At 36.8% G+C, this 72089-nt stretch overlaps 1 protein-coding gene across 1 annotated transcript; it reads left to right on the forward strand.

The window, feature by feature from the left end:
• Positions 1-38628: 38628 nt before the first annotated feature.
• On the forward strand, positions 38629-40579 carry LOC132901842 (biorientation of chromosomes in cell division protein 1-like 1). Its single transcript, XM_060944699.1, has 2 exons — positions 38629-39032; positions 39205-40579. Exons 1-2 carry the CDS (start codon positions 38629-38631, stop codon positions 40577-40579), a joined length of 1779 nt encoding a protein of 592 aa, XP_060800682.1.
• Positions 40580-72089: the final 31510 nt, after the last annotated feature.

The raw sequence follows: 72089 nt of genomic DNA on the forward strand, positions 1-72089 counted from the left end.
ATGTATGTATAATTGAAATTCAGATATAAAATTACCAAATGATGATAAATATCTGACAGACAACGCATAACTGAAACTCCTTGGAAGTTTCTGAAGCCTAATAATATTTGCTCAACCAAGAATCAAATGTAGACCTATACGAACTTATTCTTTAATCTGATTATGAATAACAGTAATTCGGAATACATACATATTTGAAAAGACTGATAGGCCACATTCAGCTGTTTAGCTTTATGATGGAATTGAGATTCAAATAGTGACAGGTTGCTAGCCTATCCCTTCGCCTTTAACGACATCCATGGGAAGGAGATGGAGTGGTCCTATTCTTTTTTTTTATTGGTGCCAGGAACCACACGGTAATTCGGAATTAAACAAATCAACGTAAATAAACTTCAAACAACAAATCCATTGCCATATTCATAGCGAATTTCCGCACGAAAAATAAACAATGAAAAATGTTCATAATAGCACACGTTCTAATTTTAAAATTCACATTTTCAGTTGCACGTATTTCACTATTCTCGCGGCGCACGTAAATTGTGTGTTTTTGCAATAAAGTGCTGTTTTTATTTTGGCCGAATTGCATGTTCCATGTCTCGCTCGAGTCTGGTTAGCGGTAAATTTATTTTTCACCCGTACGTAGTGTATACCGAAATGAGTTTTCGGCTAATTGTTGGAAAATTTTTGTAAAGTACACCTGGAAAATCTAAAATTACGTATTCGTTTGTATTTTCCATACACAAAAATTAATAACGCGTTAAGACGTTTTTGTTAAACTACCAACTACCTATTATATAACAACTACATATCAACTATTGTCTGTGATCCGTAAAACTGTGTAAAAGAACAGGCAAAGATTTATATGTAGGCTGCTGTAGCTATAATATATAAAAATTGTTTTTGTGAATATCGACGTATATGTCTTTTTCCGTTACAGGGAACACTGACAAGTCTCGAAATCCGAGTCTAACCGGATGATTTATTGATGGAATTAAGATTCAAAGATAGCTAGTGAAAGTAATGACCATTATTCTCATTTTTCAAATAAAATTAAATACATGTAACAGATAATTTTAAGGTTCCTGGCACCAATAGAAAAATAAAAAGAATAGGACCACTCCTTCTCTTCTCCATGGATGTCGTTAAAGGCGACTAAGGGATAGGCTAATACTATTGGGGTTCGTCTATAAGGCGATGGGCTAGATACCTACGTGTCAATATTTGAATCTCAATTCTATCATTAAGCCAAACAGCTGAACGAGGCCTTTCATTATTTTCAAGAGTGTTGGCTCTGTTTACCCCGCAAACTGCAGATAATTTTAAGCTGACGAAAACAATGTGAAAGAACTACCACTTCACCATAATGTATATAGTTAATACTGTGTATAACGTATTTTGTATGCATCGTAACATGCCTCTTGCAGAATTTTCGTACATTTCTTTGCGAAACCAGGTTATTTAATGTGCATAATTTCACATGGAAATAGGGATTCCGAAACACTGAATTCTTTATTTTTTAATCGTGTATATGAAATAATAGTTTTGTTCACTTCTTCCTTTTCCGTTTGTTTTATTTAAACGTCTTGTATTTTTCTACTAGCTGTGCCCGCGACTTCGTCCGCGTGGAGTAATTATTTTGGGCATCATTGAAGCCCTCAAGGATAAATAATTTTCCCCGTTTTTTTTACATTTTCCATTATTATTTCTTTGCTCCTTATAGTTGCAGCGTGATGTTATATAGCCTAAAGCCTTCCTTGATAAATGGTCTATTTAACGCGAAAAGAATTTTTCAATTCGAACCAGTAGTTCCTGAGATATTTATTGTAATTTCACACTTACTAGTGTATCTTCTTTTTGATGCAGGGTAATTCTTGAATTGCCAATTCGCCTCCAACGGTGGCTATAACATCCAGTTTTCTAAATGTTATCACTTCTCTATCATCCCTTGGGAATAGCAGTGGATCAGTGAAAGAGGATTTCCCAAAATTCCCACGGGAAAGGGAACAAAACGAAATTTTACACCTAACTCTCGTGTCAGCTTATGCGTGCTCCGATTGTTAATTTCACCATAAAAACATGACTTCCTATTATCCCAACTAGCCCACGTACCAATGACTATTTTTAAAGTTATGTACATTAGTTTGAATACTAACCGATGCTCTTACGGCAAAGAAGGAGGAAACCTGCACATTCAGGCAACTGGATGTGTAACTTTGGATCCAATACGGGTTAGGTTTTCCTGCAATGATAAAACCTGACTCACCTAATCTAGGGTCCAAGGTCAAAGGCACACCCCAGGCTCCTCTCCAGAGTGGTGGAGAGACTAAAGCCAGGAGGACTAAGGACATAACCTCCTTTTATGACAGTCGCGTAATAAGCTCAGCGTTCGTGATTTTCTCTCGGCCAGAGTTTTTTTATCATTTTGTTTCTGTGCCATTGTCTTGAACGGAAAAACTGTTTTTCAAGATTTTTCATTCGTTTTTCTCCGTCTTGTTATTCTGTCGAGTACTCGAATTTATTATTTAAAGTTGCACTGTCTATTGCTTTTATCTGTAAGCACCTAAAAATAAATAGGTATACGATTCTTGTTTTATAAGCCTATCCCTTAGTCGCCTTTTACGACATCCATGGGAAAGAGATGGAGTGGGAACCACACGGCACCATTACATATATATATACATTAGGCTTATAAACTTGGGATTCCTCTTTTAGGCGATGGACTAGCAACCTGTCACTATTTGAATCTCAATTCTATCTTTAAACCAAAAAGCTGAACGTGGCCTATCAGTCTTCAAGACTTTTGGCCCTGTCTATCCCGCAAGGGATATAGACGTGATTATATGTATGTAATTCTTTTAACTATATTTCTACTGCTGTTCTAAAAATACTTGTATATTTAAGCAATAACAATGATTGTTAAAATGTAATAACATCTCTTTGTAAACAAACGAAGCGCCTCGCTCAAAGTTACAGTTTTTTTATTCTAATTGAGTTTTGACAACGAAAGCAAACTGTATATATTTATAGAAAACCATTTATTATTAGTATTTTGATAAATAATGCTTGCTACTACTTAATTATTAGTAAAGAAATCTATAAAATTAGTTGTACTTTGAAGATATATTAATACGAAATTATTAATTAATATTTCTAGCTAGAACATAATAAATCGATACGAAGTTTCTCGGTAATTTTAATGATGTATTTAAACTGTGCCGTGTGGTGATGGCATTTTGGAATAGGACCGTCATTCGTAGATGGACTGGTCCTATTCTTTTTTCTTTTGGTGCAACCAAACCACGGAACCACCCTGCATCAATATCTGGTCAATTTTTAAACCAAACAATTTAATTATAATTTTCTCCGCTATCCAACCAACAACACTAATTTGAGTAATATATGTTGTATTACTATAAAAGTAATAATATCATGTTGTATGGTTCCCGGCACCAATAGAAAAAAAGAATAGGACCACTCCATCTGGTTCCCGTGGATGTCGTAAAAGGCGACTAAGCTTATAAACTTGGGATTCTTCTTTTAGATGACAGGCTAGCAACCTGTCACTTTATATGAAACCCAATTCCATCAGTAAGCCAAGCAGCTAAACGTGGCCTATCAGTCTACAAAACTGTTGGCTCTGTCTACCTCGCAAGGGATATAGACGTGATTATATGCACGTTTGTATGTTATATTACGCGACATTAGGTAGAAAAATCGTAGTTGGCGATAAAACGGTGGCCTACATCCCAAATTGCTGTCATTATGTAAATGCACTTACTCCAGAAAGTAGCAAAGTATAGAGGGCGCCGTGCTGACGTGCGCCACTGAATAATAGGTTGATACGCGGTTATATTTTTACGTACACATACATACATACATGAACGTGAACGTGGTCGTCAACTCTTGCGACTACGACTATTTCTTCTATCTATCATGTAAGTGTAAAAAACTTAAACGTATCTGTGTTAGAATCTCAAAAGTCAAAACAATTTATCGAACAGTTAGCCTACGTCCGTACATAAATTTACGGCGAATTAACTGGTTGACTGGAAGATATCTCTACTAGGGTTATTCTTAGTATGACAAAAAAATAAGTGCCTTTTTGGTGCTATGTTCAATAAAGTATTTACAACAACAAACAAGCAAATTATTTCGCAGAGGGGTAGGCAAAGAGTATATCGTTCCTCTTGCCACGACCCCTGCATACTTCGTTCGCTTCATCCACATTCTTAATTATCGTCATATAAACTAGTCTGGTAAAGACTTTTTTAAGTTCTGTGTGTGATCTGGGAGAACATTATAAATGTGGGATTCTTTGTTAGGCGATGGGCCGTTACTATTTCTCAATCTTTTAATTCATTCTTTACGCTATCCAGCTGTCTAAGTGCTTACAAAAAATAACTATATTTTGCAATTTTTATTAATTTTTTATTTAATCTACAGATCTTTCGTTTTCCAAAAGACCAAAAAGTCTAGTAAATTCATAACTCTGCGCCCTCAAAATATCGTCGAATTGAAATGTTCGTCGAATCCCGTGAAAATCGCCCGTTTCCGTCACGTGTCGCCGCGTGCTGCATGCATCGATATTGTGACTATATCGAGGTCACGTACTCGCAAGTAGTCACGAATGACGAAATTGTAACCGTTTGTGCGACGAACTTGGCAAAAGTAACATCCTATATCCCAAGCGGAGTAGACAGAGTTTGGCTTAATGATTGAATTAAGATTTAAATAGTGACAGGTTACTAGCCCATCGCCTAAAAGTAACTTATAAAACACTAATATGAGGTTAGTTACAATAAATACATATAATCACGTTGTATTCCCTTACGGGGTAGACACAGACATCAGACTCACAAAGACTGTAAGGCCACGTTCTGCTGTATGGCTTAAAGATAAAATTGAGATTCAAATAGTTATAGGCTGCTAGCCTACAGGAATTATCCCAAGTTTATTAGCCTATCCTTTAGTCGCCTTTAACGACATCCATAGAAAATATATATAGTGGCAGTATTCAAAATTGCCGTAAACCACTCGGCAAACAAATTTATACTTCAAATAAATTTTACGTTCAGAAAATGTTTAGCTACAATTAGTATTACATTAAGGACCAGAAATTATGTTGTTTGTATTTCGTTCTCGTGCTAAAATACTTTCTAAATTTCAGGAAACTGTCATAAAATACCATCAGTTCCACCTGCGGTACCAACAATTAAACCACTTCTCTCTAACACACGGGTTTTGCGTTTTGGCATCCGAATTGTCTCATTACGTAATCGCTCGGAATCCTGCTAATATTATAAATACGAAAGTTTGTGAGTATGTCAGGATGTCAGTATCCATACCTACATAAAATCACGTCTCTCACGGATAGGCAGAGACTACGTCATTTCCACTTGCCACTCTGCTTTCTTCATGCAAGTTCGGCGGTTTCGGGTTCAAAATACACTTTTTAGTGTATTTTGAACTTACAAAATACACATTTTAGTGTATTTTGAACTACTGTACTTTTTAGTGTTTACTACTATTACTGTATGTACTTTTTAGTGTTACAATTTGAACACAGAGCAAAACCTTTTCTGTACATAAAGATAATTTATGATTGCAATATACCTAGCGGCCACGGCGCGATTCGGTTTGATTACCAGATCCTTGCCGCGATATTGAAATCGCCCAAATGGTACTTTAATACACAACATTAAATGTGATTTGTATGAGTTCGCGGGCTTTGGCGTTTCCATTACGATTGTAATGAGTTTCTTTATGATTTAATAGGTTAGAAATGTACCGCGCGGTTTGGTACTTTGAATAATATGCTTAATTTTCTGAGGATCTTGTAAGAGGAGAAATATTTTTTTTTTGATCTAGTGTACATATAAACATATAATCACGTCTATATCCCTTGCGGGGTAGACAGAACCAACTTGAGATTGATAGAATTGAGATTTAAATAGTGACAGGTTGCTAGCCCATTGCCTAAAACAATAATCTCAAGTTTAAAAGCCTATCCCTTAGTCGCCTTTAACGATGTCCAAGGAAGATAGAGAGATGGAGTGATTCTATTCTGTTTTTATTGGTGTCGTGAACCACACGGCACCTAGTGACCTAGTGTATATATTTAATAATCATGATCAAAGCTGTATTGACCAGACAAATTAGATTTCGATCTAGTCCCAAAGTTAGTTCGAGACTTAATTTCCATAACTTAAGTCTTGAACTTACTTTGGGTAACTTAACAATACGTTTGTTGTTAATAACATGACGTAAGCATCCACTCCTGAGTCGAAACTACGATCTTCTCAACAGGCAGAATGCTATCAGTCAAAGATCTGGTCGATAATAAATTCTATGTCTCTTTTACTCTTTTATTTTAATTAGTAACTGTATCCTATTCTTTTTTGTATTGGTGCCGTGTGGTTCCCGGCACCAATACAAAAAAAGAATCTCTTTTCCATGGATGTCGTAAAAAGCGACTAAGGGATAGGCTTACAAACTTGGGATTCTTTTTTAGGCGATGGGCTTGCTATGACTATTTAAATGTCAATTCTATCTTAAAGCCAAATAGCTGAATGTGGCCTATCATCTTAACAAGATTGTTGGCTCTGTCTACCCCGCAAGGGGTATAGACGTGATTGTATGTATGTATTTTAATTAATCCTGCCGCTACATAGGGGCATTTCTGGGATAATTAGAGTTGCGGGTCTACCAAGCATAACGAATCTATAATATCGTTAACTTCGAATAATAATTTCCACTAGTATGTACAGCTGGTCAAGCGTTTTAATTTATTCTCAGTAGTCTCGTAAATCTAGCAGCAAAGCGCTATAAATTAGAATGCAAGCCGTTTTAGCTGCACGCCAAACAATAAAACTAATGGATTAGAAGCAATAGAAGTCGTGCGAGTGTTCTTGTTATATTTTTTTGTGTGGAAATTTTAGTACGTACATACATACATATAGTCACGTGTATGTCCCAGACAGAGCCAACAGTCTTATAAAGACTGATAGGCCACGTCCAGCTGTTTGGCTTAATGTTAGAATTGAGATTCAAATTTGACGGCCTCTGTGGCTCAGCGGTAGTATGCTTGTCTGTGACACTGGAGGTCCCGGGTTCGAATCCCGGCCAGGGCATGATGAGAAAAGAACTTTTTCTGATTGTCCTGGGTCTTGGATGTTTATCTATATAAGTATTATATTATAAAATATGGTATCGTTGAGTTAGTATCTCGTAACACAAGTTTCGAACTTATTTCGAGGCTAACTCAATCTGTGTAATTTGTCCCGTATATATAAAAAAAAAAAAAAAAAAAAGTGACAGGTTGCTAGCCCATCGCCTTTAAGAAGAATCCTAAATTTATAAGCCTATCCTTTTGTCGCATTTTAAGACACCCATGGGAAAGAGATTTTGTCTTATTCTTTTTCCTAATGGTGCCTAGAACCACACGGCATGTTGTATTTAATTGTAAAATATAAAGCTGCGAGCACAATGGCTAATGCTGGTTAATCACGTCTGTAGCCGGCTCACCGCGGGGACACTTAATTAATATTTCGTCATTCGCAGCACAAAGCCTAGGGATTAAAATGGAAACTGGCAAATAGATAATTCGCGTTTGAATTTACAGTGTTCAGTTAAATAACACTTAATTACATTTAATGAATAGTTGAATAAAATATTTTGTGAAAACCATAGAATTCGGAATGGCAGCATCAAATAGCTGAGAACATGACTTTTTTATTTGTCATATCTCAATTCTGAGAATTCATTGATAGTTTTACTTCTGAATCGAAAACTGAGTTTAACTAATCAGTAGTTACAAACCAAAATGCATTTAATATCTTAATGCTTATATTTTGTTTTTTATTTAGTTTCTTATTTCACAACTGTATCTTAACCTAGTTATTTATAAAGTGCATATACATATATAATCGCGTCTGTATTACCCCAAATCTAAATTTATCAGGGAAGTCAAAGCTTACAGTATTGAAAAGACAAAAAGGTCACGTTCAGCTAGAATAGAATAGAAAAGATTTATTTTGAAAATTCGATACAAGGTATCACTTATTGACGTCACATCACTAATCTAATTACGAGTATAACTACTACGGCTTAAGTAAATAATATGACTCAATGATGGAATTGAGATTCAAATATTGACAGGTTGTAGCCCATTGCCTGCAAGCCCGCAAGGGATATAGACGTGATTATATGTATGTATGTATGTGTATTATGTAAGTTCTTTACTTGCAAACTCAAATGACGTCATACATTAGTTTACACCGAGTCGTACTGTAACTTGTCCGTAATAAAAAGGGCAATAATCCCTTACGAGCCTGAAACACAAGCCCATACATTACCCGACAACGACCGCTGACAAATCACCTAACTTAGCTCTCAGTGAACTTGGCGACTGGTTAACAACTAAGTTGACTACTCATACACACATACATATTATATATAATCACGTCTATATCCCTTGCGGGGTAGACAGAGCCAACAGTCTTGAAAAGACTGATAGGCCATGTTCAGCTGTTTGGCTTTATGAAGGAATTGAGATTCAAATAGTGACAGGTTGCTAGCCCATCGCCTAAAAGAATAATCCCAAGTTTATAAGCCTATCCCTTAGTCGCCTTTTACGACATCCATGGGAACGAGATTTTGTGGTCCAATTCTTTTTATAATATTTTAACTCAATATAAATGTTAGTAGGTAGGTATGTGATAGATTTATGTAATAGTAATTAGAAGTGTAGCACTGTTTCCACGCTAAAGTATTTCTTAAATATTAATGGGTTGGAATTGAGATTAATAGTTACGTAATTAAGAAAATAACATAATTCAGTTTAATAGCAAAATTATTTAATGGAAAGTTTAGTAGAATATCTATATTATTATAAATAAGCTTAAAAAAAAAACAGATAAGCTTAGACAGTATCAAATAATAATAATTAAATTTTAGTCTATTCAAAAAAATACTTTCAATCGTAATAGATTTTTATGCAATACATGCATACATATTCTCAATATCCCTTGCGGAGTGGACAGAGCCGACAGTCTTCAAAAGACTGATAGGCCACGTTGAGCTGTTTGGCTTACTGATAGTATTGAGATACATATAGTGATACGAGTAGGTTGCTACCCCGTCGCCTAAAAGAAGAATCCCAAATTTATAAACCTATCCCATAGTCGCCTTTTACGACATCCATGGGAAAGAGATGGAGTGGCCCTTTTTTATTGGTGCCGGGAACCACACGGACTAAACATATGTAATACCTATACCAAATTACCTACATTTTCTTAAAATTGGAAATCAGTGTATAGTTATAAAAAGTTTCGCAACTGTGAAATATGTCGGCGAAGTTCGTGCTAAATTGTTTTGGCTTTGCGAGCAAAACCGTGAGTTTGTTAGTTGCGAACTAATATCAGCAACTTGGAGACACAGCAACGCTGTGATGAGACATTTTCATTACATCGAAACAATTTTGATAGCTTTTTATAATGGTGTGTGCCGAATTTCGCTTTTTATGCATACATACATAAAATCACGCCTCTTTCCCGGAGGGGTAGGCAGAGACTACATCTTTCCACTTGCCACGATCTCTGCATACTTCCTTCGCTTCATCCGCATTCATAACTCTCTTCATGCAAGCTCGGCGGTTTTGGGTACTGTTGACCTGTCCTTAATTTGATCAAGATACGTTCGTCCAGGCCTTCCTACTCCGACCTTTCCCTCCAAACTCTCCTTGTATATCTGCTTAGTCAACCTGCTTTCATTCATCGCTTTTTTATTTAGTCGTTTTTATATTTAATAGATTTGAATGCGTTTGACCTCAATCCGCCGTGCCGTGCCGTGTGGTTCCCGGCACCAATACAAAAAAGAATAGGACCACTCCATCTCTTTCCCATGGATGTCGTAAAAGGCGACTAAGGGATAGGCTTACAAACTTGGGATTCTTTTTTAGGCGATGGGCTAGCAACCTGTCACTATTTGAATCTCAATTCTATCATTAAGCCAAATAGCTGAACGTGACCATTCAGTCCTTTCAAGACTGTTGGCTCTGTCTACCCCGCAAGGGATATAGACGTGAACATATGTATGTATGTATGTTGACCTCAATCTACCTGGTGGTAAGCCTGATGAGGCCTTAGCTTGTGCACTCAAGCTCAAATAGTGCCTATTCACTCTTGTCTTGAAAATCCCCAAGTTATATGCATCGGGAAAGAGAGATGAGGGGAGGGAATTCCAAATCACAGCGGTTTATTTATTAAAAACTTTATTGCACAAAAAAGAAAGTACAAAAGGCGGACTTAATGCCGTTTGGCATTCTATACCAGTCAACCAGCTGACAAAACAGAAAAACTTATACTTGGTGGTGCGATAAAATGCACATGCATACTTCAAATACATATATTACAAAAAAAATAAAGATAAACAAGCTAGTTTTTAATATCGAAACGCAGACCCGAGTATTAGTATGCCACTCATATTGTCGGAAATAATATCTATAATATAATACATCTACATTCCACTTTAATTTGTACTCGTAATCATCTATACATCTAATAAAACAGTAAAAATATTTTGTCTGTACATTTTGTATTTTTGACCGAAATGGATAGAGGGACAATTAGAATGAATAATAGAAAGCAAAATATTTTTTTTGAATTTTTGTCTGTCTGTCTATCTGTCTGTCTGTATGTAGGTATGATCACGCTTATCTCCTAAAGTACTAAACCGATTTACTTAAAAGATTCACCAATTGCTTTGTTTTAACTCAGAAAAACATTTAAAGTTTGCTTCCTCAAAATGGGTTCATTAAAAAAAGTTATCGTCATTTGAATGAACTCAAGGCATGAGTTTGTCTGCAAATAAGTTTACGCGGAAAAGATCGAAATTTACGCGGACCAAGTCGCGGGCAATAGCTAGTACAAAATAAGTTTGTAAGATACGTACTTCAAATTTAAACTTTACTGACACGCCGCACAGCCCAGCAGCTCTGCAATTTAATAACGTTATGTCGAAGAGACATTTGCAAACAAACTTATTACAAGAGTGCATCTGCTTTAGACTGATTGTGAAATGTATCAAGGATGTACAGCATCTCCACTTTTAGTTTTATTATTCGTATCAATTTTCTTCTTTCCTTTTAAGAAATGATTGATCCAAGAAAAATTTTGTAACATCATTATATTCTAGATTATACACACAAATATAAAAGAAAAGAACAAAAGGTTTTGAGATTCATATAAAGGGAAAAGGAAAATAGATGATTTTATTGAATAGATGATATTAAATTAATAGACTATTCAAGTAAATTTGTAACTTTAAACTTTAGATATTACGCGGGAGTCGGTCTTTATGCCTAGAGTGCTTATCACAATATTTTAGCAATTCAAGACATTACTGAACTGCAATATTTGCTTAAAGAATCGCCGTTTAGAGCAGTTAATAACACAATAATTTACAATTCAGAAGTTCTTCCGCATTCAGCAAGTTCTCAAGGCATTCAGTACTGCTCCATTTATTTGAATTTCATTTATTTAAATTAATTTATGCAATTTTAACCGGTCTTGTTTCAGTTGCTAAGCCCGCTATTGGGGCGACTGTAGTTCTGATTTATATGTTAACTTTGAGGGAGTTAATTAAAATAATGGAGGTCTATTTGAATCTTTTAAGTAAATATTTACCCACGGGAATTACTTAAGTAGTATTTATTTAACTCAATAAAAAGGTGAAACATAGAATGGAAATTGTTGAAATCCTACTAATATTATAAATGCGAAAATTTGTGAGTATGTCAGGATGTCAGTATAGATGTTTGTTACTCTTTCACGCAAAAACTACTGATCCGATTACAATGAAATTTGGTATGTAGGTAGCTGAAGACCCAGAATAACATATAGGTTACTTTTTATCCCGAAGTTCCCGCGTAATTGATTCCACGCGGACGAAGTCGCGGGCGGCCTCTAGTCTAAAATAAATGTCGTTATAATTACACGTAGGAATTCGTTTAAGCATTTTTTAATTCCTAAAATTATATAAAAAAAAGATCATTATAAGTTAATGTTAATTGTAACCTTTTCAATAGTTAAAATACAAAAAAAAAATATGGGTATATTATTATTTTTAGACTTAAGTACAACTTTTAGGGTAAGCAGCTTTAAATTAAAACGTAGGTGTTAACATTAGAATGCAATAAAGATTTACATTTCCTGAAAGAATTTAACAGAAAATTCCTCATTACAAGGAAGTTGGTGAAGGATCATAAATATTCTTTTATTCTCCGTCAGAAATTTGGGGTCTCATAAATTTCAATTAGTCGGCGCCAATTACGCGGGGCAGCCGACGTAATCAATTTATGTGGGCCGATGGAAATTTATTCCGCCTAACTAGCCAGGTGTGATGCGAAGAACACTTTGTTACAAATCTGAGCGTAGACCTCCAGAAACAGACCAGGCTTAGACGTGCTGTATCTAAAATTTGCCTTTAAGATTAAACTAGCTGTGCCCGCAACTTCGTATTTTGAGCTTTATATTTTGATCATCATTGAAGCCCGCAAGGATGAATAATTTTCCCTGTTTTTTTACATTTTCCATTATTTCTTCGCTCCTAATAGTTGCAGCGTGATGTTATATGATGATATTAGCCTAAAGCTTTCCTCGATAAATGGTCTAACTATTTAACACAAAAATAATTTTGTATATGTATAATACAATAAAATGTGCCGTGTGGTTCCCCGCACCAATACAAAAAAGAATAGGACCACTCCATCTCTTTCCCATGGATGTCGTAAAAGGCGACTAAGGGATAGGCTTACAAACTTGAGATTCTTTTTTTAGGCGATAGGCTAGCAACTTGTCACTATTCGAATCTCAATTCTATCTTAAAGCCAAATAGCTGAACGTGGCCTATCAGTCCGCTCAGGACTGTTGGCTCTGTCTACCCCGCAAGGGATATAGACGTGATTATATGTATGTATGTATGTATAATTTTTCAATTCGAAGCAGTAGTTCCTGAGATTAGCGCGTTCAAACAAACAAACTCTTCAGCTTTATAATATTAGTATAGATAAATTATCAAAAAAAGAAAGGAAAGGCCTTTTCTCAGCCGTGGAATAATACAAACCATCAAAGCAGGCAGCAGGAATAACAATTGACAACTCTTTTAAAAACATGTCTACAAAGCTTCAACTATCTCTATGATGAAAACTGCATAAAATGCCATCATGACACCACTGAGCGTGGTCTGACCACGGGTAATTTATGCAAACAATCCATTGTTTTCATAGGAAATAAATGAAGATTTGAAATTAGAAGAAGAAGATTGAATAAATATATTTATACTTATAATTTTAAAATCTTACGTTATGAGGGTTCACAAATTGTCCAGTACAAATTAAAAGTTATCAGTGGTTGAATTCGGTCGAGATGAAGTCTCGAACAAAAAATTAGTCTTAAATGTAGCTTATCATTTCTTAATTTTTGATGCTGTCTAGAAAAATATTTAGAAGTCTGAGACCCAGTTAATTTATTCAGCCAACAGAGGTGAGTCACAATTTCGTTTCAATCAAACTTGGGGATCCAATTGCCTCTTTGTTATAAGCTTTGATTTATTGTAATATCAAAAAATAATTTAATATTTCAATATAGAAAAGGTATTGAATTCGTACTTATTTCATTTCTCAAACCCAGGTATTCTTTGTCTTATTTTTTCTAATAATGGGTGATTTTTCTTAGTAAAAAATAGCTTTCAGCTTTTGTTTAACTTGATCTAGGTGTATTAACATGCTGGGTCTAAAGTGAATGAATAGGCCATCATTGATAGTAATAAATTTCAAGTCTTTAAAATTTATTATTCACATTCCTTACATTCTTTTTTTTCCCAATACCACGCGACGCGACTGTAAAACTCTTTTGATAGAGGACAGCCGTAAAACGCGCGTTTAAAATCGCGCTGGATAACGGCGCGACTCACCGGCATCAGTCTAAAGTAAGCTTTTTTTTCTCTTGGATAAATAAATACCAAATGGAGCAAATGTAAAAATTACCATAACTCAGTACTCAGTATATCTAAAGAGTGTATTTCTGTCTCATTTAACGTTCGCTGTCACAAAGGCCCGCGGGAGGACTTTAGCTCCTATTTATTTTTAAGGTTCCGTTTGTTATATTGCCAAACCACTTTTTACAATGCTTTTGAATTCAAGTGCCGTGTGGTTCCCGGCACCAATACAAAAAAGAATAGGACTACTCCGTCTCTTCCGCATGGATGTCGTAAAAGGCGACTAAGGGACAGGCTAACAAACTTGGGATTATTTTTTAGGCGATGGGTTAGCAAACTGTCACTATTTTAATCTCAATTCTATCATGAAGCCTAATAGCTGAACGTGGCCATTCAGTCTTTTCAAGACTGTTGGCTTTATCTACCCCGCAAGGGGTATAGACGTGACCGTATGTATGTAAAAAAAGCTAAAGGCTAAAGACTGAAAGGCCACGGTCACCTGTATGGCATAAAATGAAATTGAGATTGAAATAGTTACAGATTGCTAGCCCACCGCCTAAAATAAGAATTACAAGTTCATAAGCCTATCCCTTAATCGCCTTTAACGATATCCATGGGAACGAGATGGGGTGGTCCTATATATTTCTCTCTCAGCTTCATTATTAACATGGTAGGCAGAGTCTCGGATTAAAGAACACAATGATACAGTCATTTATACACATCCACTTCACCTTAATAGCGGAGTTTCAAGTTTTTTTTACGAGAAACTTTCCAATTCACAGCGAGACACTTTTCCCGAGCTTTTTCATTCACATCTCGTGAATACAGAGCGCTTTTTAAACTTTCAGCTTTAGAACTAATGAAATATTTATTTTTGTGCACTATCTCGTACAAATTGAATTGTGTTCACCTAATTACTATTGATAAGTCCATTATTAAAACGCAATTCTAATTTCAAATTTTTTGCAATACAATTAATCTATGATATGATATATTTTATATATTACTTCCTACTATAATTATCTATATAAGTATTAATAAAATATAGTATCGTTGAATTAATATCTCGTAACACTTGTGTTAGGCTAACTCAATCTGTATAATTTGTCCCGTATTTATATATCTTATTTATGATTATATATACATACATATATCTATTTATAATTAGATATATCTATTAATAAATACGAAAGATGGTGGACGTGGGATGGGAAACATTGCAGTAACATACTTGGACAATTCGAATAACAGAATAATTTAAAATTTTTAGTGCCGTGTGGTGTCCCGCATTTTAGAATTGGACCACGCCATATGTTACTAGCCGATGTCGTAAAAGGCGACTAAGGGAAAGTTAGAAACTTATAAACTTGAGATTCTTGTTGTAGGATGTGCTACCTACCTATCACTATATGAATCTCAATTTTATCATTTAACCATACAACTGAACGTGACTTCTCAGTTATTTCAAGACTGTTAGCTCTGTCTACCTCGCAAGTGATTTATGTGTAACTAAATCGCTTGCGAGGTATATGTTTATTTACTCGTATGTAATTATGTTCACAAAACCAAAACTGAAAATTAACATGAAGTTGTATCAAAACTTGTGTTCGGATAGTTGAGCAGAGTCGAAAGTCATGGAGCGTGCAAGTCTGCAAACAACTGCAGTTGAACTAATTAGTTTAGTCGCCTCTGACTAAACTAAATTTGTTTCGGCCGCGGCTAGTCGGTGCTTTCATGACTGCATAGTTATAAGTATATAAACAAACATACTGTTTATACGATTCTAAGGCGTAATGCATCCTCATAGCGTTAGTCCCAGTTTAGACTTCATGCCGTGTGGTTCCCGGCACGAATAAAAAAAAGAATAGGACCATTCCATCTCGTTCCCATGGATGTCGTAAAAGGCGACTAAGGGATAGGCTTATAAACTTGGGATTCTTCTTTTAGGCGATGAGCTAGCAACCCGTCACTATTTGAATCTCAATTCTATCATTAAGCCAAACAGCTGAACGTCGCCTATCAGTCATTTCAAGACTGTTGGCTCTGTCTATCCCGGAAGGGATAATAAATACAGGATCATATGTATGTATGTATACTGTTTATACGATTGTAAGGTGTAATGCATCCTCATAGCGTTAGATCCAGTTAAGACTTCACCTCTCTGAATAAGTGCCCGAGATACATACGTCATTGCTTCTGCCTGCGAAGCTGTTTTTATCGCGCGATAAACTTTCCCTCTCACGTTCGAATAAACAGCAATAATTCATGAATGTCTATTCATGAATTCTAGAATCGAATAGATTTATTTTCAAAATTGGATACAAGGTATCACACTTATTGACGTCACATCACTTATATCTAATTATAACTACTACCGCTTCCAAAGCGCATGTGTGCGGCGTACGGCGGAACTTACTACACTGCAGCATTTTCACCGGACGTCAATTTACAAATATAGATCTCTTAAATCTTAATCGTGGACGAATGCACATTGTCTACATTAAAAAAAACATGAATGAATGTATAACTAAATATTTCAATACGATTATTATATCGTCAAATAAATAAACATGAAATAATATACATATGTAAACACTGTACAAATTATGTCAATATCATGTCAAAAATTCACAAGTATTTAAGAGGACATTAGGTCAAGCTGGTGCGCTAAAACAGCGTCTCGGATACCACGCTAGCCCCGAGTGGGTAAGTCGACTAAGTAGCTCCCGAATCACCTTTGGGTCTTCCACCGATGATCAGGATCCTAAGGCCCTTAGTAGGTTTCTACATATAAACCACTTTGGTCTTATCTCTGCAATCTTTTAGATCATGGTTACACATCTAGCTGCCTAAATGTGCTGGTTATCACCACGATGTCCTTAAATTTAAGACCTAACTCTTGTCAGTGGAGTTAAGTGGAGATTCCTCCTTAATTTTTTTAATTTATTGGTAAGTATGTACAACGTTAATTTTTTGTTTTATTTGATCAAAATATTTTATTCTTGGTCGTACACGATATCCGACGCTTTTACATTTGTGTGACGCTTTGGTATAATTATAAATTGTGCCTCTGTCGATTTACGCCCTACAACATAAAAATTCCCAGTGCTATGATAGAAATAAAATTGTAAACGCGAGCAAGGAAAGAATAGGACCACTCCATCTCTTTCCCATGGATGTCGTAAAAGGCGACTAAGGGATAGGCTTACAAACTTGGGATTCTTTTTTTTAGGCGACAGGCTAGCATACTGTCACTATTTGAATCTCAATTCTATCATTAAGCCAAATAGCTGAATGAGGCCATCCAGTCTTTTCAAGACTGTTGGCTCTGTCTAACCCGGAAGGGATGGGATATAGACGTGACTATATGTATGTATGTATGTATATTTTTTTACGAACATATCCTCAGTTCAATATAATATATATATAAAAATATCGGTTGATACTTCAACGAAATGAACAACCAATAAATGAACACAAAAACTTTGTCCCCTATTATTGGCAACACCGGAATCGAGTTACTGTCACCCCGGCCGCGGGTAAATTGACATTTGATGTAATAAAAAGTTGCAAACTTTCGTATTATATACGACTTTTTGAAAATTTGAAATTCTTTCTTGTGATTTTTCATAAAAATTCGAAAGATTCTACCATTGTTCCAATGCATTACTTTATTGTGAAATTGGCTTCTATTTTATACGACTTGATATAGTAAATTACTTAATAGTTGCCTTTATAGTTTTTGTTCTAAATGCTGCTACTGTTGCAACTAGCAACACTAAATTTATCACTTCTATAAGAAATGTTTTGTGTACAATGGCAACATTGCCTTTTTTCTTGCTTGCTTTATTGGGAGCCCAGCAGAATTTACTGCAGTCGGCAGAATTCTAATTCAACTCTTTTCGGGCATAACAGGGGAAAGGTATATTAAATGTTTAATACATGTTTCTCTTTTTTCTTCGTTTTCTAATAAGGGCTTATAAACTTGACTTTTTCTGTCAGTGCATAACCTTCAAGATGCGACCATGATCGCCTTTTTGACCTTTTTGAAGTAGATTTTCTTATAATCTACACAATTATACAACTTATCCAAGTATATGTCTATTTGTTTTATATGAAATATAAAAAAAAAATAAGTTAATAAATTGTTAAATAAAAAAATTGGTTACTTAAGACTGTTGGCTATGTCTACCCCGCAAGGGTTATAGACGTGACTATATGTATGTATATAGCTATTTAATTATTATGCGACTATAAGATTCGTCTACCCCGTAAAGGATAAAGACGTGACATGAGTGTACTAGCACAGATCTAGTGTCAAACAACCCCTAAACAGACTCAGAAAAAGTCATCAAGAGAATCAAGACTCGTGAAAATGTATGTAGCTCATTCAGATTCCAGCGACGTAGGCTTTATTATGAAGCGCGCTGAGCTTTATGACGCCAATTCTTACAAGACACATGTAGACTTCTCATAAACTCCCACCAACATATCAGCAATCCAATCCATTCAAATAACAATCTTACTACCTCGCCTTATGAGTGAGATATGTGATAAACATAAAGTGGTTTTAAAAGAGGCATATAATTTGCGTAGGTACATCTGTGGTTGCGTCCAATTACTGCATGAAGATATGGTTAGCTCTAAATGACGTTGATTTGAAAACGCCAGAACGCCTTTCTTATTTTATTTTAATTTTATTTATTTGGTCTACCATTGTAGAATTTTAATTTTATTTTATTTTAATTTTTATTAATGCCTACTAACATAGTTATAAGTATATTAACATAATGAGTCTGGTTACTTGAATAAATAATTTTTCATTCATTCATTCATTGTTCGCTACATTGAAACATGATATACAATCTAATACATATGTTAAATTTAATTGCTAAACGTGCAAACCATTGAAGGTAAACATCACATACCTACTCAAATTCTTAGTTGGAAACATTAATATAATGAGTGAAGTTCAAAAATTTTGATTATATATTTTTTTAATTAGCAATAAGAATATAAAATTTTTAAAAATATTGTTAAACAGTTGATCGATTGTGCTGTTTATAAAGGTTAGTTATTTTAGCGTACTCAGGTATTGTCTCAGCTCTGTCTACCCCGCAAGAGAAGATTTATATCTGCAGCTGTGCGTTATCATCAGCCGTAGAATGTTGGATGGTCCCGTGTTTTTATAACTGGCTTTCCTCAATCTAATTTAAGCCCATTTTTTCAATTCCGGTTTCCGCAGCATCCGATCCGTAATTTATGAAGCCCGGAACAAAAGCTCAGCTTTAATGACCTGCCCTTTATGAATCATGGTTAATGACCTATTGCGGTGAAACCTTAATCTAATTAATATCAATAAACGTCAATGTTTTGTTTAAATAATACACACATACATAAATATGGTCCCGTCTATATTCCTTGTGGGGTAGACAGAGCCAACAGTCTTGAAATGATTGATCGGCCACGTTCAGCTATTTGGCTTAATGATAGAATTGAGATTCGATGTGACAGATTGCTAGCCCATCGCCTAAAAATAGAATCCTAAGTTTGTAAGCCTATCCCTTAGTCGCCTTTTAAGACATCCATGGGAAAGTGATGGAGTGCTCCTATTCTTTTTTGTACTGGTGCCGGGAACCACACGGCAAATTTATTACATTTATTTACATATTGAACCTTCAGGCACGGAATAAATGTGTCGGTGGGCGAAATGTAATTTGTCTGACTTAAAATACAGTACCACAGGTTGAAATTCCTTGGCAAAAATTGATTCTTTTTTGAGATATTAAAATAGATGGAGTTCATGTTTTTTCAGTGGAGAGTTTTGAAAAACTAATTTTCATTGACAAAGATTCATTTACTTAGCCAAATAGGTATACCGATTTTCTAATGTTTAATTATTCTTTATAATAATTACACGCTATAATGAGAAAAGAATGAAAAATACGAAACAAATTCATTTCAAAAGGGTCTTGTAAAAATGATTTTTCTAATCCATTTCTGCAAATTGAAGTTTAATTCAGATTGAAAGCGTTCAATCGGAATAAATAATCATAAATTCATTCCTTTTTTTTCAAACCCGACCAGAAACAAAAGTTATAAAATTAAAACATCAGCTGTGCTGTAGTAATTAATTAAAATTTGTAGAAATTAGTAGTGTTTAGAAAAAAATATACACAGTATGAGGTTATATATGAAGGGCATCGTAGCAAGTGGAAAGTATCTCTTAATCCGTAATTTTATGTATCTAAGGGCCATGTAGAACCATAACAAGAGTATTGCATCTGAGTCCGGCCAATATCGGGCAGGCTAATGACGCGATCGCCGGAAGCGGCCCGTTTTATCGCCGGAACGGCATCGCTTCACGGCCTTTTTGTTTCAGCAATCCGGGCCGTATCAGGCCGTGTAAATATGCGATTGCCGGACGAAAGGAAAAATGTAGAAGGGAATCGAAAGGTAGTGTCGAGGTATTGAAAGGTAATCAAATTCTTGATTGATGGTGTGTATGTATGGGAACCAAAAGGGAGAATTTCATTGACTTTTCTATGGGTAGGTAAATGTTAGAAAATGTTCACTCACAAAGCAGTTCTAATTTATATTTAATAGAAATGAAAAAGGATTTTGTTTTTGTATTTCTTCAAGTAGTAAGCGATAAGTACTCACAACTAAGATATTTATTTTTATTAATATTAAATAACATAATGTTTTTTTTATTTTATTGGCGATTTAGGCAATCGTATGTAAAACCTTTGCCTTACTGTGACCACTGTGTGATAACTGACTTATTAATGTACAAACATACATATAATCACGTCAATATCCCTTGCAAGTTAGACATATCCAACAGTCTTGAAAAGACTGATAGGCCACGTTCAGCTGTGGCTCAATGATAGAATTGAGATTCAAACAGTGACAGGTTGCTGGCCCATCGAGTAAAAGAAGAATCCCAGATTTATAAGCCTATCCCTTAGTCTCCTTTTACGACATCCATGGGAACGATGTGGTCTTATTCCTTTTTTTTATTGGCGCCTAGAACCACACGGCACTTGTAAATATAACACGCTATAATAAAAAATGAGCAAGCTATAACAACCCAGTGACGATGAATATCATTAATTGAATTGTATATTGACCAATTTGGCCACGCTGATTTCACACTTCACAAATCATTTGCGATGATTTAAATGTGCAGCTGCACTTTAATTGCACATTAAGGCAGTTAATAACGTCCTGAAAATCTGGAATTACTGACAGAATAATTCGCATTTGTATATTTATTGAGGAATATTTAACGAAATCATCTTTTGTTATTTGGTCAAAATTTGTAAGGATGTGTGTGTGTCTGTTTATCTTTCACGCAAAAAAATGGTATATATTCACGGGTGGATTATTAATTGGAATAACATGATAAGTACTTTTTTATCTCGAAATTCCGACAGGAGTGAAGGCCCGGGGCGCGGCTCAAAAATAAGATTAAGGCAGAGTAAAATATTGACCTCGCAAATATTCACCGTCTTGTCCAAACCAAATTCAATCAGTTCCCATAAGTGACCCGGCTGGTTCCCGCGGGCCACGTTTGACTATATCCAATCACATTTGAATAATCGATGGCATTTCAATTCGATACAGTTCCCGCCAATTTTGTGTGCCTATAGAGTAATAGAGATTTCGAATTTTTTTGTCAGCCTAAGTGATTTGGATCTGAACTCTGCAGCCTTTGGAGAGGAACCTATTAGATTATGGTTAAACATCCAGTTGCCTGTGTCCTCATTGTAGTGTAAGAACATTAGTCAGAACATAACATAACGTGCTTACCACATAAGAAGAGCGGGTTCTCCAAACACAAGTATTTATACTTAAATGGAGTTCCCATTCTAAACAAGATACTGTAAAGGAGTTAAAATAAATAAACTTTCAAACGTAACATCACGTAACATAACGTAACGTAACGTAACATAACGTAACATGACGTAACAACGTAACTTATGTTATGTTTCATTATCGAAACATAACGTAACATAACATAACATGCAATCACGACTATATCCCCTGCGTGGTAGACAGAGCCAACATACATCAAAAGACTGAAAGGCCATGTTCAGCTGTTTGACCTAATGATAGAATTTAGATTAAAATAGTGACAGGTTGAAGAAATATGGGCTATATTTCTTAAATAAGTAATACAACAAATCTGTCAGCGACTGTACATTCAGTACAGTTGCATACACTGCCTTCATTACGCGTTCAACCTCGGCTCGACACCTGACTTCGCTTATACTTCTCATTAGGATTGCTTTTAGGCGATGGAGCTGTCGAAAGCAGCTCGCAAATTAGCTTTCCAACTGATTGTGACGTCACATCCATTTGGGAACATTTGAATAGTAGTTATTAACCTCACGATTAAAACAGGTGGGTGCTATAAATTGGGATTTGTGATTTTAAATTCATTTGGAGAAATTTGGGTAATATATTAAAAAAATATTAAGCTTATAAACTTGGGATTCTTCTTTATGGCGACAGGCTAGCAACCTATTACCTGCCTGAACGTGGCCTATTAGCTTTTTTTAGACTTTTGATTCTGTCTACCTCGGAAGGGATATAGATGTGATTATATATATGTATATATGTATTAAAAAAGACGTAAATAATCTCGATAAATGTTATAGATGTGAATAAAAAGTTGAAATATGACGTCTGCCTATCCTTTCGCGAAAGAGGCGTGATTATAGGTATATCTTTGTAATGTTCATTTAAGTCTAGATATAATGTATATATCTAAAGAAAAACGTACTTTGAAAAAAAAAGATAATATACTAAAATCGAAAAGAACTTATTCTTCAAAATGTCATTATAAACTTTGCTTATAACTGTTTTGCCAGACATATACGAGTATCTTAAACCAATTTAGGTTTAAAACAAAGTTGCTTATTTTAACAGTTATTGAATTAAGAATATGAATTTGAAGAGAAAAAGGAAGCTCAGAGACAGTCATAGACAACATAGAAAAAGAATAATTTTCTTACAAAAGTTTGAAGTTTAGAATAGATCATTTAAAACTGAATGAAAATTTAAAAATGATTTGCGCAATACCCTATTACATACACACATACATAAATCACGCCTCTTTTCCTGATGGGTAGACAGAGACCACATCTTTCCACTTGCCACGACCCTTGCATACTTCTTTCGCTTCATCCACATTCATAACTCCCTCCATGCAAGCTCGTCGCTTTCGGGTACTCTTGACCTGACCTAGAACGTATCCAATGCCTTTCTTAAACAATTATTTTACTAGTTCTAATGAATGGCTTCGCGTCCACTAGAGAATCTTTAGGTAAAAATAAATCTTACTTCATAGCTCTCTGTACATTATTTTAGTCCCGGAAGCCCTCAAACTGGTTTGGGGCACGCAACCCTTACGTGTAGGATTCAGTGGCGCGCATAAAATATAGTGTATCGTATATGTTTATAAAGTATATGCATAAAATATATTTGCCGTGTGATTTCCTGCACTTAAGAATAGAACCAATCCATATCTTTCCCACGGATGTCGTAAAAGATGACTAAGGGATAAGCTTATACACTTGTGATTTCTCTTGTGGGCGATGGGCTAGCTAGCTAAGCTAAAGTATACGCGGAATATACAAAAAAGTATATACGATACAAACATACATATGTACATATAATCACGTCTATAACCCTTGTAGGGTAGACAGAGACAACAGTATGGAAAGACTCAAGGCCACGTTCAGCTGTTTGGCCTAATGATAGAATTGGGATTCAAATAGTGGCAGGTTACTAGTCCATCGCATACAATATTAATAGGAATAAAAAGGAAAGCCTATCCCTTAGTCGCCTACAAGAGGAATCCTAAGTTATAATTGCTTCTCTTAGACGCCTTTTACGACATTCATAGGAAGATATGCAGTTGTCCTATTTTAAAGTGTACCACACGGCATATTAGATTACGATTACGATAATTTATATCGACGCAAAAATGTAATATTATTCAAAACTGACAGAATATTATATTTCAAATTCCCCTGGGCATAGGTAGGCCGACTTCTATATTTTACGCCTACGCCGCGAAACAAAAAATATTCCTCCCTTAATGTGACACTTTGTTCAGAAATGACACATTGGTACACCTAATTTTTATCCCCACTGAGAATAGTAAGTAATAAACTGACATTATATTCACATTTTTTAAACAAGATATATTTAAAATATACCGTGTGCCGTGTGGTTCCTGGCACCAATACAAAAAAGAAGAGGACCACTCCATCTTTTTCCCATTGATGTCGTAAAAGGCAACTAAGGGATAGGCTTACAAACTTGGGATTCTTCTTTTAGGCGATGGGCTAGCAACCTGTCACTATTTGAATCTCAATTCTATCATTAAGCCAAATAGCTGAACGTGGCCTATCAGTCTTTACAAGACTGTTGGCTCTATCTACCCCGCAAGGGAAATAGACGTGATTATATGTATGTATGTATTTAACAAGGTATAAAGGTATGCTATACCGATATAACTTGTTAAATAAATGTCCAGTCCAAAGTTGTAGTAACTGTCTACAGAAAAAAACGTAATTTTATGTTTATTTGTTCATATTTTGTTTAATTCATTCATTTTGCCTTCGTTACTAAAAATTAAAGTAACATCGGATGAACACAGAAATATGGGAAATATTTCAACTTAAAATTAACGTAAAAGTGCCGTGTGGTTCCCGGCACTTCTTCATCCCTTTACCATGGCGTATACCATATCGTAAAAGGTGACTAAAGGATATGCTTTCCTTTCTATTCCTATTGTAGGCGATGGGCTAGCAACCTGTCACTAGTTGAAGACTGTTGGCTTGTTTACGCCACAAGAGATATAGATGACTACATAATATAAATTTACTAATTATTTTTACATAGGTACATATGTAAGGTATGTAAAATTATTTAGTTTTGAAAAATACAATGATTATTAGTTTTAAAGTTTTCCGACAAGTACTCACAAATCACACGATCAGAAAAATAAACATTAAAGATTTTGTTTCTGTTACAAATAATATTATTCAACTCTAAAACCTAGCTAAAGTTTAACTCCTACGCTATATTATTACTATAAATTGTTCTATTCCTACGCAATAAAAGGGAGATTTAAAACAAAACAATGTTTACCGTTGGTACATTACGCACGGAAAATTCTGCTCCTAATTTAAGGATCTACTTTTAAGCTCCGCCTGCAACTAATATTATGTGAAGGTAAATTTATTTGTTTGTTTGTTACCTCTTCACGGTTCATCTGCTGAATGAATCTTCTTGAAATATCACGTATGTATATGTATTTTATCTCCTGCCTGGTTCCCTTCCACCCAAAAGTTGACTGGAAGAGATTACATTAGCAATAAGTCCGCCTTTGTACCATCTGGCTTATATAGCTGTTTAGTATATTTACTCTTATGGTGCAATAAAGAGTTTATCTAAATCTTATATATAAAATTCTCACACACAATGTTCGTTCCCGTACTCCTCCGAAACGGTTTGACCGATTCTCATGAAAATTTAGTCAGCATATTGAGAAGATTTGAGAATCGGCCAACATCCATTTTTCATACTCTTTAGTGATAAGGGTTGTCCAAGCTTAACATTTTTTTATTAACTAGAATTTACTTAAACATTATTTATATGGCAAAACAACGTTTGCCGGGACAGCTAACATGTTGCAACAACTCGACCGCCACAAAGGGAAGATCTTCCGCCAGGCTAGGTGGTATGCCTGAGGAACCGCGGCTCCGACGATGTTGTGTCGGAGGTTGTATATATAGCTTCCAATCCGTGAAATCTTTGCTTGCGCGATTTAGGTTTTTCGCTGTTTTTGATTGATAGCGTCGCGTAATTTATTTTTTTATTCTTGTGACTTGTGGCGTATATATTTCGCCACACGCCACACATACATTTTTGTCAGACAGGCGACTTTTAAGCGTAGCATTTCCCTGCGGTATTTTCCCACCTGGAGACCTTTTTTCGATCCAGGGTAACTGATAGTGCTTCTCGTTTGGAAGTCCCCTGGCTTTAATTAAAATTGTTGTTAGAGGCTTTATTTATTTTGTGTTAGTCTTGTGGATAGTGTTAACATTTGAATATTTAAAGGTCACTCGTAGTTTATATAGTTGGTCGGTTGGTAGAAATTACATTCATACATTACGTCTTTATCCCTTGCGGTGTAGACAGAGCCAGCTGTCTTGGAAAGATTGAAATTCCACGTTCAACTGATGGAATTGATATTCAAATAGTGACAGGTTGCTAGCACATCGCCTACAAGAATAATCTCAAGTTTATTAGCCTTTTCCTTAGTCGCCCTTCACGACATCCCTAGGTAAGATGTGAAGTGGTCCTATTCTAAAGTTCCGGGAACCACACGGACGGACCGGGAACAATATTTGAATAACAAGTATGTTTAGTTGAATTTATAAAATTTTTGAATGAACTCAAGACACGAGTTTGCCTGCAAATAAGTAAGTCGTTATATAAGATCTCTATTCGTATTCGTAATTAACGCGTATTCTCAAGTAGTTGAAATCTCAACTCACAAATTTTAGAATCTGTGGTCTGATTAAGCCATCTAGATAAACGTGAGCTAACAGAGTTTGTGACTGTTTAACTGCTCTGTCTACCCCGTAAGGTATTAAAACTTTACAATATTGGGTGTGTGGGTAGAGGTTTTATACCAATTTTTTTAAACCTGTTTTGTGTTCCACTAATTGGCAAATCCCTTCCCTATCTCCTGCCACAAATCTCTGCCTGAATCATAGTTTTGCCATCCAGTGATGATCTCTAATTATTAAATCTGCATTAACATACGTACATACATACATATGATCACGTCTAGGTAGACAGAGTCAACAGTCTTGAAAAGACTGAATGATGTTGACTGATGATGATGATGATGACTGAATGAAGTTGCCACTTTCAGCTATTTGGCTTAGTGATAGAATTAATCTGCATTATATTCTGAATCTGTATTATATTCTGAATAGTACCGTGTGGTTCTCGGCACCATTACAAAAAAGAATAGAACCTTCCATCTCTTTCCCACGGATGTGGTAAAAGGTGACTAAGGGATAGGCTTATAAACTTGCGATTCCTCTTTGTAGGCGATGGGCTAGCAACCTGTCACTATTTGAATCTCAATTCCATCATAAAGCCTTACAGCCTACTGAACCGGGTGATATGGCTTTGCTAATCCCACTGCACAAATTGCATGTCAGAAGCATAGCTATGTGTTTCCGAATATGATTTGCATACCTTACATTATTAGAAACAATATAAACTATGTGGATGAAGCAAAGGAAGTATGCAGGGATCGTGGCAAGTGGAAAGAGGTAGTCTCTGCCTACCCCTCCGGGAAAGAGGGGTGATTTTATGTATGTATGTATGTATAAACTATGAAACGCTTTCATTTTATTTTTTCAATAAGGTACTATTTTGTAATGTACGTATGTTATTCGGTTTCTTCAGAGTCGAAAAGCAAAGTGATAAGGATAGCCCAGGTTTGAACTTTAAATGGCCTTGTACCATAAAATTTGGATTATTTTTTAACCGCTCTTACAATCCTACTAATATTATTAATGCGGAAGTTTGTGAGTTTGTCAGTATGGATGTTTATTACTATTTCACGCAAAAACTACTGAACCGATTACTATGAAATTTGGTATGTAGGTATCTTAAGACCCAGAATAAGATATAGGCTACTTTTTATCCCGGAGTCCCGGCGGGATTGATAGGGTTTTCATGCGGACGAAGTCGCAGGCGGCTTCTTGTAAATATAATAATGGTTGAACGACCGACCACATTCAGGCAACTGGATTGTGTTACCACAAAGTCTTTTCAAGACTGTTTGTTCTGTTTACCCCGCAAAGGATATATACGTGACTATATGTAATATGGAGCACCTTGTAGGAAGTATAGTTATAAAAGTTAGCTATTCCTACAGAAGAAAGAAGGAGAAAACAGGAGAAAAATGTATAAAATGTCTATATTATTCAACGTATGTCTTAAGAACATGTAACAATAAAAATATTTTTGACATATCTCTAACAAACAACATTATGGCAACCGTTGCTATGGCGCATACCAAGAATGTTGCCTACACACCTGATACTAATAGTATTTTTTATTTACTGCACAACCCACAGAGCACTGAAACCTTACTTACAATGTAGGCGCCTTTTGCTCTGTGAGCAAGCTCGATCATCGAAACATCACGCCTAACTTGCAACGAACATCGATAATTGGACTCTTTCCAAGTGCAAGTCTTTGCCCTCAAGTGTACACGAACACTGAACAACGTGGCTGTTTTTCATGAGCTCGTACACTTGTGGGCAAGCGGCCAGCGGGTTGTACGAGTGACTATAAAGTACGGCGCAGGTGTTCTGAGTGTACTAGCTAAAGGGGTATGGAAATTGGATGGTTCTGCAAGTAATAATAGAAATGTATAAAGATTTTTTTGAGTGCCGTGTGGTTCCCGGCACCAGTACAAAAAAAAAATAGGACCACTCCATCCCTTTCCCATGGATGTCGTAAAAGGCGACTAAGGGATAGGCTTACAAACTTGGGATTCTTTTTTTAGGCGATGGGCTAGCAACCTGTCACTATTTAAATCCCAATTCTATCACTAAGCCTAATAGCTGAGCGTGGCCTATCAGTCTTTTCAAGACTGTTGGCTCTATCTACCCCACAAGGGATATAGACGTGACCATATGTATGTATGTATAAAGATTTTTGAGCTGTACGGCTTAATGATGGAATTGAGATTCAAATTGTGACAGGTTGCTAACTCATCGCTTACAAGAGGAATCCCAAGCTTGTAAACCTATCCCTTTTATGATATCCATGTGAAAGACATCTTATTCTGTCTCATTCTGTCGCCTTTTATGATATCCATGTGAAAGACATCTTATTCTAAATTACCGGCAACCACAAAAAAATAGGGTTAGTATTGTAACGTCAGCAAAAAAACATATTTAACCATTACCACATCAAATTGCCACGTATAACCGTAAACTAACTTACGGCAGCTGTATTTTTTGTTGATTTCGCATCGGGCCATCCGTCGCGAAAGAGTTACAGAGGTCATCACTGAACATATGGGAGGTACATCACGATTTATGAAGGTCACTAGCACACGGAAATCTGCTGTGATAAAACTAAATTCTATGCCAAGGTAAATAAGGTTGGTTGTGGAATAGATAAGGTAGAAAGTAAGGTCTGTAAAAAAAGTGTTAGCGTGTTCAAATTGTGTAAGAAAATTACTGTAAATCTGATGATTGGTTTAGATTAGATTTAATGTTTTTACTACGCTTTTATTAGCTTGGGTTGTATGTATGTATGTATGTATGTATGTAACGGAATCTTTGAGCTTAATTTTCACTGATTTCTAAACGTCTGATCAACTTGGAACTTTGCACACGTATCAAGGACCGATGACAATGCAATATTTTGATAAGAGTTTCTCATTATCCTTATTAAAACTGCCAGGATTAATAAATTTTAGATCCTTCGTATGAGAGTAAGAGAGACAGAGATAGCACCAGTGCCAGTAATCTCCATACAAGAAACCAAGAAGTTCTGACGTATAATGAGTCAAAAAGAGATGTAATATATTTCCATATAATGTTACTATTAACCTGAGGCTTCTTTATTTCATCGCATTGCTCCATTTAGAATTACCATTAGAAACCATAGTAGAATTAGTAGAATATTTTAAAACAATAAAAAATATATAAGTAATAAAACAAAAGTAATAAATGAAAATTGAACAACTAAATTTACAAAAATACAAGAATAAAGTTACTACCTACAGAACTTTGCGATATTTAATACGTATTTAACATATTAATGCAATTCTTGAATTAACATAAGGTATCTTTTGCCTATTTATAATAGCAACACTGTAATACTCGTTTGGAAAATGAGTGACAGTTTTTTATGTCAAATAAGTTTTGCAGTAAGTTTTGATTGAATTCGATTCGAACACCTGTAAACTTTCTTTCTGTTGTTTTTTACCGGTGCCTGTGTATTTACCTATTTGCACTTTGTTTTGTGCTGATAACTTGTCGTTATTTGGAGTTTGGAATCTTCCTTTGAGTCGAGCTTTGTTCTTCCGGATATTCGTGTGATTTTATCATCTGAGATTGGACTCTGACTGTGTTTACTGTGTTGTGCAGATATTTTGAGATAGGACTCCTGTAAAAAGTACCTTATTATTTGAGATAGGAGTCCCAAGTTTGTGTTTGTTTTTGTGAAAGACAGATTTTACAACAAAAGTGCCACGATGTCTTCAGATAAACTTTGTTGCGTTCCTGGTTTTAAAGGCAGTGGAGGTATGTTTGAAATATTTTTGTTCCTGTATCAATCTGCCTCTTAATCTTGTGGTTTGATTCCTGGCAAAGCCACAATCGAAAATTATTACGTTTGCTGGATAGTCAAAAATATTATTAACAGTGATTTATCACTATAAAATTCTTTTCAACTGGGTTTAACAATCATCATACATACATATAATCACGTCTATATCCCTTGCGGGGTAGACAGAGCCAACAGTCTTGTAAAGACTGATAGGCCACGTTCAGCTATTTGGCTTTAAGATAGAATTGAGATTCAAATAGTGACAGGTTGCAAGCCCATCGCCTTAAAAAGAATCATGATGATGAGAATATTATGAGATTTAATCCAATCAGGCCACATATAACTTTAAGAAAATTAGTTGTGAAAACCTCCGGCGATGGGCGCATGGTTGCGAAAAACTTTTCTAGTAAGATAGTTATACCAGAAGTGTTAACTTCCAAAAAATAATTGTATAAAAAAACTAGAAAACTACCCGTTTTATTGCAAATCGAACTAAAAAATAGAAAATAAATAATAGTTTAAAAAAAACTAAAAAACTACGCTTTTATTGCTAATCAAACTAAAAAATAGAAAATAAAAATTAATGACAAAGGAATTCAGTAGTAGCAAGTCGAACAATCAGTTATAGTCAGTTGTAGTAGTAATTACCTCGGATTAAAATTATAACAAAATTAAATTTATAAACAAAACAATTTAAATCAGAGTAAAAAGCGTGGGGTGCATTTTACTTCATTTTCATAACTCTCTTGTCATAAATATATGCTAATAGAATGATTTTAATATTTACTACATCAGGCACCCCACGCTTTTTACTCTGTTTTAAATTGTTTTGTTTATAAATTTAATTTTGTTATAATTTTAATCCGAGGTAATTACTACTACAACTGACTATAACTGATTGTTCGACTTGCTACTACTGAATTCCTTTGTCATTAATTTTTATTTTCTATTTTTTAGTTTGATTAGCAATAAAAGCGTAGTTCTTTAGTTTTTTTTAAACTATTATTTATTTTATGCTCATTTTCTTATCTTTTCGTGTTTATATTTTAGAATATGAAAAAGGATCACTCCATTTCTTTCCCACGGATGTCGTAAAGGGTGACTAAGGAATAGGCTTATAAACTTGGGATTCATCTTTTAGGCGATGGGCTAGCAACCTGTCACCACTATTTGAATCTCAATTCTATCATTAAGCCAAGCACCTGAGCGTGGTCGTTTAGTCTTTCGGGACTTTTGGCTCTGTCTATCCCGCAAGAGATATGGTCGTGATTATATGTATGTAATAAGAAAGTTCTTTAATAAAAGAATATTTGTGTGAATATTTGTGGCCACAAAATTAATTAAAAAAAAATCTCGTCGATCAACACGCTGAGCTGTTAAAATAGACACAGTTATTTCTCACTAAAACTTACATGAAAATATAATGCCTCGAAATAAAGCAAGGTTTCGAGAAACTTTACAACTAACGGTGTTCCAGTTTCACGAGATCAGTTTCACAAACTATAAATACAACCTTGCTACCTTGTAAGTTACTTGTTCTTTTTGACTCTCATGCATAATTCCCGCACCTCCGTACCGTACCCGGGGTAAGTGATTGAAGTGAATTTTATCCTGAATGGTGTCACTTTCTACGAATTTGTCGTCTGAATGTGTAGTATCTTAAATTGAAGATAAGGGTCTCTTAATTTTTTTTACTAATAGAAAAAAGAATAAGACTACTCCACACACACACACACCAACCACAGATATCGTAAAAGGCGACTAAGGGATAGGCTTATGAATGTGCGATTCTTCTTTTAGGCGATGGGCTAGCAACCTATTTGAATCTCAATTATATCTTAAAGCCAAAAAGCAAGCTGAACGTGGCCTATCAGTCTTTTGACTGTTAGTTCTGTCTACCCTGCAAGAGATATAGACGTGATTATAAGTATGTATAGATATATAATAAAAAAAAAGATTAAAACCACAAGTCGTACAAAAGAAGCTGTCAAAGTTATTCGTCAAGCAGGTAGCTTTTTGTAAAGGCTGTATAAAAAGCACTCTAATGCAATACTTTATACCTTTAAGACTAGGTTACAATATAAGGGTTATGCATAAATAATTTCTTTGTTCTTGTAACTCAAAATTTCAATGGAAATTATTTAGGTTCATCATAACCTTACCCATATTGGTTCATGGTTATCACTATCCCGCTACCTGAATGTGCAGGTAATGCAGAGTGCCTTTTGTCAGTCAGTCGGTCAAAACTCTGACCAGCAAGGCATAAAGATCGTTTGAACTATAAAGTACAAATGCAGAGTTCAGATGACAAATATTTGAAGAACAAGGCATGCCTTTTGAATAGTGTTCGCGTCACGGTACACTCAGTGAGTCTCACTCAGCCAATCGAATCATTGTTACCTTTGACAAATCAACTTCATATTTTTAAAACCTGATTTTTATTTACAGCTTCAGTTTTCATACCATTATTTGGAATCAATGTTTAAAATTATTTTTCGTCTTGTAAGTTTAGAGACACAATTATTTACTGAAGAGCCAATGGTTTCGTATTTTGATTTCTTATTTGTCCACCAGATTATGTGAGAGGTGATGATTTTTTGTAACTTTTGTAATCATCTCCTTGTGATATTTTACCAGGTAGGTATAGCTTAAATGTTTACATAAATTAAGTATTATATTAATCTCATAAAGCATACAGGTTTACTTTTCAAATAACCGTTAACCGTTTCAACATAGTTTTGAAACGAAAAGATATCGAGCGTTTAAAGCAAAAATATTGGACATTTATTCAAACTTCCAGTTTAGCAAAGTCGATGCCTCGCCCTGGCGCCTGCAGACGCTGATTCCACCTCCGACACCCCGTTAAATCTCCTTTTAAAAATATTCTCTCCAATTCTCAACATTCTCAAATATTTGACAAAACGGTCTTTGTTTGAAAATATTCCAAAGTTGAAATGTTATGACGAATTTTTACACCGTTCCTTTGAAAGATTTTTATGTTTTACGATCAAATATTTAATTTTTGTTTCATTCAAGGGATTTCTTTTCCCTTTTATAGGTTTTGTTGCTGTATTGATAAGGATTTAAATATTCGAGAGTCTGTCTATAAATCATCTGAATCAATCTTTCCGACTATTTAATGTTTTTTTTTTTATTTTTTTTTATAAAGCTAATAAAATCTGCTGTTGACTTCAAATGATAGTAATAAGTAAAAGCAATGTGTTGACTTTGACAAAATTGTATAAAATGTTAGACTGCAGTTTATTACGGCTTCTTCTGCACTGACGCTTTGGAAGCGGCAGTAAACTTAGTTTTAAGTTATTTATTCAACGTCAATCAGTGTTGTTAAGCCAAATATGTATATGACAATTATTAAGTGATATTTGAAATATCCCTTATTAAGGAATAAAAATTTTGAATTTGAATTTGTGTAAAAAGTGCATACAATAAAGATTTTAATGGATTAAAATTGAAGGTAAAGATTTTCATTTACATTATTCTATCAATAATGTTCATGAATATTATTACGACTACCTCCTCAAACCAAATAGTCACTATATTATTGAACTGATTCTAAAGCCGGCATAACCACATGTTGCGGTGAGATTGTGATGCGTGATGAAATTGCCCTAATTATATAAAAGCCGCGAATATTTCCCCTTTAAAGAAGGATACATATATAGCACGTAGAAAGATAATAGTTTCTGTTTGCTCTTCCTGGATAGAGACGTGATTAATCTCTACCAATGAGTTTGATTTATTACGATTTACAAATAGGTCTCGGTTAAATTTTATCATCTACGCGAGCCATACGCATTTTTTTCTGAATTTAAGACCAATTTGCTAACTAACCTGATAACAATGATGAAATGTAATAATTTATGCATTACTAGCTTTCCCCCGCGACTCCGTCCGCGCGGATGTCGGTCTTCGCGTAGATGGTTTATTTCTCCATTTTATTTTCAGTCCGGTCAATTTAGACCAAAAAATAGGAATGAAGCTACATTTATTCCCATCAAGCTGAAAATGAGTATAATTGTTTAGAACACAATCAAAAGCATTATTTCAAAATTCCCCATGATTCCGGTTTAAGGAAAAAAATTACCCAAGGTCAAAGGTAAGAAAATGGGATTTTCACGATTTTCTTCAAAACGTTTTATAGGAAAATTACCTCAGACATAGATTGTAGATCATAAAGATATCTATAAAAAGGAATCAATATTTTTTTTTCAATAAAGCTACCGTTTCTGAGATGAAAATAAAGATGATGATGATTACGATGCAAAAAGTTGCAAGCGTCATAATATGCATAAGCACGTCTCGTATATACTCTATGTAGCAGTAATATAAGTAAAAATATTGTTCTGTCAGTAATTTTAACTTGAATTCAAAATATAAAATATACATAGGTAAGTATAATGAAACCCAGTCCCTTCATTTATACTGTAGTGAAACCTTGAGACAACATCTGTCTCTCTGTTTAATTGTGTACGTGGCTAGGGTCGTATAGCTGCTTTATCTCAGAATGCTCAACACATGAAATACCGTTAGTCTTTAATAATAGTTGTCCTTGCGGGGATACCGTTGTCGGCTATGGACACCACGGCCTCTCATGCCCTAGGAGTGCCGGCCGTTTAGAGCGCCATGTCGCCCTAAATAATATAATCCTCCGTGCTCTTGCCACCATCCATGTTCCAGCCGTTCTAGAACCAAACGGTCTGGCTCAGGATGATGCCATGAGACCGGATGGTATGACTTTGGTACCCTGGTTGCGCCGTCTCATCTTCAGGTTACTAAATCTAAGGCCGTTCTGCTTCAAATGAGGCAAAAAACCTCAAAAGGCGCAAATATGTAGTTATCGGTAATATCTATACTTTTGAACCTTTTGGGGTAGAAACTCTGGGACCGGGGGGCCTATCTGCCCATCAGCTTTTCCGACAATTGTCGAAAAAGCTAATTGAGGTATCTCTTGACCGGAGGGCTGGAAATTATCTGGCTCAGAGAATCAGCATTGCCATTCGAATTGGCAATGATGCCAGCCTTCTGGGCACATTCCCACATGTTGATGCTCTGCAAGGACTGTACAATTTATAAATTAAATTTTAGTTTGTAGTCATCTTTTTTCTTTCTTTTTATAAGTAGTTTTAGTTTTAATTTGATTATTGCATTGAATTTGAAAATTGTAATCTCTATTATTGTCCTAAGATGATTTTCTTCACTTAGGGTTATTCTATTTTTTTTTTTAATAATAAATGCGAAAGTTAGTCTTGAGTGCCACTGCGTAGTGAAAACACGTGTTTATTCTAACCTATTTCAGACTTTTTCAAGTTTAATAATAAAAATGTAAAAAAAAACGCGCTAATTGTACACTACCTCAGAGGTGGCAAGGAAACGGATGCATATTATGACGCTTGCAACTTTTTGCATCGTTATATCACAGAAACGGTAGCTTTGTTGAAAAAAAATATTGATACCTTTTTTATAGATAACTTTATGATCTACAATTTATGTCTGATATAATTTTCCGATTTGAAAAACTTTCCGTTTTAAAGAAAATTGCGATACACCCATTTTTAACCTTTGACCGTGAGTAAATTTTTTTCCTTAAACCGGAATCATGGGGAATTTTGAAATAATGCTTTTGATTGTGTTTTAAATAATTATACTCATTTTCAGCTTGATGGGAATTAATGTAGCTATGTAGTATTTTTTTCATAGTAATTAGTAACGGCCCGCTTGTGCAGCAAACGGTTCAAGCCAAAGCCGACTTTAGGCGCTACAGGTTACGGCGCTAAATCCACTGCGGGTAACACAACGTGTGTTCGCGGTTCTACAGAACAACGTCTATGGATAAACTGAAAAATTAAGATTTTTTTTTCTTCGTATTTTTTCGGGATAAAAAGTATCCTATTTTACGCCCAGGATAATAAGGTATAATTATACCAAGTTTCATCAAAATCGAACCGTTAGTTTTCACGTGATGCCTGAACATACAGACAGACAGACAAAAATTTTTTTAATCACATTTTTGTATTTGGTATCGATCCAGTAACACCCCCTGCTATTTATTTTTTCAATATTTTCAATGTACAGAATTGACCTTTCTACAGATTTATTATATGTATAGAAGATTCTTGAATATTCCGAATTGTTTTTATGGATGGATGTCCTATTCTTTTTTGTATTGGTGTGTGGTTTCCGGCACCAATACAAAAAAGAATAGGACCATTCCATCTCTTTCCCATGGATGGCATAAAAGGCAACTAAGGGATAGGCATACAACTTGGGATTCTTTTTTAAGGCGATGGGCTGGCAACCTGTCACTATTTGAATCTCAATTCTATCATTAAGCCAAATAGCTGAACGTGGCCATTCAGACTTAAAGACCGTTGGCTCTGTCTACCCCGCAAGGTATATAGACGTGACCATAGGTATGTATGTATGTATATGTTTTTATGAATTTAATTCAGTCTAGTCTATTTTCGTACGATTATCAGAAAGAATTTCAAAAATATTTAATTACATTACTTCAAAGAGTAACTTTATTCATAAATTCGACCTTGTGTCTGGATGTCAAAACTTTCTGCATGACCCCGAGGGTCCTCGGTGCAGAAAATATGAGGATGGCTCACATATCATTAGCTTAACGATGACGTATGAGGCCGTGTGTCATTACTGAAGCGTTTTGACGGATTTTGTGAGCTTGGAAAATGCACGTTTATTCTCCAGTTTTTTGTCGGTCATGATTTTCTTAAGAGATTCATTACAGATTGGCTTTTTGTTGAGAGAACTGCGTCTCTCCTAAATCCAGATTCCAAACACAGACGTAATCAATTTATCTATACTAATATTTCGTAAGTTTGTTCGTTTGAACGCGCTAATCTCAGGAATGGTTCGAATTGAAAAATTATTTTTGTGTTGAATATACCATTTATCGATGTAGGCATCACGCTGCAACACGGGGAAAATGATTCACCCTTGAGGGCTTCAATGATGCCATGATGAAAAAACTATTCCACGCGGACGGAGTCGCGGGCACAGCTAGTGGTCTATAAATAAAACTGAACATTGACAAACTAATCGACTGACATATCAACGTTTAGCCTAAATCGCTAGGACTTGAGTTTTGAAACTTACTATGTGCCTTAGTGACAAACGTGGTCTACGTATGCAATAAGAGAGGACTTCCCAAAATTCCAAAAATCTAAATTAGTAGAATTTCGAAACGAGAAATGAAAAAAAAACCATCATATATTTTTATAATTGCAATATTAAATCAGAATTAAGTATTTTTTATCGTGAATTAACCGGATTCGAACCCTGTTATTCAGCAACTACAGCAAGATCACAGCCTTCGTTGTGAAACGATAACACAATGATAACCTGTCGCACAAATCCAATGTACGTCTAAATGTTATTCCCAGGTGTTCCAGCTTCTGTGCGTTGCAATGCGAGAAAATGGAGCGTTCAAGACGTATTGAGTTGTCGGTAACTGTCGGCAGGTGAATGAAGCTATTCAATGCATTTTACACAATTCACTTGCATCTTATGCCGTGTGGTTTCTGGCACTTTAGAATAAAACCACTCCATATCTTTCCGATGGATATTGTAGAAGACGACTAAAGGTTAGGCTTATTAACTTTCGAATCCTCTTATACGCGACGGGCTAGCAACCTGTCACTATTTGAATCTCAATTCCATCATAAAGCCATACAGCTGAACGTAAACTTCTACGACTCTGTCTATCCCGCCAGGGATAAAGATAATACTATGTGTATATATAATAATATACCTATATTGATAAACAGAGTGCTAATCTAAAATTCAAAAAAACATACGTCACACATTAATTACCTCTGTTCAGTGTTCATCAATTATTACAAACACGTACATACAATGTACGTCTAAATGTTATTCCCTGTTATTCCTACGTGTTCCCGCTTCTGTGCGTCACAATACGCCGAGAAAATGGAACGTTCGAGACGCATTGAGTTGTCGGTAACGGCCGGATGGAGCTATTCAATGCGTTTTACACTATTTACAGCTTTAAAACCGAACTAGGAAAAAGGAAAAGGTTGTCAGTAAGATGGTAGGTTTTTGTTTTTATTTTTATGCAATGTGTTGGCCTACTTTTCTTTTTGTTTCAATGGATATGGTTTTATACTCATCAAATGTAGGCTTCATGATATTAGAAGAGCAGTTTTAGGCGGCACTCCAAATCAGAAAGACAGTTAAATGCGGCACTCCGTATCAGAAGGGCAATTCAAGAAGGCACTCCGATTCAAAAGGGCAGTTCAAGAAGGCACTCCGACTCAGAAAGACAGTTCAAGCCGGGACTCCGAATCAGAAAGACAGTTCAAGGCGGCACTCCAAATCAGAAAGACAGTTCAAGGAGGCACTCAGATTCAAAAGTGCAGTTCAAAGCGGCACTCCGAATCAGAAGGCCAATCAAGGCGGCACTCCAAATCAGAAGGGCAGTTCAAGCCGGCACTCAGAATCAGAAAGGCAATTCAAGGCGGCACTCCGAATCAGAAAGACAGTTCAAGGCGGCACTCCAAATCAGAAAGACAGTTCAAGGCGGCACTCAGATTCAAAAGTGCAGTTCAAAGCGGCACTCCGAATCAGAAGGACAATTCAAGGCGGCACTCCTAATCATAAAGACAGTTCAAGGCGGCACTCCTAATCAGGAAGACAGTTCAAGGAGGTACTCCTTATCAGAAAGACAGTTTAGAGCGGCACTCCGAATAAGAAGGGCAGTTCAAGGCGGCACTACTAATCAGAAAGACAGTTCAAGGCGGCACTCCGAATCAGGAAGACAGTTCAAGGCGGCACTCCGAATCAGGAAGACAGTTCAAGGCGGTACTCCGAATCAGGAAGACAGTTCAAGGCGGCACTTCGAATCAGAAAGACAGTTCAAGGCGGCACTCCGAATCAGGAAGACACTTCAAGGCGGCACTCCGAATCAGGAAGACAGTTCAAGGCGGCACTTCGAATCAGAAAGGCAGTTCAAGGTGGCACTCCGATTCAGAATGGCAGTTCAAGGCGGCACTCCGAAATTGAAAGACAGTTCAAGGCGGCACTCCGAATAAGGAAGACAGTTCAAGGCGGCACTCCGAATAAGAAAGACAGTTCAAGGCGGCACTCCGAATCAGGAAGACAGTTCAAGGCGGCACTCCGAATCAGGAAGACAGTTCAAGGCGGCACTCCGAATCAGAAAGACAGTTCAAGGCGGCATTCTAAATCAGAAGGGCAGTTCAAGGCGGCACTCCGAATCAGGAAGACAGTTCAAGGCGGCACTCCGAATCAGGAAGACAGTTCAAGGCGGCACTCCGAATCAGAAAGACAGTTCAAGGCGGCACTCCGAATCAGAAAGACAGTTCAAGGCGGCACTCCGAATCAGGAAGACAGTTCAAGGCGGCACTCCGAATCAGGAAGACAGTTCAAGGCGGCACTCCGAATCAGGAAGACAGTTCAAGGCGGCACTCCGAATCAGAAAGACAGTTCAAGGCGGCACTACGAATCAGAAGGGCAGTTCAAAGCGGCACTCCGAATCAGAAAGACAGTTCAAGCCGGCACACCGAATCAGAAAAACAGTTCAAGCCGGAACTCAGAATCAGAAGGGCAGTTCAAGGCGGCACTCAGAATCAGAAGGGCAGTTCAAGGCGGCACTCACAATCAGAGAGACAGTTCAAGCCGGCACTCCGAATCAGAAAGACAGTTCAAGCCGGCACTCAGAATCAGAAATACAATAAAAGGCGGCACTCCGAATCAGAAAGACAATTCAAGGCGGCATTCCAAATCAGAAAGACAGTTCAAGCCGGAACTCAGAATCAGAAAGACAGTTCAAGCCGGCACTCAGAATCAGAAGGGCAGTTCAAGGCGGCACTCACAATCAGAAAGACAGTTCAAGCCGGCACTCCGAATCAGAAAAACAGTTCAAGCCGGAACTCAGAATCAGAAAGACAGTTCAAGCCGGCACTCCGAATCAGAAAAACAGTTCAAGCCGGAACTCAGAATCAGAAAGACAGTTCAAGCCGGCACTCAGAATCAGAAGGGCAGTTCAAGGCGGCACTCACAATCAGAGAGACAGTTCAAGCCGGCACTCCGAATCAGAAAGACAGTTCAAGCCGGAACTCAGAATCAGAAAGACAGTTCAAGACGGCACTCAGAATCAGAAAGACAATAAAAGGCGGCACTCCGAATCAGAAAGACAATTCAAGGCGGCATTCCAAATCAGAAAGATAGTTCAAGGCGGCACTACGAATCAGAAGGCAGTTCAAGGCGGCACTCAGAATCAGACCGCTAAAATAGGAGTAAACATATACCATGCCAAAAGGTCTTGTCAAGAGTATAGTTTTGATTGGGATAAAGTGGAAGAAGTATGCAGAGATCGTGGCAAGTGGAACGATATGTAGTGTCTGCCTACCCCTCCGGGAAAGAAGCGTGATTTTGTGTATGTATTTCATAGAAATGACATTTTTCTACATTCATAAATTTAATGCAAGTCGTCGGTTTAAGTTGGTCTTAACTTCAACTTCGTCAAGTGAATGGATAAAAAGTATTTTCATACTTTTTTATTTACAAGCACTTAGTTAAAGTAATACTTTAACGGATCCGTCTAAGAACTACTTACAACGTAGACTTGAAGCTCAGTCCGTCAATTGGCTAAGTTAACCTTTTTCTACCTAACACTTTTAATTAATAACTAATTATACTACTACAAATAAATAATTTGTCTGAGCAGATTTCCGTCATAATCTGAGCAGATTTCCGAAACCCAATTTCGCTACAAGTACTGATTTATGCAAGAGTAAGGAAGGATAACCTTAAATAAACAACATTTTAATAGTTTGTAAGTTAAACCTGCTAAGCATTTGGGATTACCCTGATTTTTACAGTGTTGCACACGATTGTTAATAAATATAAATGACAAGTTTGTGGTTGTGTCTACGGGGATAATTTATATTAAAAAAAAACCAATTGTTTAATTAGTCAGTCTACGAGGAACTTTGAAAACTCAAATATTTTTTAATAATATATAAATGTAAAACCTTTATAATTCAATGAAAAAATTAAGTTCAAACAAAAATATACGCAGGTAAGGAAAACTTTACTTAGACAATTGAGTTTTAATTCAGTAAAGTAGTTGGTTTGATGACTCAGCTTTCCCGGGTAAGTTGGTCTGCACTTCAGTATGTTCCGGCGATGTTTTTGATGTAACTGAATGTTGGGTTTGGGGATTAAATTTAATTTTATGACTTTATGTTGCAGCTGAAACTGAAACTTCAATGGAATTCAAATGATTCCAAACATATAGTTTATTAATCAGAAAATATAATGTGGTGCACGTCAATTTAAGAGTTACGATATTTTTTTCCGTGTGGCTCTCGGCACCAATAGAAAAAAGAATAGGACCACTTCATCCCATATCCCATCTTTCCCATGGATGTCGTAAAAGGGGACTAAGGAATAGGCTTATAAACTTGGGATTAGGTATCACTTATTGACGTCAAAATAACTTAAGTCCAATTATATCTACTCCCGCTTCAAAAGCGCACGTGTAAAAGAAGCGGCGGAACAAACTACACTGCAGCATTTTCACCGGACATCAATTGACAAATATACTCGTAGATCTCATAAAACTAAATCATGGACTTTGCATGCACATTGAGTAGAACAAGTAGATAATAAAAAATGTAGCGATGAAGTGAAATGAAACATGTTCAATGATTTTCAGTCATTCGATTGAGCTGATTGTTCTAATGGTTTCCAAACGAGTGCCCGGGGCGGGTGAAATCGGGCAATTAATTTGATCAGGGGCAGTGGTCATCTGTACTAGTAGCGAATTGCATTGCATAAATACATATACATATAGTGCCGTGTGGTTCTTCGGCACCAATAAAAAAAAGAATAGGACCACTCCATCTCGTTCCCATGGATGTCGTAAAAGGCGACTAAGGGATGGGCTTGTAAACTTGGGATTCTTCTTTTAGGCGATAGGCTAGCAACCCGTCATTGTATTATTATATTAATTATTTGAATATATATAATAATACAATGAATCTCAATTCTATTGATATTCATTGTATTATTATTTGAATCTCAATTCTATCATTAAGCCAAACAGCTGAACGTGGCCTATCAGTCTTTTCAAGACTGTTGGCTCTGTCTACCCCGTAAGGGATAAATACGTGATCATATGTATGTATGTAAATACATATATTAACGTCACCCGAGCGGGTAGACAGAGCCAACAGTCTTAAAAAGACTGAAAGGCCACGTTCAGCAGTTCGGCTTAGTGGTAGAATTGAGATTCAAATAGTGACAGGTTACTTACTAGCCCTAAGAAGATTCCCAAGTTTATAAGCCTATGCCTTAATCGATTTTACATCATCAATGGGAAAGGGATGAAGTGATCCTATTCCTTTTTTCAATTGTTTTATATCTATAACTACCATGCGTATATATACTATATTAATCGCATCACCAACTAAAAAATTTTTCTGTTTGGTCAGCTGGTTGACTGGTAGAGAATGCCAAACGGCTTTAAGTCCGCCTTTTCTTTATATTTTTGTGCGATAAAGATTTAAATAAATGAATAAGCCTGCCGCGTTATACGAAAATAGGTAAGTTTCGATCCAACAAGATTTTACGAAATAGGAATCCCCTCTTACTGCACTCCTAGATCAAAATACTTGCCAAGTTTCAAGTTGCTATTATAGTTTCAAAGATTTCTGATATAAATGATAACCCATATATAATTTATCTGAGCATATACATGACTGACTAAGATGGAATTACGATTTAGGGATAGGTGCATAACGCCTAAAATGAAACATAAGTATATAAGTCTGCTTTTTTCATTGACTATACATACAAGGTAAAAGATAAGTTCATATAATATTTTATTTAAAGTACCTGGGTGACCGAGTGGTGTTCGTAAGATATCAGAAAAACCGAAAAATAAAGTACCCAAAAAAAACAGGATAACAAAAAAAAAATACATATTTAAAAAATTAAATCGGTGGATGTCACTTTATTAATATAAAATTAAAGTAAAATTGCCAGAATTCCATTTATCACATTTAACATTGAATCGCATGAGAATTTTTCCGAGTGGGAAGGCAAACGAGTGCCCCGGGCGAACTGAATAACACGCCGTAATATATTAGTATAGCCACTGAGTGAAGTCATGCAGTTCATTCAATTAATGCACTGCATTTTGTTGTACGTGAAATGAATATGGCGGAATTCAATTGTAAAAAGGATGGCAGGTACGTAGAATCTATCAATACATCGTCAATATAAACACTTACATAGAATTTACTGAAATCTGTTGGCAATTTGCAAGGCACAACATTGGTTGACGTCAAATAAATTACTAAAAACTAAGTTTACTGCCGCTTCCAAGGCGCCAGTGCAGAAGAAGCGGTAACAAACTGCACTGCAGCATTTTTCAACTTCAAAAATATCCAAACTTAGAACAGAATGTGGACGAGAGATATATTTTTATTCACAATCAAACCACATGGAGGTAATATTAAATGCATTTGCAAATACAGCCAACTCGAATAGCCTGGCATATAATGGCTCCCCGCAAGCCACAGCGCCCTCCTCAAAGGGTAGATTATCTTATAGGATACGTTCTCGATTGCTAAACCAATATTCTGCCAAACATGTGGCTCGGAGACTACTTAGAGTTCGTGGAACTAAGTAAAGATGCGGGTTAAGATGTACTCAAAATGATCAGTTTCTATGTGGCAGGTTTATTTTTGAGACTGCGCTATATTCCAATTCTGCTCTGAGGAATCGTGTAAAGAGACTACATTTTGAGTGAGTTTACGAAACATTTTTAGAAATGCGCACAAGCTTGTCACAATAACTTTTGATGTGAGAAACTATATTTGTCTTAGATGAGCCTGGGATGCGCCTGTGACCATGATCCGAGTAAGACAAGTATGCAATAAAGATTGCATATACCAACAAACAAACAAGTCAGGTTTTTACACGAGGCATCTCCGTCCTGACCTCCGCAACTTTGTTATGATTGTTACATTTAGTTAAAGTATCCAATTGCTTGAATGTACATGTTTCCTCACGATGTTTATTACCATAAGAGCATTGGATAACACTTATAAAAAGACAGGATTTGCACCAGCTGTTCATCACGGTTTTTTATTCATTTATTTAAACTTTATGCCCGCAAATGTACAACAGGTGGACTTAATGCCACAAGGCATTCTCTGCCAGTCGAACCTTTAGACCAAACTGAGATTTATTCATGCACCTTTACCACCAATGTCTTTCTTTTATTTTTCGTCGTTATGCATACATACAAATATTCACATCTTTATCCTTTGCCAGAGCCAGCAATTAAAAAGACTGATCTGTCATGTTCAGATTTTTGGTTTTTAATGAAAGAAATGAGATTCAAATAGTGACAGTTTGCTAGCCTTTCGCCTAAAAAAAGAATCCCAAGTTAATAACCCTATCACTTAGACGTCTTTCACGACATCCATGGGAAAGAGAAGGATCAAGTGATCCTATTCTTTTTTTACTGATGCCAGGAACCACACGGCACGGTCCTCTATTATAAATCACAAGACATAGAGTTGCCTTATTCCATTGAACGTTATCAAGAAGATATATATGTTGTTCTGTACTGCACTATCGACTAAACACTGTGCTGTTTGCAGAACAGCGGTCACTATTGTGTTGACACGAAGCTTGATATGTTTGCGATTGAGAGCATATAGATAGATATAGGCATAAATAGATAAGGTAATCTTAACACACGGACATATCGCATTGACTTAGAAACAAAGTAACATAATTAAATTCACAAAGTCACGTCCATATCCCTTGTGGGGTAGACAGAGCCAACGGTATTGAAAAGTCTGAAAGACCACGTTCAGCTGTTTGGCTTCATGATAGAATTGAGTTTCAAATAGTGACAGGTTGCTTATAAATTTGGGGTTCCTCTTTGAAGCGAACCAAAGTAAGTTTTGGATAATTAATAGATATACATTCATATGGTCACGTCTATATAGACGTTGCGGGGTAGACAGAGCCAACAGTCTTGAAAAGACTGAATGGCCACGGTCAGCTATTTGGCTTAATGATAGAATTGAGATTCAAAAAGTGACAGGTTGTTAGCCCATCCCCTAAAAGAAGAATCCCAAGCCTGTAAGCCTATCCATAGGAAAGAGATGGAGTGATCCTATTTTTTTCAATGGTGCCGGGAACCACACGGCACATATACATTCAGTTTATATATTATAGTCTACATCTAGAATTTATATCTCAACCACATAAGTAATATAACTACCGATGCTACACAAATACATACATATGTTGAATCAATTATGCGGGTCAATAGGATATCACTAGTTACTCAATAGCAACAGGTCGGTCGGCGCATTCGTGTCCCAATTAATATGAATAGCTCGCGAAATATTGAACAAGACTAATCTCTCAATCCGACAATTTCATTCGTATGTTTGAAGCGAAAATAGTTGTGAAACAAATGGAAAATTTGAAAGAATTAGAATGGACTGATTCTGCATGGAGAATCACTGCATATTATAGAGGAAGTGTCTTATCTCTGTCCGCGTATGTAAATGTGGAAAGTTAAAGACGTTTTTGTTCCTGTTTAAAATGTTGAAAAAAATGGTTTTCTGATGAAAGTCTGTAATTTACCTTTAATATTACCCGTGCGGAGTCTAACGGAATCTAGCGATTAAATATAAAATTAAAATAATACGCTATTTGGAGTGATAAAATTCGGAATACAAGGTAAAAGATAAGTTCATATAATATTTTATTTAAAGTACCTGGGTGACCGAGTGGTGTTTGTAAGATATCAGAAAAACCGAAAAAAACGTACCCAAAAAAAACAGGATAACAAAAAAAATACATATTAAAAATTAAATTGGTCACTATATTAACATAAAATTAAAGTAAAATTGCCAGAATTCCATTTATCACATTTAACATTGAATCGCATGAGAATTTTTCCGAGTGGGAAGGCAAACGAGTGCCCCGGGCGAACTGAATAACACGCCGTAATATATTAGTATAGCCACTGAGTGAAGTCATGCAGTTCATTCAATTAATGCACTGCATTTTGTTGTACGTCCAATGAATATGGCGGAATTCAATTGTAAAAAGGATAGCAGGTACGTAGAATCAATCAATACATCGTCAATATATACACTTACATACAATTTACTTGAAGTTGTTGGCAATTTGCAAGGCACAACATTGGTTGACGTCAAATAAATTACTAAAAACTAAGTTTACAGCCACTCCAAGGCGCCAGTGCAGAAGAAGCGGTAACAAACTACCCTACAGCATTTTTCAACTTCACAAATATCCAAACTTAGAACAGAATGTGGACGAGAGATACACTTTTCTTCACAACCAAACCACATGGAGGTAATATTAAATGCATTTGCAAATACAGCCAACTCGAATAGCCTGGCATATAATGGCTCCCCGCAAGCCACAGCGCCCTCCTCAAAGGGTAGATTATCTTATAGGATACTTTCTCGATTGCTAAACCAATATTCTGCCAAACATGTGGCTCGGAGACTACTTAGAGTTCGTGGAACTAAGTAAAGATGCGGGTTAAGATGTACTCAAAATGATCAGTTTCCATGTGGCAAGTTGCTTTTTGAGACGGCGCAATATTCAAATTCAGCACTGAGGAATCGTGTAGAGACTGTACATTTTGAGTGAGTTTACGAAACATTTTTAGAAATGCGCACAAGCTTGTCACAATAACTTTTAATGTGAAAAACTATATTCGTCTTAGATGCGCCTGTGACCATGATCCGAGTAAGACAAGTATGCAATAAAGATTGCATATACCAACAAACAAACAAGTCAGGTTTTTACACGAGGCAACTCCGTCGTGACCTCCGCAACTTTGTTATGATTTTTACATTTAGTTCACATCTATATACTTTGCGGGTAGACAGAGCCAACAATGTTAAAAAGTTCAGATTTTTGGTTTGATGAAAGAAATGAGATTCAAATAGTGACAGTTTGCTAGCCCTTCGCCTAAAAATAGAATCCCAAGTTAATAACCCTATCACTTAAACGTCTTTCACGACATCCATGGAAAAGAGAAGATTCAAGTGATCCTATTCTCATTTTTACTGATGCCAGGAACCACACGGTCGTCTTTTATAAGTCACAAGAAATAGAGTTGCCTTATTCCATTGAACGTTATCAAGAAGATATATGTGTTGTTCTGTACTACACTATCGACTAAACACTGTGCCGTTTGCAGAACAGCGGTCTCCATTGTGTTGACACGAAGCTTGATATGTTTGCGATTGAGAGCATATAGATATAGGCATAAATAGATAAGGTAATCTAAATACACGGACATATTGAATTGACTTAGAACCAAAGTAACATAATTAAATTCACAAAGTCACGTCCATATACCTTGTGGGGTAGACAGAGCCAACGGTATTGAAAAGTCTGAAAGGCCACGTTCAGCTGTTTGGCTTCATGATAGAATTGAGTTTCAAATAGTGACAGGTTGCTTATAAGTTTGGGGTTCCTCTTTGAAGCGAACCAAAGTAAGTTTTGGATAATTAATAGATATACATTCATATGGTCACGTCTATATAGACGTTGCGGGGTAGACAGAGCCAACAGTCTTGAAAAGACTGAATGGCCACGGTCAGCTATTTGGCTTAATGATAGAATTGAGATTCAAAAAGTGACAGGTTGTTAGCCCATCCCCTAAAAGAAGAATCCCAAGCCTGTAAGCCTATCCATAGGAAAGAGATGGAGTGATCCTATTTTTTTCAATGGTGCCGGGAACCACACGGCACATATACATTCAGTTTATATATTATAGTCTACATCTAGAATTTATATCTCAACCACATAATATAACTACCGATGCTATACAAATACATATGTTGCATCAATTATGCGGGTCAATAGGATATCACTAGTTACTCAATAGCAACAGGTCGGCGGGCGCATTCGTATGGCTTGTCCCAATTAATATGAATAGCTCGCGAAATATTGAACAAGACTAATCTCTCAATCCGACAATTTCATTCGTATGTTTGAAGCGAAAATAGTTGTGAAACAAATGGAAAATTTGAAAGAATTAGAAAAGACATCCATGGGAAAGAAATGGAGTGGTTCTATTATTTTTTGTATTGGTGCCGGGAACCACACGGCGACTAAGGGATAGGCTCACAAACTTGGGATTCTTTTTAGGCGATAGGCTAGCAACCTGTCACTATTCGAATCTCAATTCTATCATTAAGCCAAATAGCTGAACGTGGCCATTCAGTCTTTTCCAGACTGTTGGCTCTGTCTACCCCGCAAGGGATATAGACGTGACCATATGTATGTATGTATATACTGATTCTGCATGGAAAATCACTGCATATTATGGAAGTCTCTTATCTCTGTCCGCGTATGTGTATGTGGAAAGTGAAAGACGTTTTTGTTCCTGTTTAAAATGTTGAAAAAAAAAGGTTTTCTGAGGAAAGTCTGTAATTTACCTTTAATATTATCCGTGCGGAGTCTAACGGAATCTAGCGATTTAGGCAGAGACTACCTCTTTCCACTTGCCACGATCTCTGCATACTTCTTTCGCTTCGTCCACATTCATAACTCTCTTCATACAAGCTCGGCGGTTTCGGGTACTTTTGACCTGACCCTTTACCAGGACGTCCTTAATTTGATCAAGATACGTTCGTCTAGGTCTTCCCACTCCGACCTTTCCCTCCACACTCTCCTTGTATATCTGCTTAGTCAACCTGCTTTCATTCATCCTCTCCACATGACCGAACCATCTTAACATACCCTTTTCTATTCCTGTAACTACATCTTCTTTCACATCACAACATTCCCTTATCACGCTGTTCCTTATCCTGTCACTCAATTTCACACCCATCATACTCCTTAACGCTCTCATTTCCACTGCATTTATTCTGCTTTCATGCTTCTTTTGCCATACCCAACTTTCACTCCCATACATTAATGTCGGGACCAACACGCCCCTGTGCACAGCCAGTCGAGCCTTTTTGGATAGTTTCTGACTGCTCATAAAGGCATGCAAAGCTCCATTCACCATGTTCCCCGCGTTCACTCTCCTTTCAATATCACTATCATACTTGCCATCTGATGTAAACTTTGATCCTAGATATACAAACTCTTTCACTTGCTCCACTTTTTCTCCTCCAATCAAAATATTACATGCTGTCATTTCTTTCTCCATTTCAAAAACCAGTGTTTTAGTTTTACTTACGTTCACTTTCATTCCTTTCTCTTTTAAAGCTTCATGCATACAGTTTACCATCTCCTGTAACTCCTCCGCTGATGACGCCAGTATAACCTGATCGTCGGCATAGAGCAGACATTTGACGAGTAACTCATTCATCCTTAATCCACTTTTAGACTCTTTCAAATCTGTCAAACAGTTATCCATAAATAGGTTGAACAGCCACGGTGACGCAACACATCCTTGCCTAACGCCTTTCTCAATCTTAAACCACTCAGTGTGCGCTCCGTTTATCCTGACACAAGCACTCGAATCCTCATATAAGGATTTCAGTGCTCGTATTAAGAGACTGCTCACCCCATGCATAGAAATTGCTGACCACAATTCATTCCTCTCAACTCTGTCATAGGCCTTTTCCAGATCTACGAATGTGCAATAGACTTTTTGACTCTTGGCCAAAAACTTTTCGGCTATGCACCGCAAGGAAAAGACCTGATCAGTACATCCCATTCCCTTTCGAAATCCCGCTTGAGCATCCCATATTTTGTCATCAGTTTCATTCCTGACTCTATTAATCAATACCTTAGCATACAATTTGCCGACGACGCTAAGCAGGCTTATACCACGATAATTTTTGCAGTCCAGCTGTGACCCTTTTCCTTTGTAAAGTGGCACGATAACAGCCTTACACCAATCTTTTGGTACTCGGCCGCTTCTCCAACACAAATTGAAAAGGCAGTACAACTGACTAGCTACTACGCCTTTTCCTGCTTTAAGCATCTCGACCGACACTCTATCACACCCAGCAGCCTTTCCCGCTTTCATACTCTTAAGTGCTTCCACAATTTCGAACATTTCAATTTCGCCTTCCATCTCATTCTCTTTTTCTTCGCTATAGCAGAAATCTTTCTTATTTCCTTCCTTTTTTTCAAATAAACTTTCAAAATAGTCCTTCCATATCTTTAGTACACATTCTTCTCCTTTCACAACGCTACCATCCTGGCATCTGATCCTAGTCAGCTCTCTGGTTATAGTATTTCCTCGGGCTGACCTTACGGATTTCCAGAATACTTTCAGATTTGACTGAAAGTCTTCTGATAGCCTTTTATCAAAATCCTCTTTATACTCTTCTTTCTTTCTAATCACAGCTTTCTTAACCAAATCTTTCATTTTCTTATATTCCTTACGTGCTTCATTCACATCTTCATCTATAACCTCTTGCATTCTTAAGTTAGCTTTTGCTGCTAACAAATCCAGCCATGCTTTCTTCTTTAATCGCACAAGTTCTTGCACATCTTTACTCATCCACGCATTTTTGTGATTTTTTCCTTTCCTTCTTCTACTTACACCACACACTTCAACAGCTACTTTCACAATTCTTTCTTTAAATTCCTTCCATCCATCTTTAATATCGCTCATTTCATCTAAATCTTCAAATTCATCCTTCAGTCTATTAATATACTTCTTACCTACATCCATATCTTGCAAATTTTCTACTTTTACTCTTTCCAAAGCGCTGGTTTGCTCCCTTACCCTGTGCCGCCAGCGATTGAAGATACCCCTTATCCGGGATATCACCAGTAAATGGTCCGAGTCAATGCCAGCACCGCGATATGCACGGGTATCCAGCACTTTGTTCTTCAATCTTTCATCTACAATCACAAAGTCTATCATACTTTTTAAAATACCTTCCACTCTTGTGTAGGTGTGGATCTCTTTATGTTGAAACATTGAGTTCGACACAAAAAGATCCCACTCTAGACAAATTTCTAATACACTTCTTCCATTATCATTCACCTTTTCGTCACCAAACGCACCAAGCACCTTTTCATATCCATCACGCTTTACACCCACCCATCCATTAAAATCACCTAACATAATAATCTTCTCATTTGGCTTGGTAACTTTCAATACTTCTCTTACACTATTCCAGAACTCCTCGTTTTCGCTTTTTGCTGATGTTGTACCCCTCGAACCCACATCCCAAGGTGCATAAACACCTAGAACGAAGATCCGAGTGATTCCAACTTTCAGCCTAATCCATAGAAGACGAGGGCTGACACACTCATACTCATTCACGCACTCAGCCATTCGTGCAGAAAGAATTAGACCGACCCCTTGACAGCCTCGGCTGGTACTGGAAATTCCAGACCAATACGCCGTGTAAGGGCCGTGCTGCGTCGCGTCGCATCCTTTCCGCTTCGTTTCATTCACGCACAACACATCCAACCGTCTTTCACCCATCATCTGGCATACTTCCTCAATCTTATCCTTCATTCCTCCTCTTACATTCATCGTCGCAAAGCGGCTTTCAGCAGACCGCATACCGCTCCCGCCGGGAACGAGACGTGATGGGGTGCGGACACCATCGCCGCCATTTATATGCTTTTTACGGTTCATAATGCGATTCCCACGAGACGCTAGGGAAAAATTTTGTCCGCCCCAGCAGAGCCCCGCATGCCAGGGTAAGGCTAGCCATTACCTGGGGGTCGCCCAACCCCATGGCGGAAGTGGCACGCTCGAGACTAGGCTCGCCCCTAGCCATGCATCCATCGGCGCGGCAGACCTTAGATTGGCAGGGATTTACATTAAAGAGGAATCCCAAGTCTATCCCTTAGTCGGCTCTTACGACATCCGTGGGAAAGAGATGGAGTGGTCCTAATCTTTTGTAATGGTGCCGGGAACCACACGGCACACGGTTAATGTTAAATGTGTTAATATTCTTTTTTCTAGTAACTAACATACTATTATATAGACTTAAATAAAGTCTCTAGACTACCGTTCTCAAAGCAAATCACTTAGCGCTCAAACTTGAACCTCGTAAAGGCAGCGCAAGTGTAACTACCGATTACGAGGACTTTTCCAGCACTTACAGCCCCACTTTAGCTAAACCATACTGGGGAAGTTGAATACTTCGCCGAATCCACGACTTGCAGACGAAGTTGCCGCGCGAAGTTAGTGTTGTCATATTTTTATTTTTTACCCGATTTACTAACTTTGGTTAGACTATTTATACGAGCCTACTCGAAAAGGAGTGTTAGTAAAATAAATTTTAAAATACTTTTTCAAGTGCTTCGCTAACTATCTTTATCGGTTTTAAAGTACTCGCTATTTCGTGCATAGTACTTTTTTATAGATGATAAGAAAGATGAGGCCTAAGGTGATGCATGCAAGCTCAAATAATGCCTATTCACCCTGGCCTTGAAAGAGTACAGTATACATTTAAAAAGATTAATTGACCAGATTTTGCATAATTTACCAACAAATATTTAGTTTAGTATATGTTTTAATAGTAAGAAACTAATTATTTTGTTCATTCATCAATGACCAAATGTCCTAAAAATTTCAAGTTCTAAAAATACTGATACTATATTAAAATCGTTATCCCACCGCTGCCACCAGTTTTCATACAAAGAAACTCGTATCCATTTGAAATGAAACCCGCAACAGAAAAGAAACGCTGAGCTATTGGCTGGTACGATCGAAGGCTTATAAAATATATTGGCTCGCCAATCCTATAAGCTCAGGTGTAGCCCGGATCAAGGCTGACAGCGACCCGCGTCCTATACCGGGACAGGGTTCTATTTTGGTTTATTTTGATCTAAAATGCACGTGATACACTTTTATAAACACTAGTTAGCATACACATATATATGTACATCTTTTACGTTACTTAAAAGAGCAAATAGCAATAGGACTTACATATATACATAAAATCACGCTTCTTTCCCGGAGGGGTAGACAGAGACTACCTCTTTTCACTTGCCACGATCTCTGCATACTTCCTTCGCTTCATCCACATTCAAAACTCTCTTCATGCAAGCTCGGCGATAGGATTTGAAGGCGAATTTTAACTTGATATCTTAATAAGGAAATTGACATACAAATGTAGCTGGTATGTGGTCTCTCATTTTGCTTTATGATGCACGTGGTGCACTTAAGTTTATTTACTCTGATAATTTATAAATATGGATTTTTCCTACTTATCTAAGCGTAAAGTCATCATCAGTCAGTCATCTAAGTGCCATGTGGTTCCCGGCACCAATACAAAAAAGAATAGGACCACTCCATCTCGTTCCCATGGATGTCGCTAAAGGCGACTAAGGGATAGGCTTATAAACTTGGGATTCTTCTTTTAGGCGATGGGCTAGCAACCCGTCACTATTTGAATCTTAATTCTATCATTCAGGCCAAACAGCTGAACGTGGTCTATCAGTCTTTTCAAGACTGTTGGCTCTGTCTACCCCGTAAGGGATAAAGACGTGATCATATGTATGTATGTATGGATTTTTTCTACTTATCTAAGCATACAGGAGATCGTGGCAAGTGGAAAGAGGTAGTCTCTGCCTACCCCTCCGGGAAAGAGGCGTGATTTTATGTATGTATGTATGTATTTAAGCGTAAAGAGTCCTTGTCCTATCTGCGTGTCTACCTGGTTTCTCGAGTAGAGAAGTGGCATCTAAGGCCGAGGGTCAAAGTTACACCAGCCCAATACATAACGAAGGTGAAGCTACTCCCTCAGATATAATCTCAATGTGATGCTCTTGAAGCTCAACCAATGACTGGGTAGACACTGAAGTGAACCGAACTGAACTGAAACAATACTTCTTTCTTCTTTTGTAATTGGTCCACTCTCTCGCAGTCTTTTTTACCTTGAGGGGCTGAATCCTTTTCACCTAAACCATCCCAGTTCCCTCAGAAAACGAAGCCCCGCCGATGATGAGAAGCAGACCTCGCTTAAGGTACCTGGAACTGAAAATTTCCCAGGAACTTTCTCCTCCTCTTTGCCCTTGCGTCACCAATACTTAGGTACAGAAATACATACATATTTGGCTTAATGATAGAATTGAGATTCAAATAGTAACAGGTTGCTAGCCCATCGCCTAAAAAATAATCCCAAGTTTGTAAGCCTATCCCTTAGTCGCCTTTTACGACATCCTGGTCCTATTCTTTTTTGTATTGGTGCCGGGTAACACACGGCACTTACAGAAATCTCTGCATAAAATGGATTCTTTGCACTACCACGAAAAATTTTACATTACTAATTTAACACTATAAATTAAAAAGTTTTTATTGTCTATTACTAAGTTTATATTCCCACCGAAGCGAAGACCCAGGCACAAGCTAGTGAAAAATAAACGTTAATCATTATTCACGCAGACAGCCGCGAGCAATGTTCCCTCGTATTAATTTTAATTATCGATACAATTTTAAAGCAGGTAGCTTCCGATTTCCTATTGTTTCAAAATTCATAATTGCCAATCTTTGATAAATTGCGAACGATTCGGAAATTGTACTCGAATAATACGAATTCGATGGCAATTCGTTAAAATACAACGCTCTGAGCTATGTAGATGTATTAAATAATGATGATTTAGTATAAGTACCTTATATCGTGCGATTTATGTTTCTGTGGTTTTAATCGAACAGAGTCGCCCAATTATTGTCCTTTATAGTTGTACTATTTTCATTTGACATTTTGCTATTTAATACAACTAAATAGGTAATGTCCCTGTTCGCGTAAAATAAAAAATCTCGTTTACAAATAACAACTTTTTTAATAGTACCATGTGATTCCCGGCACAAATATAAAAAGCATAGGATCACTCCATCTCTTATCCATGGATGTCATAAAATGCAACTAAGGGCTTATAAACTTGGCTAAACGTGATTGGCTAGCAACCTGTCACTATTTGAATCTCAATTCTATCATTAAGCCAAACAGCTGAACGTCTACCCCGCAAGGGATATAGATGTGACGATATATATATATGTATATGTATTTATGTATGTCGTTCACAACTCGTATATAGCAACAATATGTTGCCACATTTTTATCTCCTGGATAAGTTAATTTTCAAGAATTTCCTTAGTAATCACTATTAAAATTCTACTCACTATAACACACTACAGCAATTCCCCGTATTTATTTTTAAAACAAAAATAGATAAATTACACAGATTGAGCTAGCCACGTAGTAAGTTCGAAACTTGTGTGTTCGAAACTGTATTTTATAATAAATACTTACATAAATAAACATCTTAGACCCAGGACGATCTGAGAAAGTTCTTTTCTCATCATGCTCTGGCCGGGATTCGAACCCGGGACCTCCGGTGTCGCAGACAAGCGCACTACCGCTGCGCCACAGAGGCCGTCAAATAAATAAACATAACATTGCTTCTTTGCCACAAAGTCGGCTTTGATTGACTTCGGCTAAATTTAGCGGAAAATGTTTAAATGACTAAAAAGGATCGTTTCATCGTGGTCCGTTTCATTTAGTCTATTATGGGACTTAACTCTTTGGAGGTCGGGGAATCCCCGGAAAGTACGAAAGTTCGCTAATGTCCCTTCGGTTTTATGGTTTAACATTTTGTTTTGCTAAAACTTTAACAACAGCTTTTGAACTTTAAACTTTGTTGAGAACACGGCTGCGGCATCTTTTGGGATTATTTTCGATACAGAATTTAAAAGGATTACAAAAGTAATAGAAGTGTGAAAAGTATTTACATCAGGAAATAAAGTTTACTTTATTACTTTATAATTATTTGCATTGTATTGAATCCTATGTCCTTTCTATATCCGTAGGTACTCCATACTTCATGTTGGAAAATTCCATGGAGATTCGTGTAGTTATTTAAGCGTGAAGGTTTAACAAACAAACAAACTTACTTTCTTGCTGAAATAAATATTTTTGACCCAATTTGACTTGAAGATTAGGAAGTATGAAAGTATGAATAGATATGGATGGATTAATTGATATGTAGTTAATCTCATTTCATATTTCGTCCGTCAAAATTTCTATCAGAAACATCGTAACACTCAATAAAGCTCAACAATGTAACCTGAATGGGACTACCTACCACGTAACTCTGAATAAATAATGGTTTCGTGAAATGGGCCGTGTTAAAAGAAAATTGCGACGGCCTATCTTATCACTCTGACACTCAATTTTGTCGGTACGTCATTACTTCGGTCAAATTGGACGCCGTTTGACGGCTATCCGATTATCCGTTAAATTTTTAATGACGAATCGTGTTTTTGATAATGGACTGGATGGGCAATCACGTGGAATATCTCAGTTAAAATTTAAAAAAAAAATTACGAGAGATTTTTATCATTATCTTTTTGGAAAGTGTCCGGGTTGAGCTCTTCAGAGCAGATACTACGGGCTCTTTATGACAAAGTTCCTGCCCGCGTACCATGACGTGCGTAAGGTTTTTGTTATCGCGCGAAAAACTATCACCGTTTCGCTTTTTATTATGACGTGGAACGGGACAGCGATCATTTATCGCGCGATGGAAGTGGCATCACGCGTGGCATGCTACTGGGGGATTAAATAATTAAACGGAATCTTAGTATCTTTGATCGTAGTTACACATCCCCAACGACTTCTCACCATTATACATACATACATACATATGGTCACGTCTATATCCCTTGCGGGGTAGACAGAGCCAACAGTCTTAAAAAGACTGAATGGCCACGTTCAGCTATTTGGCTTAATGATAGAATTGAGATTCAAATAGTGACAGGTTGCTAGCCCATCGCCTAGAAAAGAATCCCAAGTTTGTAAGCATATCCTTTAGTCGCCTTTTACGACATCCATGGGAAAGAGATGGAGTGGTCCTATTCTTTTTTTTATTGGTGCCGGGAACCACACGGCACCACCACCATAATGCATTAGTAAATGTTAAAACTAATGGACGTAATGGAGAGGACATGGGGAGTCTCACAAGAACCAGCAGTGTAATTAAAACTCAAACCTGTACTTCTTCTAAATAGACAGGTTTTAAGTCGGATACCTTGTTCACTCGACCACTGATGTTGTATAATTCTATCCGCTAAAGCCTAAAGACTGACTGAATTCCGAACACTGCTCATTCGGAATTGAATTAGCGCTTAATCTGTAGCCTCTTTGTTAAACGACTGCAGCATTAAAGCGCTTTAAAACAGAAATGCACCTTTTGTCAGCGGTCTTGTACTTATGCTTATAAAACTGCTTATATTTTAGTTCTAGAGAATAATTAAGAAAATTTTGGTTGAGTCTTCACTTCCTTGAGGGTTGATTGAAATCGTCAATATAATATGATGTCTGCATAGTACATTGAATTATAATGGCGACGTGACCATAGAATGTCAATTATCTGATGACTAAAAACCATTTTCAATCAGAGAATAAAAACAGCGGTTTAAATTAAATTCGAATTATAAGAAAATACTTAAATGTAATAAGGGAAATTCAAATAATGTAAACGAAATTAGTCTTAATTTGAAAATAAAATGGTTAATAACGTTTTTATTTCGGGCTCTTTTATTACGTCTGTTTCATTTTGATTTAAAAATATTCTATTCTGAAATTAAATATTTATGTATTCGTAGGTATCTGGAGGACCGCTTGTCATTTCTAATTTTACCGTTTTGACATATCCTTTGCATTTCAAATTCAGAACTCATTATTTATGTATTGATGTTTAAATATTAATAAGATAATGAAAGCTATGATGTGTGTCCGTTTGTATCGTTATAGAATTCAAACTTATAGACTGATAATGCTATTATAAGTATTTCAAATTGACTGTACTGACACTATAACCGAATTTCACTTATTTTTTAGATACAGAACTAAACGCAATAAGCTTAATACAATATTGTGCGCAGCCTCTTTGATTCTGGATTTTCCTTTTCATTTTGGTTGTCTGAAAGATATCCCGATTGAGGTTAGTCCGCCATTGTAAATATTCTTCTAAAAACAATGACTGTTTTTATATTTACAAATAAACAAAACACCCTTTTAAATAAGTATCAATTTAATCAATCATAAAATCTTCAAGCGTTCACATTTAACATTGATTTTCGTTCCGCGCGCCTCTCCGCGCGTAACCTCGTAAATACCCAACTACCCTCATTTTAACGAGCCGTGTCAACGAGAACAATAAACAAAACAGTTGACGGATAAAACTTCATTGTTAATAAGTAGATTCCTTGCTAAAAACAGAATAAAAATAAATAAAAATCAGCTTATCCGTTTAGGAGCTACGACGCCCCATACAAAAGACAAACATGTCAAACTTATAACACCCCATCTTTTCTCTGCCGGGTTGTTAATAAAAGACACCCTTATAATCGTCTTAAAAAAATATTGTAAAAGTCAATGAAGAAAAAGGCTTGTTAACTATGGATAGTTCTATTGAACTATGGGCTAGCAACTTGTCACTAATTTTAATTTCAATTGAACGCAGTCTTTCAGTCTTATCGATACTGTTGGCTCTAACTACCACGTAAAATTTTATAAATTTACTGACGCCATTACTACTTAGGAGAAAAAGACTTCGTAAGAAGCAGTTTGCGGAGGTTGATTCGTGGAATATAGCCTTCTAACATTAAGGAAATTATATCAATACTGCGTCACAATAATTTGAAATTTCAAATAATGTTCTGATAGATGAAGTATTTGGCCATGAAATACGCACAATACTAAAATATACAACAAAATGTTCCCAACGCAAGATTAATGTCCCGAGCCGGGCATTCCCCAGGGACCATACAACGGGCCTTGTGTGATGAATAAATCATTATATACCTGTCCGGTTACGCTATTTTTGTATTCCCATTGTAAAGTTAACTTAGTTTCCATGATTGTGTATGTCATACTCAATCTTATATTCCAGCTAATAAAACTTAATAGACTTGGGATTCCTCTTTAATGTAAATCCCTGCCAATCTAAGGTCTGCCGCGCCGATGGATGCATGGCTAGGGGCGAGCCTAGTCTCGAGCGTGCCACTTCCGCCATGGGGTTGGGCGACCCCCAGGTAATGGCTAGCCTTACCCTGGCATGCGGGGCTCTGCTGGGGCGGACAAAATTTTTCCCTAGCGTCTCGTGGGAATCGCATGGATGCAAATTTTTTGAAAGAGCACCTAGATGGCGGCGATGGTGTCCGCACCCCATCACGTCTCGTTCCCGGCGGGAGCGGTATGCGGTCTGCTGAAAGCCGCTTTGCGACGATGAATGTAAGAGGAGGAATGAAGGATAAGATTGAGGAAGTATGCCAGATGATGGATGAAAGACGTTTGGATGTGTTGTGCGTGAATGAAACGAAGCGGAAAGGATGCGACGCGACGCAGCACGGCCCTTACACGGCGTATTGGTCTGGAATTTCCAGTACCAGCCGAGGCTGTCAAGGGGTCGGTCTAATTCTTTCTGCACGAATGGCTGAGTGCGTGAATGAGTATGAGTGTGTCAGCCCTCGTCTTCTATGGATTAGGCTGAAAGTTGGAATCACTCGGATCTTCGTTCTAGGTGTTTATGCACCTTGGGATGTGGGTTCGAGGGGTACAACATCAGCAAAAAGCGAAAACGAGGAGTTCTGGAATAGTGTAAGAGAAGTATTGAAAGTTACCAAGCCAAATGAGAAGATTATTATGTTAGGTGATTTTAATGGATGGGTGGGTGTAAAGCGTGATGGATATGAAAAGGTGCTTGGTGCGTTTGGTGACGAAAAGGTGAATGATAATGGAAGAAGTGTATTAGAAATTTGTCTAGAGTGGAAGATATGGAAGGACTATTTTGAAAGTTTATTTGAAAAAAAGGAAGGAAATAAGAAAGATTTCTGCTATAGCGAAGAAAAAGAGAATGAGATGGAAGGCGAAATTGAAATGTTCGAAATTGTGGAAGCACTTAAGAGTATGAAAGCGGGAAAGGCTGCTGGGTGTGATAGAGTGTCGGTCGAGATGCTTAAAGCAGGAAAAGGCGTAGTAGCTAGTCAGTTGTACTGCCTTTTCAATTTGTGTTGGAGAAGCGGCCGAGTACCAAAAGATTGGTGTAAGGCTGTTATCGTGCCACTTTACAAAGGAAAAGGGTCACAGCTGGACTGCAAAAATTATCGTGGTATAAGCCTGCTTAGCGTCGTCGGCAAATTGTATGCTAAGGTATTGATTAATAGAGTCAGGAATGAAACTGATGACAAAATATGGGATGCTCAAGCGGGATTTCGAAAGGGAATGGGATGTACTGATCAGGTCTTTTCCTTGCGGTGCATAGCCGAAAAGTTTTTGGCCAAGAGTCAAAAAGTCTATTGCACATTCGTAGATCTGGAAAAGGCCTATGACAGAGTTGAGAGGAATGAATTGTGGTCAGCACTTTCTATGCATGGGGTGAGCAGTCTCTTAATACGAGCACTGAAATCCTTATATGAGGATTCGAGTGCTTGTGTCAGGATAAACGGAGCGCACACTGAGTGGTTTAAGATTGAGAAAGGCGTTAGGCAAGGATGTGTTGCGTCACCGTGGCTGTTCAACCTATTTATGGATAGCTGTTTGACAGATTTGAAAGAGTCTAAAAGTGGATTAAGGATGAATGAGTTACTCGTCAAATGTCTGCTCTATGCCGACGATCAGGTTATACTGGCGTCATCAGCGGAGGAGTTACAGGAGATGGTAAACTGTATGCATGAAGCTTTAAAAGAGAAAGGAATGAAAGTGAACGTAAGTAAAACTAAAACACTGGTTTTTGAAATGGAGAAAGAAATGACAGCATGTAATATTTTGATAGGAGGAGAAAAAGTGGAGCAAGTGAAAGAGTTTGTATATCTAGGATCAAAGTTTACATCAGATGGCAAGTATGATAGTGATATTGAAAGGAGAGTGAACGCGGGGAACATGGTGAATGGAGCTTTGCATGCCTTTATGAGCAGTCAGAAACTATCCAAAAAGGCTCGACTGGCTGTGCACAGGGGCGTGTTGGTCCCGACATTAATGTATGGGAGTGAAAGTTGGGTATGGCAAAAGAAGCATGAAAGCAGAATAAATGCAGTGGAAATGAGAGCGTTAAGGAGTATGATGGGTGTGAAATTGAGTGACAGGATAAGGAACAGCGTGATAAGGGAATGTTGTGATGTGAAAGAAGATGTAGTTACAGGAATAGAAAAGGGTATGTTAAGATGGTTCGGTCATGTGGAGAGGATGAATGAAAGCAGGTTGACTAAGCAGATATACAAGGAGAGTGTGGAGGGAAAGGTCGGAGTGGGAAGACCTAGACGAACGTATCTTGATCAAATTAAGGACGTCCTGGTAAAGGGTCAGGTCAAAAGTACCCGAAACCGCCGAGCTTGTATGAAGAGAGTTATGAATGTGGACGAAGCGAAAGAAGTATGCAGAGATCGTGGCAAGTGGAAAGAGGTAGTCTCTGCCTACCCCTCCGGGAAAGAGGCGTGATTTTATGTATGTATGTATGTATGTAAAATGGAAAAGTAAGTTTGTTTGTTTGTTACCTCTCTCAAGAAGGGTTCAGAACCCTTCTTGAAATTTAGCGAATCTTGAGAACATTGGTCTTTTTTTATCCTTGTAAAAACTTATAGTTCTCTGTACGTTTTAGTTTAACTTTGTATTCTCTTGTAGCTAAATTCACGCAGACGAAGCTGCGAGTAAGAGCCACTATACCATACACTAGTCTTTCCCATTCTGACTTTAACTCAATAACATATGCCGTGTGGTTCCCGGCACCAATATAAAAAATAAGACCACTCCCTCTCATTCCCATGGATGTCGTAAAAGGCGACTAAGGGATAGGCTAATAAACTTGGGATTTTTCTTTTAGGCGATGGGCAAGCAATCTGTCACTATTTGAATCTCAATTCTACTATTAAGCCAAACAGCTGAACGTGGCCAATCCGTCTTTTAAGATTGTTGGCTCTGTCTGCCCCGTTTGGGAAATAGACGTGAATATATGAATGTGAGTATATACATATCGCCTCTCTGGAGAAAAGCCCGATATGCACTTTTTGACCACGATCCTTGTTTTGATAAGTCAGGTTTTTACACGAACTTCTGCGAGGGAACTTATCTCGTATGGAATCATGGTAATAGGTGCACAAGATAACAATCTATATTCCCTAATTAGCATTTCTTATATCCATGGGAAAGAGATAAAATAGTCTTATTCTTAAGCGCTGGAAACCACACGGCACTTAAAAATAGGACATCATTAAATTAATAATCTGATGTTCCCGATGAATCAAACAGCCAATAATTCAAGAATGAATGTGGTCATTTATAATTGAACATCGCTTAATTAAACTGTACTTAAATCCGCGACTGCAAACTAATTTCATTATCTCTTGCAAAATTGCATTTTGTGAATTAAATTATTGTTTGAAATGAGCAAAGGATATTTTTCTGATTACTTTTCGTGGCTGGCTTTAATTAATTATAACTTGAATATGTATTTTTGTATAGATATCTATACTAATATTATAAAGCTGAAAAGCTTGTTTGTTTGTTTGAACTCGCTAATCTCAGGAACTACATGATCGAAATAAAAAATTATTTTTGTGTTTAATAGACCATTTATCGAGGAAAGCTTTAAACTATCTATTTATATTATCTACGCTACAACTATAGTACTTTTAAGGATCAAGTTTAAAATAAATAAACTACATTTAAAAAAGCAATGTTGCTAGTGTCTTTCAGTCACCGAACACTTACTATAATTATATTTCCTGACCGATACCGTCAGTATCGGAGCTTGGAGCTTTCAGCAAGTTCAAGCTATTAGTATTTCCTTCCGTTCTTTTCATTCGTTTTATTTCATTCCAGTTGTTGGAGCTCAATTGAAGGGGAAAAATAACGGCTATTTCTATTACGTTAAAATATATGTTATTAAGTTAAGTGCATTTGACTTGTTGACCTGACTTTACAATTTTTTCTGCGGACAATAATAGAATAACTTAATGAATAAATATTTTACTATGAAAAAGTGAAATTTAAATATGAAAATTACTTCAAATAATCAGATAACTATTTTCCCGGGTGTGGTTCCCGGCACCAATACAAAAAATAATAGGACCATTCCATCTCTTTCCGAGGCGACTAAGGGATAGGCTTACAAACTTGGGATTCTTTTTTAGGCGATAGGCTAGCAACCTGTCACTATTTGAATCTCAATTCTATCATTAAGCCAAATAGCTGAACGTGGCCATATGTATGTATGTATGTTTTATTATATGCATAAATATTATCAAATTTAACTTGGTTCACGTCTATATCACTTGCATAGCAGACAGAGCCAACACTCTTGAAAAGACTAATAGGCCACGCCCAGCTGCATAAATAAAAACATGTATTTCTGGTGTGATCATCGTTGTAATGATTTCCGGCGTCAAAATTCGCCGACTCCTGTTTCCAACGCAGTTTTTTTTTAATAATAAAAATAGATTTTTCATCGGAAAATGTGTACCACAGACAAAAGAGGCTGAAATCGCCTGTAATAGAGGTGAATGGATTAAAATCGCAAGGTGGGCTGAGTTGGCTGTTTTTGGGGCGCCCTCCAAATGGGGCGAGTTCGGGGCTAATTTGAACAGCTTTGGTGCCTATATTGTGGTCACAGACATGTGTCAAGGTAGACCCCACGAAGCGAAAACTTAGCGTCTTGAATCGCGTCACAAAATGATATTCATAGAACGGAATTTTTGTTCGGAATCTGCAGTTATCGCCTTTCGCGAAAGTAAGTGCGAGTACCTAGATTTTTGTTGGCTATACTTAAAGTCTTATTGCGCCATACGTATAATATTTTACATAAAAAAAACCTTCAAATAAAAATAAATACAAATAGTAAAACGAATTCTGGTTCTGTATTTTGCGATATTTACAAAATTTACCGTAAACATTTGTCGAATAAAAACTTTATACTACCTATATTTCATGTTGACTTCATTTCTATGACCTCATTACTACCTATAATGTCATGTTGACTTCAGACTAAACTAATATTTTTTTTTTTGTTTTCGTGCAATATAGTTAAGTAAGCCCACGGTATCCATTTAGATGTATGTCTATGATTGTCAGTTGTGTCTTTGGAAAAATTAAGAATATCATGTCATCATTTACAAACCGGTCAACCATAACTTTCTCCATCCAAATATATAATCACGTCTATATCCCTTGCGGGGTAGACAGAGCCAACAGTCTTGAAAAGACTGAAAGGCCACGTTCAGCTAGTTGGCTTAATGATAGAATTGTGAATCAAATAGTGACAGATTGCTAGCTCATCGCCTAAGAAGAATCCTAATTTTATAAGCCCTTACATCCCTTAATCGTCTTTTGTAGGTGAGCACTGTAAAAGTGAATTTCTTAAGCAATTACAAAACTACGTATTTAAAGCGGGATTAGCTTTATACACGAAGTTGATAGTAAAAACTTCACTTAACAAGTTCCAATAGAGTTTGCGTCTACTTGTATAATAAAGGCAAGTGTTACCTCTCAGCAGTTCGCTCGTGGGATTTCTGCAGTTGCATGTTAGAATTAATTAAATTGTTTAAGAAAATGTTAGAAAGAATTTTATTTAGTAGGATATTTTAAAAGTAAATAGATGCCTTTAAGTTCTTAATATAAGGTCTTTAAAAATCATTACTGGGGCATTTATGTGTATTATACAAGGTGATATTTTTAAAATTTAAGAAACATACATACATACAAGCATACATATAATCACGTCTATGTCCCTTTAGGGGTAGACAGAGCCAACATACTTGAAAAGACTGATAAGTCACGTTCAGCTGTTTGGCTTAATGAATTGAAATAGAAATAGTGAAACAAAACAATTGAAATAGTGGCAGGCGGTAAGCCCATCACCTAAGAGTTTATAAACCTATCTCTAAATCGCCTTTAACGACATCCATGGGAAAGAGGTGGAGTAATTCTATTCTTTATTGGTGCCGGGAACCACACGCTACCAATAGAATAAGAAAAATGATATTAAAAAATAAAATTTCAATTTGTTCCGTGTAGTTCCTGGCACCAATACAAAAAAGAATAGGACCACTCCATCTCTTTCCCACGGATGTCGCAAAAGGCGACAAAGGGATAGGCTTACAAACGGGATTCTTTTTTTAGGCTATGGGCTAGCAACCTGTCACTATTTGAATCTCAATTCTATCATTAAGCCGAATAGCTGAACGTGGCCTGTCAGTCTTTTCAAGACTGTAGGCTCTGTCTACCCCACAAGGGATGAAGACGTGGCCATATGTATGTATGTATGTGAAATTTAAATAAAATTTTCACACTTAGTGCTTACATGTGAGGTATATTTTGCAGATATCATATAATTTATGGACGGTAGAACCTTGCGTGAAGAGCCTAATGAATGTGGATGAAGCGAAAGAATAAATATGTATAGATAAAAATATGCAGCGATTGTAGCAAGTTTAAGGATGTAGTCTCTGCCTACCCCTCTGGCAAAGAGGCGCGAATTTATATTTTTATTAAATTTTTCATTCAGATACGGCTTTTTTTTATAAAGAGATTTCTTCTGCGATTTATGATCTGGACAAATTCACTAATCATACAATTTCCCGCCTCTACAATGACCACTTTGGAAGTCCCCACTCAATCTGAGTCTGTTCATTTTACTCGAGTGCGGTTTGAGATATCAGTCATATTCGTCAGATATAATATTATTCTTATATTTCTATGCCATCAATTAAAAATTCAATAAAAATCAACGTGTTTGTATAGTGATATATATATTTATACATAATTTATTATATCTCTTTTTAAGTCAGTATATATAAAATATCCTATATATATACTTGAGAGTATATAATACATCTGCCTTTTTATCGTCCTGGAGTTAAAACCAGTAGCAACTTCACAAACTTTGAACATAAAAGTAGTCCTGAAACTTGTTCTTAAAATTAACAAACGAAAGATTATTGCAATGTTTTCATTTATCCGCTAACATCAAAACAGAAAAACTCGTTTCATTAACAAGAAAATCTAAAATGAAAATCTTTTCCTCAACTTAATTCTTACCATTCAGGTTAACACATGTTCCCTTTCAATAGAAAATTGGATCGCAAGAATGGCTCTGGACCTAAAAAAAATCAGCAAAATCCGGATAAGAGAATTTTCGCTGCCATTTGAAAAGTCGGCGATGATAAATGTACAGATTGTAGGTTCTCCACGTTTTATCCTTTGGACATTATGAACGCTAGAATGGTACAAAGCCTTCAGAGTAAAATATTGTTGCAAAAACAAGTGGGAATGATGTAGAAGGAATAAATTATGTTACTGGAAACTAAGGTTCATCTGTAGGAGAGTTTTTTGTATCGTGTCAGTCTGTCGTCATGAAATTCTTTTCTACACATGCGCTTTGAAGCGGTAGTAAATATGATTAGACTTAGTAATATTTACGTCAATAAGTGATACTTTGTATTTTTTTTTAAAATAAATATCTTTGTATTTCTAATATTTGCGTTAAAAGAGTAAAGCAGAGTCAAGACAAATCAATAGAGTAAATTAAAATTGAGTTATAGAGACGAAACATACAAATGTAACAAACCATTACAAAAACTGCACTAGATGTGCATATATCCCCTGAGTCAAGAGATGGGATTGGTGCTATTCTAAAGAGCCGGTAACCACACGCTCAATCGCAAAAATAAACAATCATTTAAAAAAAGAATAGGACCACTCCATTTTTCTCCCATGGATGTTGTAAAAGGCGACTAAGGGATTTGTTTATTAACTTGAAATTCTTCTTATAGGCGATGGGCTAGCCACCTGTCTATTTGAATCTCAATTCCATCATTAAGCCTTACAGCTGAACGTGGCCTGTCAGTCTTTCAAGACTGCTGGCTCTGTCTACCACGCAAGGGTTATAGACGTGATTATATAAATGAATGAATTTAAAAAATAAAAAGACGAATTCAAAGAACACTCATTCAATCGTAGTATCAATGATACTAAAAACATTCCTATGTATATTTCGTTTGAGATTAAAATCGAGGAAATCCAATTTGAACCAAACTTTTCCTCCTCGAGTTTTCTTTGTCCGCCTTTTGAAATCCGCCAACGGTTCTGGAAACTTCCAGAACTGATCCGAAAACTTTACGGTAACTATGCAAGGCTCGCTGAGAAGACGTGATCTTAAGCATCGTCTAGTTTTATAGTCTATATACTAACTTACATGTCATTATTGCAATAGTGAATTCTGGAACTACTGAAGTAAATAAAATTTCACATGTAACTGTTGTTCGTCATTGACCTTGTGTATTGGCACTTTTCAAATATACCATCGTTGATTATTAGTTTACTATTTGATTTGTAATTGGTCATCATGACGTTATTTTCTTAAGACACCATGCCATTTTAAATTCGTTGAACTAATATGTCAGTGATTAAGCGCCTTATTTGGCTGCATGGCTTTTTAATGATAAATGTAAACTATTATGATCTAAGGTAAGGTAAGGTAAGGTAAAAGGTACAGGGGCCATCACCTTAATTATAACAGCTGAAACTGCTAATGCGCACCAAACATTCGTAACAAACAACATACATATGGTCACGTCTCTTGCGGGGTAGACAGAGCTAACAGTCTTGAAAAGACTGAATGGCCACGTTCAGCTCTTTGGCTTAATGATAGAATTGAGATCCAAATAGTGAGAGGTAGGTAGCCCATCGCCTAAAAAAGAATCCCAAGTTGGTAAGCCTATCCCTTAGTCGCCTTTTACTACATCCATGGGAAAGAGATGGAGTGGTCCTATTCTTTTTTGGTATTGGTGCCGGAAACCACACGGCATTAACAAACAAACAACTTATCCAATTATAAAGAAATTAAAGACGAAGTTAATAATATTTAATTAGCAAACATCGATAGCAACATTGAAGTCTCAACTCAATACAGAAATGGCAACTCCGAATTCGTGAAGATCCGATGCAGTGCAACAAATAGGTGAATCTAATTAACCACTGCGTCAGTGAGTTTGAGTAACAACTCCGTGCCAAGTTTGTAAGGAAATGCGTTCTCAAACTGTGCAGTGCTTGACCGCAAGGTATGAGCTTGCTGATAAGAGGTAGCGATTTTTTGACAGTAATCGCGGAACAATTTACTGACTACGATTTCTATGGTTGGCCGAAATTTGGCGAAAGGTCAGGTCAAGAGTACTCTAAACTGACGAGCTTGCATGAAGGTAGTGATGAATTTGGATAAAGGTAAAGATTGCGGGGATAGTGGCAAGTGGTAAATGTATCTGCCTAGCCCTACGCAAAAAGTTTTATTTCTGTATATATTTTGATCGGATGTTTAAATTTAAAGAGTGATTTTATCGATGGACCTGCAACTATTTAGCTAAAGTTACCAGAATGGTACAAAGCCTTGAAAAGCCTACAAAGTTGATTTTGAAACTTACCCGTCGTGATGTATAAGCAAACATAAATTATATCACATGAAGTGTGTGTTGTAACTGTATGTATGTATGTACAAGTATAAGAAGCGGCGAAACCAAATAAGCGGTTTTTGAACGACGTCAAATGAAATCTACATACATCAATTTCCGCCTCTTTCCCGCAGAGCTAGACAGAGATTATAACTTTTCATACATACATTCATATAATCACGTCTATATCCCTTGCGGGGTAGACAGAGCCAACAGTCTTGTAAAGACTGATAGGCCAAGTTCAGCTATTCGGCTTTAATATAGAATTGAGATTCAGATAGTGACAGGTTGCTAGCCCATTGCCTAAAAAAGAATCCTAAGTATGTAAGCCTATCCCTTAGTCCCCATTCTTTTTTGCATTGGTGCCGAGAACCACACGGCATCATACATCTTTTCACTTGCCACTATCCCTGCATACTTCTTTCGCTTCATCCACATTCATAAGTATCTTCGTGCAAGATCGTCGATTTCGGATTATTCTCAAATCTAAATTCCGCTTTTCACTCGCACAATGAACACACCTAAGTAAAGCACAGTGTTGCAGTCAAAGTGAAGTAGTTACCAACTATCTGTGGTCGCGGACTTTGTTAATAAGATGAAAAGTCTGCCATAATATTATCATTTAACAAAATCACTTTTTAAATATTATTATTTTGTGTAACGAGCAGTGATAGTCTCACTACATACATATGTTCTTTCCCGGAAGGAAAGGCAGAACTTCATATTTACACTTGCCACAATCTTTGCGTATAATATCTTTCACTTCATCCACATAAAGTTTTGAAGAGATATTAATTATATTTGTTTACAATCCTTTCTGAAGACAAGCCCAGGGGCCACCACTTGGATCCTGAATTGGGTAAGTTTTGTATCACCTCAAGCAACTCCCGCTTGACCTTCGCAACCTTTGCAAGACGTTGGATCACGATCTGAACATTTTCACTATCATCATAATTATTAAACGTCAACATCACACCAAAAATATCAAAGTAAATACCAATTCAGACGAGAAAATAAAAGAGATGTACCTACATAGAACTATTCTTTTCCTGTCCATGTCTCAATCGAGCATACGCCGCAGTCGCAACGAAATGAATTCTCGATTACACCGTAATACGAGGACGCGGGGCCGGCCATTCAACATAGTATGAGAGCTTATCGACTGAAAAAATACATGGCATGAAAAACGAAGCATTTATTTATTTATTTGTTAAGAATATTAACGACAATAAAAATAGTTTACCAAAACGCATTAAAAAATTGTAATTTACAAATCGCCACTTACAGCAACAAGAAGTGAGAAATGTGACCCTACGAGAGATGGTTTAACGAATAACATGTCGCTATTACACATATTGTAATATAACTTGAGGAAAACTTAAGATAATTAGCTTCATAAACTTCACATATTTTTTTACCCGATGGGCTATCAGTTTCTGAATTTCAATTTAATTTAGGTATATAATACTGCTAAACGTAGCATTTGAGTGTTTTGGATGTCTACCCCGTAAGACATTATAATATTATACTTCTTTACAACCGTATATTAAAAAATCCTCATTCCAGATAGTTGAGATTACGTAAAAATATTTCAACATGCGCGATTTTTACATAATTTTTCGCGTCATCTAATTAGATGTTTTAGTTTTTGCATGAATAAAATGATGAAATTTCATCCCTTTATTCATGCAAAAACTCGTGAAACAATGAACAGTGAATAAATTTCTTCGGAAGGCAGAAACATGAAGGAGAAAGCAAATCAAAAAACCTTTTTTTAAATTAGTTTTGTAAATTTTAAAATGCGAAAGCAAAATATATTTTTGTAAGGAAAGTGTGAGGCGACAAAGAAAATACGTGCGATGGAAATTACAAAGGTTTTATTGCAAAGGACTAAGAAGTATAACGAAACGAGCTAACTAAGTTTGATTAAGTGTCGCCGCAGTGCTCCCACTATGTGACAGCGCAGTGCTCCAAATAATCAAACTGTTTTTGGTGAACTATAGACCATGAAACATTAAATCACTTGTGTGGGACCCACTAGGTGGACGCCCGAAGTAATCCAATATTCCACAATCCACAAATCCCCAAAATTCCCTTATTTCCCAGGTAGTTACAGTCCTGTGCGGGACCCACAAGTGGATGCCCAGAAGGCACTGTGTATACACAAAGGAGTACCTAGGCCCTAATGGTTCACAATACAAAATCTCTCCGGAGGTCTTGAATTCGGCCGTGAGGCAAACCATAGCGCGATCTAACTTGGTACAGCGCCATCTAGTGATGAGTGTAGGAACTTCATAGGAGTGGTGCTACAGTCTCCCCCTCGGCCTCTGAAGGCGTCCCGACGAAGAAGGCTGGAAGAAAGTGAAAATTAATGTTTTCGTGGGCGACCCCGTCCACGTCGAGTAGCAGAAGCGACTTCTTCAGTTCTCTGGATTCGTGGTCTTCCTCGTCGACGTAGAGGCTGCAAAGGTGAAGGGATAGTCTCATTATTTCCTTGGAATGGTCGTAACGCTGAAGTATGATATGTGCCAATTACTATTTCAGGAGCTTCTTTATTGGCTAGCTTGTAGGAGGCAGGCCCATGTCTCTCTACTATCACGAATGGTCCATCTCTTCTAGGCGCAAACTTGGCACTATGGCCTCTGGATGCTTTACTGATCGGGTGAACATCCGCTAGAACCAGATCGCCTGGTTTGTAAATAGGGCTCTCTCTTCGTGTTTTATCTACAAATTCTTTACGCTTTTCTTCTTTCATTTCTTGAACTTCCCGTGTCTTCTTAAGAATATTTGCAATTCTTAAAAGTTTCGGGGTTACTTCGGGAATGAAATTTTCGCCAAGTATTATCTCACGAAGATCTTCCTGATTATCTCGGGGAGTTCTCAACTCGCGGCCAAATGTTATATACGCTGGAGTAAAGCTAGTTGCTGCATTAACTGCTGTATTCAGAGCAAAACGTATGGATGGCAATTTATCTGGCCAGTTGCCATGATCTTCCCCAGCTATGAGAATGGCTAACTGTGTTTTGAGATCTCTGTTACGGCGCTCCACAGGGTTCGCTTCGGGATGATACACAGGCGTAAACGAATGGTTGATCTTGAAGCAAAAACTGATAGCTTGCATAATAGCACTAACAAATTGCGGACCGTTATCACTAGTCATTCTTCTGGGTACCCCGTATCTAAGAAAAACCTCATTGATTAGTTTTTCTGCACAGGCTTCCGC

This window comes from Amyelois transitella, chromosome 6 (genome assembly GCF_032362555.1).
Source record: "Amyelois transitella isolate CPQ chromosome 6, ilAmyTran1.1, whole genome shotgun sequence".
Classification (NCBI taxonomy): Eukaryota; Metazoa; Arthropoda; class Insecta; order Lepidoptera; family Pyralidae; genus Amyelois; species Amyelois transitella.

Coding starts and splice junctions, on each gene's coding strand:
- LOC132901842 (XM_060944699.1), top strand. CDS start 38,629: ATGCGGCACTCCGTATCAGAAGGGCAATTCAAGAAGGCACTCCGATTC. Junction 39,033..39,204: donor AATCAGAAGGACAATTCAAG/GCGGCACTCCTA, acceptor ACTCCGAATCAG/GAAGACAGTTCAAGGCGGCA.